The 71,690-nt window shown below is 42.4% G+C and overlaps 5 protein-coding genes across 5 annotated transcripts; all 5 read right to left on the bottom strand.

Annotated features, from left to right (window-relative positions):
* Positions 1–17,561: 17,561 nt before the first annotated feature.
* Positions 17,562–22,185, bottom strand: LOC141770801 (extracellular calcium-sensing receptor-like). Its single transcript, XM_074640645.1, has 9 exons — positions 21,959–22,185; positions 21,386–21,680; positions 21,171–21,257; positions 20,626–20,895; positions 20,253–20,459; positions 19,366–19,641; positions 18,776–19,000; positions 18,551–18,674; positions 17,562–18,472 (listed from the first exon to the last, which is right to left on the bottom strand). The coding sequence occupies exons 1-9, from the start codon at positions 22,165–22,167 to the stop codon at positions 17,562–17,564; spliced, it is 2,604 nt and encodes an 867-aa protein (XP_074496746.1). The 5' UTR covers positions 22,168–22,185.
* Positions 22,186–31,215: 9,030 nt separating this feature from the next.
* On the bottom strand, positions 31,216–36,068 carry LOC141770800 (extracellular calcium-sensing receptor-like). The gene is made up of 9 exons (XM_074640644.1): positions 35,824–36,068; positions 35,241–35,535; positions 35,034–35,120; positions 34,546–34,815; positions 34,012–34,218; positions 33,019–33,294; positions 32,425–32,649; positions 32,205–32,328; positions 31,216–32,126 (listed from the first exon to the last, which is right to left on the bottom strand). Exons 1-9 carry the CDS (start codon positions 36,066–36,068, stop codon positions 31,216–31,218), a joined length of 2,640 nt encoding a protein of 879 aa, XP_074496745.1.
* Positions 36,069–38,284: 2,216 nt separating this feature from the next.
* Positions 38,285–43,057, bottom strand: LOC141770798 (extracellular calcium-sensing receptor-like). The gene is made up of 9 exons (XM_074640643.1): positions 42,882–43,057; positions 42,303–42,597; positions 42,088–42,174; positions 41,319–41,588; positions 40,946–41,152; positions 40,092–40,367; positions 39,502–39,726; positions 39,274–39,397; positions 38,285–39,195 (listed from the first exon to the last, which is right to left on the bottom strand). The coding sequence occupies exons 1-9, from the start codon at positions 42,989–42,991 to the stop codon at positions 38,285–38,287; spliced, it is 2,505 nt and encodes an 834-aa protein (XP_074496744.1). The 5' UTR covers positions 42,992–43,057.
* Positions 43,058–54,031: 10,974 nt separating this feature from the next.
* LOC141770959 (extracellular calcium-sensing receptor-like) lies at positions 54,032–58,617 on the bottom strand. Its single transcript, XM_074640810.1, has 9 exons — positions 58,448–58,617; positions 57,855–58,149; positions 57,640–57,726; positions 57,226–57,495; positions 56,858–57,064; positions 55,902–56,177; positions 55,241–55,465; positions 55,020–55,143; positions 54,032–54,942 (listed from the first exon to the last, which is right to left on the bottom strand). Exons 1-9 carry the CDS (start codon positions 58,615–58,617, stop codon positions 54,032–54,034), a joined length of 2,565 nt encoding a protein of 854 aa, XP_074496911.1.
* Positions 58,618–64,849: 6,232 nt separating this feature from the next.
* On the bottom strand, positions 64,850–70,295 carry LOC141770958 (extracellular calcium-sensing receptor-like). The gene is given in 10 exon segments (XM_074640809.1): positions 64,850–65,760; positions 65,837–66,009; positions 66,127–66,284; positions 66,649–66,924; positions 67,517–67,723; positions 67,885–68,154; positions 68,299–68,385; positions 68,514–68,808; positions 69,096–69,226; positions 70,257–70,295. Coding segments are annotated over 10 exon segments (2,547 nt in total).
* Positions 70,296–71,690: the final 1,395 nt, after the last annotated feature.

Below are 71,690 nucleotides of genomic sequence, written 5' to 3'. Positions count from 1 at the left end.
ATGCTAAACTATCAATTTGGAATGTTGATTAATAATTAAATTAATAACTATAACCAAAATAGATAGTAAAGGTTGAAGGATATCGGAGTTCTTGACATAGCAGAGGTTGGCATTATTCACTCTTGTGCAACATTAAAGAGACCAGTGTGTATATTCCACAAACATTTATTTACAAGATAATAAAGGTTTTAAACACAATATTAATCTAACTAAATAACTAAACTAAACAAACCAAACACAATGTGTGTGTGTGTGTGTGTGAGTGTGTGTGTGTGTGTGTGTGTGTGTGTGTGTGTGTGTGTGTGTGAGAGAGAGAGAGAGAGTGACTCTAGACAAGATGGCTTCTTGTCTCAGGATGTCTGTATGGCCTAGACAAAATGGCGAGCACTGTAAAACTACAAAGATGGCGGAATCAAAGATGGCGGCCAGCATATCATCACATGACCTCTTTGTTCTTCTGAGCACATGAGCTCAAGAAGGACAGAGAGGGGGGGGGGGGGGTGATGTGGGGTTAAGATTATCTGAAGCTGTATGTTTGTGATTAACTAATTCACAGTTTCTGTATGTGATCTTAATGTGTGTTAGATATGTAGTGGGTTAGAAAAGATGGTTAGTTTGCATGCAAGACCTTGTCTATGTGAAGCATAAACTAAACACATCAGATGTGGCGGAGCCACCTACCCAAATATCAAATACAGATAAATCACCACAGTCAAACTCAATGAATAACATTAAACCAAATCAATACAAGTACATCCTAGAAATCAAAGTTGGACAGTCTTGCTCAGCCATGTACGATTGCTAATGCTAAGGCCCAGTACGTTACCGATGGAAGAACAGGGTTTGTGATTCCATGTGTTAAAGTTGTGGTTCCAAGTCAAAGAGGTCGTCTTTGGTTAGCTTGGTGCTAACTCTCCAGTAGCTTGATAGCTTGAAGTTAGCTGGTGAAAAGGGCAGGCTCTCGCGTCTTCTGTTTTTGGTTCCTTGTGTTGAAATGGCTGTTTCCTAACAGACCATAGATCAGAAGCAGAACTGCTTTGCAGGTTCTGGAGCGCAGCAGCTCACCTCTCGCAGGTCAGGAGAGATGAGGAGATGAAGAGCAGGAAGAGAAGAAAGAGGAGGAACGAAGACATTCCTCTGATTTTGTTCTCTGTGATTTTCACACCTAGGTGTGAATTGTTAAAGTAGCCAATGACAAGTGAGCTGAGTACACAGCCAATGAGAGCATACCTCAAGGATTCTGGGAGACAGTTCACTGTGTCTGCCACCAGAAATGGCAGGTCCCTACAAGGGTGATGATCTGTTGCTGGACCAGTTGTTGGTGGGGTTACAAGCTGGACCCATAAAGCAGGAGTTGAGCCGACAGATCCGGCGGAATGAACGGATGACCTTAACAGCCACCTGCAAAGAAGTTCGGGCCTTGGAACAGGAGCTGCAAGATTGGGACGATGCCATCTTGTCCCAGAGGGTCACCGTCCCAGCCCGATCGAGCACAACTACAGCGACTGTGGCGCAATTAAAGGACCAGATACAGGCTGAGCTGCAGCAGGAACTGATGGGTGAGATGAGAAAAGAAATCATAGAACAAATGAAATCCCTGTCGGCTAACCTAATGGAGGAGGTGAGGGCACAATTAACCAGAAAGGTGCCTCTAACCCCTACAACCCAACCTAGGGACTGTCCTACACCACGAGCCCCCCAGGCGAGACAACTGCGAGTGGGCACCATGGCACCCTCCTACCAGTTGGTCACACAGGGCCAACCCATTTGTCGGAGTTGTGGTGCAGCCGGACACGTTCAGCGTCTGTGCACCCGCCGACCATCAGGGTCTCAGGATTTTTAATCTCCCCTGCAGCTGAGGGCCAAGAAGTAGGGGCAGTCACTCAGCATCAAAGAGCCCTGAGGCACGCCTACCAGGCTGTAAAGAAACAGTCCCAACACAGACAGGAACGGAAACAGGCCCGTTACAACCGACGAGCCAAGCCAGCACCCCTGCTTCCAGGTGAACGGGTGCTCGTTCGCAACTTCCGCAGGAGGGCCAAAGGGAAGTTGACCCCGAGATGGACCCCAGAACCAGTCGTAGTGGTAACACAGCTACGGGAGGGTCATCCAGTTTATGTCCTTCGGCCGGAGGGTAAGGAAGCACCTACACGTACAGTGCACCGCAATAACCTCCGACCATGTCCCTTAAATGTGTTGCAGGACAGCAGGGAGCCGGTGGGAGCACCAGAAATTCCAGTAGTGGACCCGCCAGACCAGTTGCCCCCTCCCACTTGGTGGCTTCCTGGTTTGATTACGAACTCTACCCAGCCACAGACAAAAGGGCCAGCTTTGGCCGAACCACCTGACCCTCTAGAAGGACCAGCAGCCCCCAGTAACGAGCCTGAGCACCCCAACACACGTCGCTCACGGCGAGCTAATTTTGGGTTGCCCCCAGCCAGGTATCACAACGAGTAATTGGTTGGGACGACCATTATTAAAGAGGGGGGAAATGTCACAGGGAGATATAGTTGTTTTAATACCTTGATCCAGTATCGCATGATTATTTAGTATTATGGATTTTATCATGTGTGTACATGTCTTTCTTATATTGTTTTTATTGTTGTCGTGGTGTTGCATGTTTGCCCATTTTATTATTGCATGTGTTTTTATATTTCATCTCTGGTTTTACTGTGTGGTTTTTAACTGGATTGGACTTTGGATCAAGGTGATTAACGGATGAGAGATACCTGTGACTAATTGATTGACACACCCCTGCTCCGGATTGGCACACAGAGACGCTGGGCTTCTTTTTAAGTGGATTATGGACAGGTGTGCAGGAGGAACAAAGGAAGGAACAAAGGTAGAGAACCAGCAAGAACGAGGAAGCGGAGTTTGAGACGCGAGTTTGGGGACCGCGGCAGCTTCACCGGTACGTTTAACCGCAGGAATACGGCCAACTAAGTGACAGGGCGGCAAGGACGAGGGAACAGACGCACCGCTGCGGGACGAGCCAGACAGAGGCGGCTTCACCGGTACGGTAGAGCAGCAGGAACACGGCCGACAGAGTGACAGGACGGCCAGGACGAGGGAACAGACGAACCACTGCAGGACGAGCTAGACGGAAGGGAAAAGACTTGATTCAACGCCTACTAAAAGCTAAGTAAAGGAAAGTGAACCAAGCAACCTCTGGTGTGTGTGTGAGCTGCTACTGTGTGTGCGCTGGCCACTGAGGTTCCCGTTTTCTCTCTGTAGCGCCAACGACGGACGAGGGCGTAGCAGAGCTGCAGGGCTGGAGCAGAGGAGTAGAGGAGCCGACGGCCTCGGGACCCCCTTGCCCCCCTTGCACCCCTTGACATCTTAAGACTTAAATACTCCCCTTTCTTGAACTATTTATTGCCCGCTGTGAAATTGGACTTTGCACCTCCATTTTAAGGACATTTTATTGTAGTTTATTCCAATTAGCACTGTTTTAACTGGTTTTATTAATCTGTTTTATGGTGACAATTTTAGCAGTTTAAATAAATCTTTTAAACTGATTATATTGTATTGGCTCTTTCTTAACATCAGAACTAAACCTCAGAGAGGTGCGCTGCTCGGCTGCGCACTGCATCTCAGTATGCTCCGTTTGCTCTGTTTTGTTTTTTGTTTTTGTTTAATTGCTGTCTAAGTTGTTGCGTCTGTAAGAACTGTCCTTGTGTAAGATGATGACTGCCCTGACAACTACGCTTCTGATTCTGTGGATTATTGGCCTCCGTGGACAATGTTTGTCGGTGCAATTTTCAACCGCACACCTGAGTGGCAACATGGACAGGTGTGGCGAGGAGCCGTGCCTCGCACGCTCGTACAGTCGAGAGACTTTGCTGGAGCTACAACCCGAGCTGACACGGGAGATGACATCAAGCCATGTCTACCATTCAATGCTGGATAACATCCCTCAGGAGCTGATCAGAACGAATAAGAAAAAGAAACGAGGAAAAAGAGGAGGTATTCGGAACCGACTACGGCGGAGATTCAATCGGCCACCTCTTCCGTCTATTGTTCTTACAAACCTGCGACCTAAACGACCTACGACCTAAACACTTTCTTTACCAGATTGGAATCACTAGACAATTCTGATAAGTGCACTGAAATACTTAAAACTATTATACCAACTACCTCAGACAGAATTGTCATCACTGTCGAAGATGTTAGGAAAAGTTTTCGGTGTACAAATTCCAAGAAAGCTGCTGGACCGGATGAATGCAGCGCTTTCCTTCTGAAGAACTTTGCAACCGAGCTGGCACCAGTGTGGCAACCAATCTTTCAGGCTTCTGTAGACACGCACACTGTACCTCTGTCATGGAAAACTGCGCACATAAAACCTTTACCCAAAATACCATGTCCTAAAGAACACAAGGATTTTAGACCAATAGCCCTTACCTCAGTGATTATGAAATCTCTAGAAAGAATTCTGCTCCAATATCTTGTCAGTACAACAAAAGACAAACTCGATCCATATCAATTTGTATATAAGCAGGGTTGTGGTACAGAAGACGCTGTTGCCACTCTGGTTCATATTATTACGAAACATCAAAAACCTATGCAAGAGCCCTTTTTCTAGACTTTTCATCAGCCTTCAACACAATACAGACAGACATCTTGGTGTCAAAAATGGTCCAGCGGGAACTGAATCCCTATTTAATTCACTGGTATGCCTCTTTTCTCACTAACAGAGTTCAAATTGTAAAAGTGAATAAAACCCTTTCCACTGCCATCACGACCAATGTCGGGGCCCCCCAGGGTTGCGTGAGTTCAGCTATGCTTTTCACCTTTTACACTGATGACTGTCGTACAAATACACCAAATCAATATATTCTAAAGTATTCTGATGATACGGCTATAATATCTCTGTTAAGTCACTCGGACAACCCTGAGCTGCACCAACATTGTGTGAACAAAATGGTCGAGTGGAGTGACAGTAATGCTCTTAAGATTAACACAAAGAAAACGGAAGAAATTGTATTTGGTTCACCATCTGATTCTCATAAAGTTCCTATTGTTATTAATAATGAAAAAATCCTGCAGGTATTTTCATATAAATACTTGGGAGTAATGATTGATCATCTGTTATCTTGGAAAGACCACATTGAATTTGTCTGTAAAAAGACAAAACAAAGAATTTACTTTCTCTGCCGCCTCAGGTCTTTTGGGGCGAGTAAACAAATTGTTCTTTTGTTTTTTACTTCTGTGATTATGAGTGTCCTGCAGTATTGTTATACTACATGGTTCAATAACTTGTCAACTACTTTAAAGTCAAAACTGCTTCACCAAATGAAAATCTGCTCAAAGATTGTAGGTCAACCCCTTGAGAAACTCTATGAATCAGCCTATCATAATAATGTAAGGCAGGCTTTTCACTACCTTAACTATAACCTTACTTATAACTTAATTAAACTCCTGTAGGGCTGTGGGTAGAATAAGAGCACGGGGAGAGCTTGGTCTGGTCAACAGGATCCACATTTTAATCACACAACTCAGCCTAGGACAAAAACACAAGGTGGCCCATCACTTCATATCCCTCCGCCAATCTAAACCATCACTCCTCCCACAGGCACGCAAGGTGCGCCAAACCATATAGTTCCATGCTCTAAATTAAAGAGCAGAATACAAAATGTACACTGTATAAAATATGTCTTTATAAAAATAAATCTAATCTTACATTCTTCCCCCTCTTCAGATGAAATGTCCTCATTTCAGAGTTTAAGAAAAATAAATCTAGTCTTAAAACTGAAACAAAGAGGAGACAATCAGTACCTTGTAACTGCTGAGTGAATATGGAAACAATAACACATCACATAACCAGATGAATGGAAATAACTTACAAACTTCAATAACATACAGGAAAGTAACTTTTTTTTTTTTTTCACATTTGTTTCAGGTTTTCTTTTTCCTTTTTCTTTTAGTACCTTTATTTGCTTTCTTTTGTTTTTTGTCAAACACTGATTATCTGAAAATGTTGCATGCAAACCCTCAATAATCAGGAAATAAATGTCTAGTGTCCCAATAAATGTTCACAATCAGTCCATATCTGTCATTTGAGTGGGAGAGAGATTGCTCACAGCAAGAGCCGCTGGGGTCTCCGAACAACCCGTCCAGAACGTGTCGTTGATGGGTCACCGGTCCGTGTCCCAACAGGCACTGCTGGAGCGGTGTTAGTCCTTTGGATCTGTTGCGGGTGGACTCGTGACACCCGTCCTGAAGGTCTCCGCAGCAGGGGAACAGAGAGGCAGGCAGGAGCAGAAGCCTGACCAGTGTCAGATGGTCCAGGGTATATGGGGAGCGAACCAGACAATGACATATACCTCGAGAGAGTGTCCATAGGTAGCTGAGGCACAGGTAGATTCACTGGTGCTGAAGATGTATCCCAAGTGGATCGATAAGGCTTCAATCGATCATAGTGAATTACTTTTGATCCAGCTTGTGGACGTTTCAAATCCAAGAGTTTGTATACAAGTCCCTCGTTATTTGACGAGACAACTTTGTATGGTCCAGTCCAGTTAGGGTCAAGTTTCTTTCTTTGTGTAGTGGGATCGTCCATCCAGACCAGATCTCCACATTTATAAGGTTTAAACTTGACATGCTTGTTGAAGTAGTACTCACGCTTGAGTCTCTGGTCCTCACGATGAGAGCGAACAGCTTGAAAAACGGTGTCAAGCCGTTTCACCAGTTCTGAACCGTAGTTCTGTGGAGTCTGTGATTCCACTGGCGTCGAAAGAGCCACATTAGCCGGAACACGGGGATCTCTGCCATGAGCAAGGAAATAAGGCGAGTATCCAGTGCTAGAATGTGGAGTTGAGTTAAAGGAGAGAACAACTGCTGGCAAATAATGGTCCCATCCACCTCCATGCTGATGAATGAGTTTAGCCAACTGTTGTTTCAGAGTTCGGTTAAATCTCTCAACCATCCCATTTCCACGGGGGTGATATGGTGAGGTTCTTTTCTTTTTGATGTTCAGTCTCTGACATATTGTTTGAATGATTTCAGATTCATATTGTCGTCCCTGATCTGAAAATAGTTCTTCTGGAACTCCATGTTCAGGAATGTATCTCTCACAAAGTAGCTGTGCTACAGTAGCAGCTTTCTGATCTGACATAGGAAAAGCATTAACATACTTTGTAAAATGATCTTGTACTACAAGCACATACTTATGTCCATGTGATGTGAGTGGGAGCTCAGTAATATCTGTGCACACAAACTGGAAAGGTTTTTCTGCTTGTATGGATTGCAGAGGAGCTCTGTGTTGTGGTACAGGTTTTCTGTAAGCTTCACATGTATGACACGTATCACAAAAGTTATCAATATCAGACCTCATGGTTGGCCAATAGCACATAGTTAGGGCTTTCTTGAATGTGCGCTCAGCACTGTAATGACCAGAACTGGGATTACCATGGAGAATGTTCATTGTCTCTGTGATTAGTGAGGTGGGAATCAGCACTTGGTTCACAACTGGCTGTCCTGGTGCAATGTGAGCCTCTCGACAGAGTAAGTCATTACACAGCACAAGTTTAGGGAACTGCCACCAGAGTTTTCTCAGAATTTTCCCTTTTACATGTCTGAGGTATGGTCGTTTGTTTTTCTGTACCCATGTGTACACTTCAGAGAGAATGGGGTCAGAAAGTTGTTTAGATAAAATGTCATTTCCTTGAGTAGAAAGTGTGTGTTGCAACATTTCAATACCCTCATTTGTTTGAACAACAGCAGTGACTTTTACTGAAGAGCACACCTGAGCTGTTGTGGTAGAGGCAGCAGGAGGTTGCACAGGCAAATTGTGCAACTGTGGAACTGGAGGTGACGTTTTCATTTTGACAGGAGAGGAGTGGTTATCCTGGGAGGGAGGCGTTGTTTCCTCCGGAACCACTGGGTCCTGGTTGGTGTGAGAAGGAGAATGGAAGCGTACATGTCCAGGACTAGGAGAGTGATGAGAGCGATGAGAGAGATGTCTGTCCTCACGGCGTTCAGGAGAGCGGCCACGCTCGGTGTAGTCCCTGGGTGATGGGCTGTAGCCACGTGCATGGCGCTCAGATGATCCAGAACGATTGTGGGAATCCCGTCTGTCATACTTGTCTCTTTCATACCTTGAAGGTCTGTAGGAGCGATCACGAGCTGAGTATCGGTCATAGGAAGAGTCTCTGTAGGTGTTTCTGTCTGAGGAATAGTAATGGCTGCGGCCTCGTCCACCATCAGGAGTGGGGCTCCGCTGATGAGATCTGTAGTCTGATGAGCCGCGTTGTGTATCATGTCGCTGGCGTTGCACCTCTAGCTGTAGCTGCTCAACTTTTTCTGAAAGTGTATCCAGTGTCTTCTGCATTTTTCGAAGATCATCTGAGGTGGCAGAGTGGACACCGAGAGAAGTGGAAGATGCAGAAAGGTGAGTGGATGTTAAGGGAGGGGCAGGAGATGCGCCAGATGCCTGAGAAAAACATGGCAGAGTGTTGGTAGATGAAAACACCCTGCTAGCATGATGGGCAGTCTCAATCTGTAGTGCAAACTGAAGAGCAGTTTCCAGTGTCTTCACACCATGCTCATGACAACGCAGCTGAAGATATGGCTCAATTCCAGAGATGAAGCGTCTGAATTTTTCTCCATCTTTAGCATGTTGTCCATATGTGGGAAAAGCTTCCTCCACTAGTCTGCAAATTTCAGCAGCAAATACTGGAAGAGCCTCACCAGGCAGGCGAGTGCGTGCATTGACGTAACTTTGAAATGTAGACAGATAAGCAGTCTGTCCAAAAACAGCTTTCAGTTTTTCTTTAACTGCAGTGTAGTCAGATTTTGTTGCATCAGGTAGGCTATCCCAGTAGCTAAAAGCAGCACCACCAAGGCGTGTAGGTAGCAGCTTAGCCAAACTGTCTTCATCATCATAATTAGGAGTAGCCTCCACAGTCACTTCAAAACGTCTGCACCATTTTGAAAAATCCTCATTTCCATCTCCCATAAAAGCATGAGGAAAATCCCCCTTACAGTACTGTGGCATAACATGGCTAGAGCCGGGAGGGAAGGACAGTTGGTTCCAAACGTCACTTTGACTGGTCATGGTTAATTACAGCGATCACTGTTTAACCTGACAGGGCCACGGCTCTTACAAGTGTAGTGAAAGTTCAGAATAGGCACATGTAGCTTAACAGTCTTAGCTTTGGTGAGCTAGGCCAGTCCACTTTGACGTTGTAGCATCCAGAGTAACACGTCAACAACTTTACCATGCGACCGTCCCACGCGGAGAAGTTCACAAGCAGCACTCCACATGAAGCAGCGTGAAAATCCACGAGGAGAGCAGAAAAAGTTATGTCCACGTTGCCAGTCTCTGTAACTCACTTATATCTTCCTTTGTTGTTATCTTGATGATTTAATGTCCAAAAAAAAAAGTTTGTTTTATTCCACCAGCACACTGACCGAGTCACTACATTAGCGTTAGCTTGAAGCAGGAGCAGTCCACGGTGAGGAGGGAGAGGGGGGAAAAAAATGGCGCTGTCGTCTACAGGCCGTCCGCTCGTTAGTCCCCGGCACAACTCAAAACTCTGCTGAAAGCAGTCCACAAACCCGCTGCCACCAGTGTAAGGCAGGCTTTTCACTACCTTAACTATAACCTTACTTATAACTTAATTAAACTCCTGTAGGGCTGTGGGTAGAATAAGAGCACGGGGAGAGCTTGGTCTGGTCAACAGGATCCACATTTTAATCACACAACTCAGCCTAGGACAAAAACACAAGGTGGCCCATCACTTCATATCCCTCCGCCAATCTAAACCATCACTCCTCCCACAGGCACGCAAGGTGCGCCAAACCATATAGTTCCATGCTCTAAATTAAAGAGCAGAATACAAAATGTACACTGTATAAAATATGTCTTTATAAAAATAAATCTAATCTTACAATAACATCTTAAGGCTGGCTAACAACATCGTCTCTGACCCCAACCATGTTTTGAACAGTGAATATCAATTGTTACCATCAAATCGGAGATACAGGGTTCCACGATTTAATAAGGTTAGACTGAAGCACTCTTTTGTACATCAGTCAATCCTTAAACTAAATATGGAGCCTAATCCCAGATCAAATGTGCGTTAAAGGGCCCTGAAGATCGTCATCTGTGATTGTAATGTTTAAATGTTTGTATCCTGGTTTATTGTCTTTGTCCTTTCTGTGATGTTGCAAACGGAGCTGCTGTGATGCAAAACAAATTTCAGACCTGTCTGACAATAAAGTATTATCGTATTAACAGTGGAAACACCTTTTAATCGCTGGTATCCAAAATAAGAACCTCACACTTTTGTGACACTTTGGCATTGTCGGCAGGATACCAGCTCCACTGTTAAGAAATGGACGCCACCGAACAGAGTAATGCTAATGTACCCATAACTGCACAGTTTGTTATGCCATGGTTTATGGGGGCTGCTTGGATCCCGAAATTTAGTGGCGAAAAAGCAAAATTTACAGAATGGAGGTCTCAGACGGAGGCTATGCTAAGGGCACAAGGACTGAGTCAGCAGCAACAAGCTGATTTTGTGTTGGGTGCTCTTGAGGGCGACGCTAAGCGTGAGCTGCAGCTTACTAACCCAAGGGATAAAGACAAAGGACAGAAAGTGTTGGATCTCTTGGAAAGACTGTATGCCAAACCGGCTACCAAAGCACAGCTACGGGCTAATTTATTTAATTGCAGACAGTGGGCTGATGAAAATGTTAATGCTTTTATATTAAGACTGCGGGAACTCTTTTCCAGATGGCAGGAACGGGATGAAGGTCAAGCTGAAGAGGGTGTAGGGATTCTACTGTAACAGGTTTTGGTTATTAGCAAATTAATTAATAAATAATAATAGAATTATTAATATTAATAAAGATTATCAATAAACATTAATAATAAACGGGGCACCATCCTGGAATCAGGGACCAATGACCAAAACGTTAATATAGTCTCATTATATATGCTAAACTATCAATTTGGAATGTTGATTAATAATTAAATTAATAACTATAACCAAAATAGATAGTAAAGGTTGAAGGATATCGGAGTTCTTGACATAGCAGAGGTTGGCATTATTCACTCTTGTGCAACATTAAAGAGACCAGTGTGTATATTCCACAAACATTTATTTACAAGATAATAAAGGTTTTAAACACAATATTAATCTAACTAAATAACTAAACTAAACAAACCAAACACAATGTGTAAGCATGTGTGTGTGTGTGTGTGTGTGTGTGTGTGTGTGTGTGAGAGAGAGAGAGAGAGAGAGAGAGTGACTCTAGACAAGATGGCTTCTTGTCTCAGGATGTCTGTATGGCCTAGACAAAATGGCGAGCACTGTAAAACTACAAAGATGGCGGAATCAAAGATGGCCGCCAGCATATCATCACATGACCTCTTTGTTCTTCTGAGCACATGAGCTCAAGAAGGACAGAGAGGGGGGGGGGGGGTGATGTGGGGTTAAGATTATCTGAAGCTGTATGTTTGTGATTAACTAATTCACAGTTTCTGTATGTGATCTTAATGTGTGTTAGATATGTAGTGGGTTAGAAAAGATGGTTAGTTTGCATGCAAGACCTTGTCTATGTGAAGCATAAACTAAACACATCAGATGTGGCAGAGCCACCTACCCAAATATCAAATACAGATAAATCACCACAGTCAAACTCAATGAATAACATTAAACCAAATCAATACAAGTACATCCTAGAAATCAAAGTTGGACAGTCTTGCTCAGCCATGTACGATTGCTAATGCTAAGGCCCAGTACGTTACCGATGGAAGAACAGGGTTTGTGATTCCATGTGTTAAAGTTGTGGTTCCAAGTCAAAGAGGTCGTCTTTGGTTAGCTTGGTGCTAACTCTCCAGTAGCTTGATAGCTTGAAGTTAGCTGGTGAAAAGGGCAGGCTCTCGCGTCTTCTGTTTTGGTTCCTTGTGTTGAAATGGCTGTTTCCTAACAGACCATAGATCAGAAGCAGAACTGCTTTGCAGGTTCTGGAGCGCAGCAGCTCACCTCTCGCAGGTCAGGAGAGATGAGGAGATGAAGAGCAGGAAGAGAAGAAAGAGGAGGAACGAAGACATTCCTCTGATTTTGTTCTCTGTGATTTTCACACCTAGGTGTGAATTGTTAAAGTAGCCAATGACAAGTGAGCTGAGTACACAGCCAATGAGAGCATACCTCAAGGATTCTGGGAGACAGTTCACTGTGTCTGCCACCAGAAATGGCAGGTCCCTACAAGGGTGATGATCTGTTGCTGGACCAGTTGTTGGTGGGGTTACAAGCTGGACCCATAAAGCAGGAGTTGAGCCGACAGATCCGGCGGAATGAACGGATGACCTTAACAGCCACCTGCAAAGAAGTTCGGGCCTTGGAACAGGAGCTGCAAGATTGGGACGATGCCATCTTGTCCCAGAGGGTCACCGTCCCAGCCCGATCGAGCACAACTACAGCGACTGTGGCGCAATTAAAGGACCAGATACAGGCTGAGCTGCAGCAGGAACTGATGGGTGAGATGAGAAAAGAAATCATAGAACAAATGAAATCCCTGTCGGCTAACCTAATGGAGGAGGTGAGGGCACAATTAACCAGGAAGGTGCCTCTAACCCCTACAACCCAACCTAGGGACTGTCATACACCACGAGCCCCCCAGGCGAGACAACTGCGAGTGGGCACCATGGCACCCTCCTACCAGTTGGTCACACAGGGCCAACCCATTTGTCGGAGTTGTGGTGCAGCCGGACACGTTCAGCGTCTGTGCACCCGCCGACCATCAGGGTCTCAGGATTTTTAATCTCCCCTGCAGCTGAGGGCCAAGAAGTAGGGGCAGTCACTCACCATCAAAGAGCCCTGAGGCACGCCTACCAGGCTGTAAAGAAACAGTCCCAACACAGACAGGAACGGAAACAGGCCCGTTACAACCGACGAGCCAAGCCAGCACCCCTGCTTCCAGGTGAACGGGTGCTCGTTCGCAACTTCCGCAGGAGGGCCAAAGGGAAGTTGACCCCGAGATGGACCCCAGAACCAGTCGTAGTGGTAACACAGCTACGGGAGGGTCATCCAGTTTATGTCCTTCGGCCGGAGGGTAAGGAAGCACCTACACGTACAGTGCACCGCAATAACCTCCGACCATGTCCCTTAAATGTGTTGCAGGACAGCAGGGAGCCGGTGGGAGCACCAGAAATTCCAGTAGTGGACCCGCCAGACCAGTTGCCCCCTCCCACTTGGTGGCTTCCTGGTTTGATTACGAACTCTACCCAGCCACAGACAAAAGGGCCAGCTTTGGCCGAACCACCTGACCCTCTAGAAGGACCAGCAGCCCCCAGTAACGAGCCTGAGCACCCCAACACACGTCGCTCACGGCGAGCTAATTTTGGGTTGCCCCCAGCCAGGTATCACAACGAGTAATTGGTTGGGACGACCATTATTAAAGAGGGGGGAAATGTCACAGGGAGATATAGTTGTTTTAATACCTTGATCCAGTATTGCATGTTTATTTAGTGTTATGGATTTTATCATGTGTGTACATGTCTTTCTTATATTGTTTTTATTGTTGTCGTGGTGTTGCATGTTTGCCCATTTTATTATTGCATGTGTTTTTATATTTCATCTCTGGTTTTACTGTGTGGTTTTTAACTGGATTGGACTTTGGATCAAGGTGATTAACGGATGAGAGACACCTGTGACTAATTGATTGACACACCCCTGCTCCGGATTGGCACACAGAGACGCTGGGCTTCTTTTTAAGTGGATTATGGACAGGTGTGCAGGAGGAACAAAGGAAGGAACAAAGGTAGAGAACCAGCAAGAACGAGGAAGCGGAGTTTGAGACGCGAGTTTGGGGACCGCGGCAGCTTCACCGGTACGTTTAACCGCAGGAATACGGCCAACTAAGTGACAGGGCGGCAAGGACGAGGGAACAGACGCACCGCTGCGGGACGAGCCAGACAGAGGCGGCTTCACCGGTACGGTAGAGCAGCAGGAACACGGCCGACAGAGTGACAGGACGGCCAGGACGAGGGAACAGACGAACCACTGCAGGACGAGCTAGACGGAAGGGAAAAGACTTGATTCAACGCCTACTAAAAGCTAAGTAAAGGAAAGTGAACCAAGCAACCTCTGGTGTGTGTGTGAGCTGCTACTGTGTGTGCGCTGGCCACTGAGGTTCCCGTTTTCTCTCTGTAGCGCCAACGACGGACGAGGGCGTAGCAGAGCTGCAGGGCTGGAGCAGAGGAGTAGAGGAGCCGACGGCCTCGGGACCCCCTTGCCCCCCTTGCACCCCTTGACATCTTAAGACTTAAATACTCCCCTTTCTTGAACTATTTATTGCCCGCTGTGAAATTGGACTTTGCACCTCCATTTTAAGGACATTTTATTGTAGTTTATTCCAATTAGCACTGTTTTAACTGGTTTTATTAATCTGTTTTATGGTGACAATTTTAGCAGTTTAAATAAATCTTTTAAACTGATTACATTGTATTGGCTCTTTCTTAACAGTGGAAACACCTTTTAATTGCTGGTATCCAAAATAAGAACCTCACACTTTTGTGACATATGTTTTCTGAATATGATCAATCAAACATCTGTTAAGAATCCTGCTGTCTCTGATTTTTTTTTTTTAAAGGAATCAATTGTAAAGATAATAATGATCGGGCCCTCGCCCCTCCTCGTGCGTCGGGGGTACTGGCGGGATGCCGACCGACGCACACGGTAAAACCGAAACTCTGACGAGTGCCATGACGCCTGTCACAAGACTCTACGACAAACAGTTATTGAGTTATGAAAGGGGCCATGGCTAATGTGTAGGGGACGGGGATAGCAGTACCAACTTAACAGGCACTCTCTGCCGAGTGATATGACACCTTTCACAAGACTCTACGACAAATGGTTCATGAATTATGAAAGGGGCGGGGCTAATGTGTAGGGGGTGGGGCTAACCTTCACCAATGAAACAAGAACTCTCTGCTGAGTTATATGACACCTCCCACAAGCCTCTACGACAAACGGTTCATGAGTTATGAAAGGGGGCGTGGCTAACGTCTTGGGGCGGAGCTATGAGTATATTTTTGTATTTACATGTCCTCAGGACTGGACCACCATCATACCTGAGAAATTTGGGGCAGATCGGACTATGTACAGTTGAGTTACAACAACTTCCTTTTTCATGGCAAATGGCTCAAAATGTCCGCCACGACACGGTCAGGTCGTTTAGTGAAAACTCACCATTTTGATAATTTTTCATCCTCAAGGTCTTAAGATGGTCCTGACCAAATTTGAAGTTGTTGTGATTAAATATGTAGGAGGAGTTCGTTAAAGTACACGACCTATAAAACGCAAAAAATGGGCAAAAATCGCATATTAAATTCAAGATGGCTGACTTCCTGTGAGTTTAGGGCATACCTCCCAGAGGCTTTTTTGTTTGTCTTCACATGTTACATCTATCTGCCAAATTTCATACATGTAGGTGAAATCCGAGCGCAGTGCTCAACTTTTTCAACTCACTAGGGGGCGCTAGCGAGGCATTTTGCAACAGCATATTCCGAGACCCTTAAAATATCAAATTTTTCACCGTCTGATACTTGTGCCAAGTTTAGCAACTTTTGGGGCGTGGCAAAGGCCTCAAAAACGCGATTCATTTCGGAGAAGGAGAATAATAATAATCCTTTCAGTTTCAATAGGGCCTTCGCTGGCCCGAAGTTGTCGGTGCTCGGGCCCTAATGATGAAGTAATGGGGGACTCCTCATTAACTATTCAGTATTATGTCTCACTTTACTTGGGGGGGGGGACACAAATAGGGTAAGTAATCATACGTTAATGATGACATAATGAGGAACTCCTCAGTAAGTACTCCGTATTATGTCTCATTTTATTGGAGGGACACAAATACAGTAAGTAATGTTTAAGTAATCAGTAATTAATGAGTCGTTACTAGTTTTGTGCTGCTCAGCAGCTGATTCAGAGTTAATAACGAACAACTCATGAACTCATGAAAGTGGTCAAGTCAAGTCAATTTCAACCCTGGACAGATCGCCAGACAATCAGAGGGCTGACACATAGAGACAGAAAGCCATTCATACTCACATTCACACTTACGGGCTATTTAGAGTCAACAATTAACCTAACCTGCATGTCTTTGGACTGTTGGAGGAAGCCCGAGATCCCTGAGGAAAAACCCACGCTAACATGGGGAGAACATGCAAACTCCACAGAGAAGGGCCCCAAACCGGATTTGAACCTGCGACCCTCTTGCTGTGAGGCAAAACATTGGAGGAACAAGTGAAGAAACAAAGGAGAATTTATGGCCTACTCCCTGCGTTTTAAGACTTTCTACATTCCTTTGAGATGTTGGCTCAGTCTGCCAAAGACACATGCAGCTGTGAATAAGAATGTAAAATGTAATGGAAATTACATTTAATGCAAATTAACATGTACTTGAATTGATGTGTTGTCCTTTGCTAACATATGTTTAATAACATGCAGTTTTGTTTGACATGTACATGTTTGTACATGTTTGGGGTTGACGAAATGGCACAGAGACGCTGCACCACACAGAGAGATATGGAGATGGAATCCGAGTTCACATCTAAAGGTGCCCAAGGATGCCAAAGAGAGCCAATGAGGGAGAAAAAACGACTTAAACCGAATTGCACCGTTGGATCCAAAAGATCCAAAATGCCGTGTTCTACACAGAACATGCGACCGCTCCATACAGCACAATCCACCAATATACCCATCAAAAGTGATATATAACTACATTTTCAGAAGTGAAAGGGTTTGATGATTAGACTAATAAACAAATTTATAGTCAATTAATATATAAGGTAATTTTAAGAAATTGATAGTTAATATTAGATGCCAGAAGAAATAGGAAATCCATCAATACATTCTAAACCTGAATTACACCACGCCTAAATTTATGATATGAAACTGCTTGACAATCTTCCCTAGTGCTTCTTAAATTATCTGCTGCTGAATGGTGCATTAATACCACAACTAAATTTAATTGATAGGCAAACATCAACAACAAATTCAATCAGAGATATCAGTCACTGAATTGACCTGGTCAAATTTAATTGGTTTCTATCCATAAATGTTCATCATTGTATTCACTGTATTCGTTCGATTATCCTTTATTCAATTTATTAATTTTTCTTTTTGTTTTATCATTTATTCACTTATCCTCTGTTCGTAGTTTAGTCATATAGTTAGTTAAAGAAACATTTAATTTTATAAAGACCTTGGTTATTTGATTTGTGTGTATATAAACAATTAGATTTGCTTTTCACCATGCCCACTTACTCCGTAGCAACCCTGATATTTTGAGACTCAATTGATTAATATCAAATTTTGTATTTTTCCCTGTTTTTATAAAATTGGGTGGCACCTGTGTAAATTCTGATATTAAAACTACTTGTGGGTGACATCTGAAGCTGAGTGTCACCACTATCCTTCACATTTTACGACAATACATGGGTTTATGATTAATAATTTTGGGTTATTAATTGTAGATACATATTTTGATATTAATTATTGATTATTAATCTGCTCTATGCAATAATACAACATGATCATCCAAGTTATGTTTTATGACTCAATGCCCCGACCCATGATCGCTTTCTTTGTGTTCCTCTCTGGTCTCAGCAGGATTATGTAACATTTGGGTCCAAACAGTGCCACCAAGAGACCAAAACTGGAGGCCAGGATGGCAAAAACCTCCACTGCATCTGCATATTTGCCTGGTGAGCTAATATAAGCAGGGACAAATGCTACCCACACAGCACAGAAGATCAGCATGCTGAAAGTGATGAACTTGGCTTCATTGAAGTTGTCTGGAAGATTCCTCGCCATGAATGCTAGTAGGAAGCTGAGGATAGCCAGTAAGCCAATATAACCTAGTAACACTGCAAAACCAACTGTAGATCCGACTACACACTCATAAACTATCTTGTCATTGTGGTATTGAGTATTTTTATGAGGAGCTGGTGAAGCAGAGACAAGCCAAGCAGTGCAGATTGCTGCCTGAATAGAAGTAAGAACCACAACGGTCCCTCTCTGCTGCACAGCACCAAACCACTTGAGACTGGCTCCTCCTCCTGGTTTGGAGGCCTTGAACACAGCCAGAACCACCATGGTTTTCACCAGGATGCATGAGACACAAAGTACAAAGCTGATCCCAAATGCTGCATGTCTCAGCTGGCATGTCCACATTCTGGGACGGCCGATAAACAACAGTGAGCAGAGGAAACATAATTTAAGTGACATCAATAGCTGGAAACTCAGTTCTGAATTGTTGGCGCGTACTATAGGGGTGCTGCGATGATAGATGAAGATGCCCAGGACAACAGCACAGATGAATGTGCCCAACAATGTGATGGCTGTCAGGCAGATACCTAGAGGCTCTTGATAGGAGAGGAATTCTGTTTTCTTAGGAACACAGTGGTCACGCTGGGGGCTGGACCAGAAGTCCTCTGGACAACTGTTGCAATCCATGGAGTCTAAGAAAACAGAGAAGTTGTTGAGATACATTCTTAAATTATATCTCCAAACTGCAGCGTTTAAAACTGAATACCAACCAGTCTCATTGCTGATCTTTCCCTCAGAACAAAGGATACAGTCAAAACAGCACTCAGGTTGCCCCTTCTCTCTGGCCATGCGGGTACCTGGTGGACAGCTCTCACTGCACACTGAACGGGGGGGCTGTCAGAAGTAAGACACATTTCTGTTATTCTACGCTAATTCTACACTGCTATGACTCATTCATGGCACACAGAAAAGGTGTCTGAAAAAGCTAAAATAACCTGTTTGGATTCAAAGTTCCAGAAGATTTTGTTTTCATCAAGTGTGAGTTTTTCACCTTTGGCTGACTCTTTGACCTCGCCCACATTCTCAACTATAGTTGTTCCATCAGGGAGCCACAGCCAGTTCATGATATCATATATTGGTAATGCATCACCATTCTCATCAAATGACACCTGATCACCAAATTGTGTGGTGAAGTTGACATTTTCCAAGTAATACACAAGCTAAGAACAGATTAAAAAAAATAAGTCTATATGACCATGGTGAACACCACAGTATTTAGTATTCAATAATCAAACTGTATACTGCACCTATGAACATATGTAGACATTGACATTTCCAACAAAGCATTTTCTTTAAAGTGAAGATATTACCGTATACCCAGAGACAAGACATTTTTGTCGCTGACCTGACACTATTATCCACTGCTGTCACCCAGCAGTAGGGAAAATCATTTCAGCTATCTGCTATTCACTTTAAGATTAGCAATCTCATAGCTGTGTATTTAATCATATACCTGAAATGTTACTCCAGAAGATAGCATAGGATTTAGTCACATAAACAGGTGCACTGTAAACTGACATCCCACCTGCCATAGCTCCAGTCTTTGCAAACTGCCACAGCTGTGTCCCCTGAAAGGCCCTCTCCCTGGCAAACAGCGCAGCATGTCATCAAGAGCATTTGCCAGAGCATACACAGCCTTGTACACGTTATACTCTGGCCTTAGGTTTGAAACATCCAACAACTCAGTCTCCACACTCTCCAGATCTTCCTGTCCATTGCATAGTTCTCCCCTAGCCTCCACCCAACCTGCTGGAGGTGGTGCAAATCTACACTGAAATGTGTATTCCCAAAACTGATTTACCTGAAATGTATTAAAAACTGTGTTATAAATTATCACAATATACTGTATTATTCTTAAAAATACCAGATCAGATTATAAGGTTAAGGTGAGACACTACAGTCTAAAACATTGTTTTTCATGAACTGGTAAATTTTGAAATTTTGGGCTATTTTGCTTCCATAACATTTCTTCCTTCAGACTAGTGGAAAGAAAACATCCAATTTAAGTGTTTATTTTACTACACTTTGTCTATATCTGTCTGTAGATTTCCCCTAAAATCCCCAAAAGTTATCATTAGATAATGCCTCATTTGCATATTTAAACATAATATTTCAGAAAACTTGTAATACTAAAAATAATTGTCTTAGTGTAAGTAATATACTGGGGAAGTTTCATGGTGTTATCTTAGATTTTTGACCCAATTCGCCAGGAGTGTCTTAAAAATTTATTGAATTTTACAATACATACCTGTAAAGGCCGTTTTCTCACATTGAGTTTTGTAAAAACCTTTGACTCTAATATGTCAACAAAATGAAAAAATAATTTTGAACTTAGCTTTATCCAATGTTCAGATTTAAACATACAATTTCAGTTTTAGCCTATACTCCTGGGGTGTCTCCACTTAAACTCACCATGTTATTTCCATAGCGGTTGTTGTGTTGTATGTCAGGACGTATTCTTAACAGGAAGTCCCTGAGTCCTGGTATTTCTCCTCGACGTATGGCAATGCCCAGTGTGCCATTCAGGTACGGCATGATGTGGGGGGTTTGGAGCACAGTACCTGTCGTCCAGGCTTCACTGGCCATCCACTGCAGGCCTGTCACATTCTGCCTCACCACCTGTGCATTGCATTATATAAAATATATAAATTCATACTGTATTGACACGTTTGATATCTTGTCTCTTTCATACATATTTAAAACTCTCTTATTTTAGACAATCAAAACATTAAATTGTAGAATTTTTTAAATATATATTATAATTAAGCTGTAATTGAAGCCCGACCTCTTCCATGAGGTTAATCATGTGACTCTCATATGCAAAGACAATGACCACACGAGCTGTAGATTTCCTCATCAAATCCACAATTCTCCTTTGTTCAGCTGGGTCCTTGCCCCAGGGCAAAACTTCTAAGTAGGCCAGACACCCTCCACCAGACTGACCCAGATCAGATTGAAAGGATCGGGCAGCGTGGAGTCCGTAATCATCATTACTAACCAGCAGACCTGTCCAAGTCCAGCCAAACCGCCTGAGAATCTGAATCATAGCACGCACCTAAATAAATACAGAGTGGAGGGATTAATGCACAGGCCAGAATAATCTCTCAGTGGGGAACCTGCTAAACAGGTTCCACAATTGACCATGTTTAATCGGTGCCTCTAAGCTTTTTAGGCGAGACCAAACGGCTCCATCAATGGCACAAACAATGTGACAAGTATTACGCAAAAAAAACATATTTTTCATTGCAGTAAAAGGAGGTTATTTCTAAGGAATGTTTCAGTGCATATGCTTTTTGTTTATGCACTCTTATTTTGCCGATTGATGGTCACCTGGAAAGCATCACTTGGTATCGTCCTAAAGAAGGATGGAAACTTTTTCCGGTCACTCAGGCACGAACATGTGGCAAAATAACTCACCTGTGAAAGACACAGACTGCACATCCTAAAAACATTCAAATTCTTCATCGGCTGTTTAGTCCAATATTTACAATTCACATTGCATTTAAAATTAAAATGCTATAAAAGAATCATGGTGGAAAACTTACCATTGGTAATCTGTACAAACCTAAGACAGTGGAGATGGCAATAGAACGTGTAGAGGAAGAATCACCCAAAATCCCTAGGACTGGAGGCGTTCCTACACAGCTCTTGTCCAATATAAACTGCTCCTCTAGACCACTTGCCAGTGATAATGCCCCACTGAATCCAACAACAAGCGCACCGCAGTTATCATAAAGAGTGTATCCCAGAGTCACATTAGGTAGTAGGTTGGAGTTTCTGTTGATCTCATCAATAGCAAAGGCCATGGTCTGGGCCTGTTTGAATCCTAGAATATCAAAACTAACAAAAAAATACCATTGTTGGAAAATTCAACATGATACAGTAACTGTGCTGAAATTAACATTTTGCACAATTACAGATTTTGCAAACAAGCCAGTTGAATAGAAATAATTATTACAATACTTGGAAAAAAAAAATAGAGGAGACAAGTGATATGTCTAAGATGGCATGAATACATAATGTAATTCTGACTGAGTGATATCTTATCATATAAAATTTTAGTAATGGGATTGGCTTCTTACAGTTTCTACATTTTGTTGTTTCCCTGACAGACTGACCTGTTGCAGGGAGGCTGTTGTGGCTCTGAGGTAAAAGGAAAGTCAGGAAAGGAAGGAAAAAAGTTGATATGAAACAACCCTCCCAGAACCACATCTCCAGCCTTGTGCATCCCATTTAGATGAAACTGTCCCTGTAACCGGCAGGAGGTGGAATGGAGAGGGGAGGGCACAGCAGAAGAAAAGTAGGAATTCAACAACACAGAATACATGATCAGGAGGAGGTTGATATCCAAAAATGCCCCCATGGCTTTCCTCCTGTTTACTGCTTTTCTGACAGTGTCAACCCCTTTTATTGACTTGCAGCATTGTTTAATCTTGCTCACCACCCATCAGCGCATACGCAAAAGTAAGGGCAGGGCCTAATATGCATTTCATTTGAGATTGGTTTTGTATTGAGGTGGAATTAATTTGTGCACTTTGAATAACATCTCACCAAGGCAACTTTAGCAACCTTTCTAACCCAAACTAAAGTTGTGGATGCCCGCTATGATTGATGCCTCATGAAATTTGCATGTGATTTTTTGTGTGATAAGCATACCGAATTAAACTCACCAAATGCTCAAATTTGCCATGAGTATGTCCACTAGATGGTAGCAGCATACCAAGACACTGAAATATTACATCCTCCCTTGCTCTGTGTCTGTTTGATGGAGGGTTATTGTATCTGACTGGCACTCATAGTAACTTGGCATTAGTTATGTTAAGTTCTGCAGAAATGTGGGCAAGACAGATTTCCTCATTTGTCTGTGCAATTTGCAATGTTATAGATTTGGTAACTGTATTTGTATGAATATAGGTAGAGACCTATACTTATTCACCTCAATGCATTAATAGTGGGTGCATGAATGCGTGAAATATTACGTCTTCCCTTGCACTGTGTCTGTTTGATGGAGAATTATTGTATCTGGCTGGCACCCACTTGGCAGGCATTAGATATGATCAGTTTTGCAGAAACATGTAGGCAGAACAGATGTCTCTATTAGTCTGTCAAATTTGCAATTTTATAGATTTGGTAGCTGTATTTCTATAATTTCAGACAGAAACCTGTTACTTATTTACATCAACATATTAATAGTGAATGCATGCAGGTAATTTTCCAGGCAGGATGACCTTACTCAACTCTATTCCCTTTAAAATGTAGCACAATATTGCATCAATTAAAACACTGGCTTTGTCTGACTCAAACCCAAAAAAGCATCTTATTTAGGAGGCATTTAAGAAAAACATGCATCAAATCGATGCAGGCTTAATTGCAGAAAATAATTATAACAGTGTACACAAAAACACAAAAATTTACAATTCTTTTCTGTATAATATAAGGTGGAGAGGTTTGTGTGTCCCTATGACCCTGAAGGCTGTGTTGTCTGGAGCCTGGTGCTCCTGGTAGGGTCTCCCATGGCATATTGGTCTCAGGTGAGGGGCCAGACTAAGAGTGGTTCACAAACCCCAATGACAGAACGAGGCAGAGGAGGAGTTACCCGGCCCGGAGGAAGCCCGGGGCCCACGGCTGGAGCCAGGCCCAGACGGAGGGCCCGTCAGCGAGCGCCTGGTGGCCGGGCTTGCCGGGCTTGCCGGGCTTACCGGGCTTGCCGGGCTTGCCGCGGAGCCCGGCCGGGGACACCCCAAAGGGACCTCAATGGACCGGACACGTGCGGCAGAGGCTAGCTCTGGGGACGTGGTACGTCACCTCTCTGTGGGGGAAGGAGCCAGAGCTTGTGCGGGAGGTGGAGCGCTATCAGTTGGATCTGGTAGGGCTTACCTCTACGCACTGCCTCGGTTCTGGAACCGTACTCCTGGATAGGGGTTGGACTATATTCTTCTCTGGAGATGCCCATGGTGTGAGGCGCAGGGCGGGTGTGGGGATACTCACAAATCCCCGGCTGAGTGCCGCTACGTTGGAGTCCTGCATGGGGCTCCAGTAGGGGACTCCATAGTTCTGCTGGGAGACTACGTTGGAGTTTACCCCGGTGGACAAGAGGGTCGCCTCCCTACGCCTTCAGGTTATGGGGGGTAAAACTCTGACTGTTGTCTGTGCAAATGCACCGAACAGCAGTTCGGAGTATTAGGCCTTCTTGGAGACCCTGAATGGAGTCCTTTATTGGGCTTCAGTAAGGGACTCCATAGTTCTGCTGGGAGACTTCAACGCGCACGTGGGCAATGATGGAGGCACCTGGAGTGGCGTGATTGGGAGGAATGGCCTCCCTGATCTGAACTCGAGTGGTCGTTTGTCATTGGACTTCTGTGCTAGTCATGGACTGTCCATAACAAACACAATGTTCGAACATAAGGATGCTCATAACTGTACGTGGTACCAGAGCAACCTAGGCCGAAGGTCAATGAGCGATTTTGTAATCGTATCGTCTGATCTGAGGCCGCATATTTTGGACACTCGGGTGAAGAGAGGGGCTTCCATTGCTGAAGCTGCGGCGGTGAGCTGTGGTCTAAAGGTCCGGGTTATTTTATCTCGGAGGACTCCGGAGGCAGTTGCAAGGTACCGACAGGCCCAAAGAGCAGCAGCCACTGCCGTGAAGGAGGCAAAGCAGCGGGTGTGGGAGGAGTTCGGAGCAGCCATGGAGAAGGACTTTCGGTCGGCACCAAGGTGCTTCTGGAAAACCGTCCGGCACCTCAGGAGGGGGAAACGGGGAATCATCGAAGCTGTGTACAGTAAGGATGGGACACTATTGACCTTAATTGAGGAGGTAATCGAGCAGTGGAAAGAGCACTTTGAGGAACTCCTGAATCCGACTAATACACCCTCTATTGTAGAGGCAGAGCTGTAAGCTGATGGGGGACCATCATCAATTTCCCTGGTGGAAGTCACTGAGGTAGTCAAACAACTCTCTCAACTGATGAGATCCTTCCAGAAATGCTGAAGACTTTTGGTGTGGAGCGACTGTCTTGGATGATATGTCTCTTCAACATTGCGTGGAAGTCAGTGCTTAAGGAGTGGCAGACCGGGGTGGTGGTTCCCCTGATCAAAAAGGGGGACCAGAGAGTGTGTACAAATTAAAGGGGTATCACACTACTCAGCCTCCCAGGTAAATTCTACTCCAAGGTGCTGGAAAGGAGGGTTCGGCCGATAGTCGAACCTCGGATTGAAGAGGAACAATGAGGATTCCGTCCTGGCCGTGGAACAACGCACCAACTCTTCATTCTCGCAAGGATCCTGGAGGGGGCCTGGGAGTATGCCTATCCAGTGTAGGGGTTTGGTAGGAACAGGTTTGGGTATTAGCAAATGAATTAGTAATATCAATAGAATTATTAGTATTAATACAAATTATCAATAAACATAAATAATAAACGGGGCACCATCCTGGAATCAGGGACCAATAACCAAAACGTTAATATAGTCTCATTGAATATACTAAACTATCAATTTGGACCTTTGATTAATAATTAAATTAATAACTATAACCAAAATAGATAGTAAAGGTTGAAGGATATTGGAGTTCTTGACTAGCAGAGGTTGTCATTATTCACTCTTGTACAACATTAAACAGACCAGCACGTATATTCCACAAAAATGTATTTACAAGATAATAAAGGTGTAAAACCCAATATTAATCGAACTAAATAACTAAACTAAACAAACCAAACAAAGTGTATGAGCATTTGTGTGTGTGTGTGTGTGTGTGTGTGTGTGTGTGTGTGAGTGAGAGAGAGAGAGAGAGAGAGAGAGAGAGAGGGAGAGAGAGAGGGAGAGAGACAAGATGGCTGGCTACTTGTCTCAAGATGTCTGCATGTGCCTACAGACAAAATGGCGAGCACTGTAAAACTACAAAGATGGCGGGATCCAAGATGGCTGCCAGCATGTCACCACATGGCCTTTTTGTTCTTCGGAGCACATGTGCTCTGGAAGGACAGAGAGGGGGGTGGCGTGGGGGTTAAGATTATCTGAGGCTGTATGTTTATTTTTAAAACTAATTCACAGTTTATGTATGTGATCTTAATGTGTGTCAGATAATGCAGTGGGTTAGAAAATATGGTTAGTTTGCATGCAAGACCTTTTCTATGTGATCCATAAACTAAACACACCAAATATCTTAATTACAAATAATGTAATTAAGACAGTCAAACTCAATGAATAACATTAATCATATCAATACAGGTATATTCTAGAAATCAAAGTTGAACAGTCCTACTCAGCCGTGCGTAATTACTAATGCTAAAATAAGCCCAGTACGTTACCAATCCATGGACAAAAAGGTTGGTAATTCCATGTGCTGAGGTTGTGGTTCCAAATCAAAGATGTTGTCTTTGCTGTGCTCAAATCCAGTGCAGATACTTACTTCCCAGCAGCTTGATAGCTTGGTGCTAACTTCCTTGCTGTTGTTGCTTGAAGTTAGTTGGTAAAAAGGCAGGCTCTCGCGTCTTCTGATTTAGAAGAAAAGTTCCTTGGTGTTTCTATGGCTGTTTCCTAACAGGCCATAGATCAGAGCAGAGCTGCTCCTACAGCTTCTGGTCTGGAGAGCAGCAGCTCACCTTCACAGGTCAGGAGAGGTGAGAAGGGGGTGAAGAAAGAGCAGAAAGATGAGGAACAAAGAGATTCCTCTGGTTTTGTCCTGGGTGAATTTCACACCTATGTGTGAATAAGTCATCAGCCAATAGTTACTGAGCTGAGTCCATGGGTGAAGATAATCAATGGCTGCATGACTCAAGGATCCTGAGAAGCGTAGTTCATTGTCTTTGCCACCAGTAATGGTGGGTCCCAACAACATGTGTTTTGTGGACTTGGAGAAGGCATATGACCGGGTCCCCCGAGAGATACTGTTGGGGGTGCTGCGGGAGTATAGGGTGAGGGGGGCACTTCTTATGGCCATCCAATCTCTGTACGCCCAAAGCGAGAGCTGTGTTCGGGTTTTCGGCAGTAAGTCAGACTCGTTTCCGGTGGGGGTTGGCCTCCGCCAGGGCTGCGCTTTGTCACCAATCCTGTTTGTGATTTTCATGGACAGGATATCGAGGCGTAGTCGGGGGAAGGAGGGTTTGCAGTTTGGTGTGCTGAGGATCTCATTGCTGCTTTTTGCAGATGATGTGGTCCTGTTGGCATCATCGGTCTGTGACCTCCAGCACTCACTGGATCGGTTTGCAGCCGAGTGTGAAGCGTCCGGGATGAGGATCAGCGTCTCGAAATCTGAGGCCATGATTCTCAGCAGGAAACCGATGGATTACCTAGTGTGGGTAGGGAATGAGTCCTTACCCCAAGTGAAGGAGTTCAAGTACCTTGGGGTCTTGTTTGCGAGGGATGGGACTATGGAACGTGAGATTGGCCGGAGAATCAGGGCAGCGGGGGCGGTATTACATTCGCTTTACTGCACCATTGTGAGGAAAAGAGAGCTGAGCTGGAAGGCAAAGCTCTCGATCTACCAGTCAATCTTCGTTCCTACTCTCACCTATGGTCATGAGGGCTGGGTCATGACCGAAAGAACTAGATTGCAGGTACAGGCGGCCGAAATCGGTTTTCTCAGGAGGGTGGCTGGCATCTCCCTTAGAGATAGGGTAAGAAGCTCAGTCATCCGTTAGGAACTCAGAGTAGAGCCGCTGCTCCTATACGTTGAAAGGAGCCAGCTGAGGTGGTTCGGGCATCTGGTAAGGATGCCCCCAGGGCGCCTCCCTAGGGAGGTGTTCCAGGCACGACCAGCTGGGAGGAGGCCGCGGGCAAGACCCAGGACTAGGTGGAGAGATTATATCTCCATACTGGCCTGGGAACACCTTGGGAACCCCCAGTCAGAGCTGGTTAATGTGGCCCGGGGAAAGGTAAGTTCGGGGTCCCATGCTGGAGCTGTTGCCCCCGCGACCCAACCCCGGATAAACGGTTTAAGATGAGCCATAATGTTAGGTCATAGCATAGTCATGGCTTCAAGAAGATTATTTAATGATTACATAATTAAAAAATTAATGAGGATCTAAATGCCAGTGAACTATTAGTTAATGAGTAACTCTCAATCAAATTTTTTGGATGATTTTTTGAATGATATTCAACTTGCTAATATTAATGGATGTGAACTTCAATGTATATTTAACCTAACACAGTATAGTGAATGGCCAATGCAATGCTACTGCAGAAACCCACAGGCAATAGGCCTCAATTACTTGAGTGTTTACACCAATAAATTCACAAATTCAAGAGCAGGAGACGTGCATTCAGTTCAACACCACCAAATGTATTGAATTAAAGGGGAAAATAACTATTGTAAATTGATAACCTAAAAAAAAGAGAGGGCAATCATAAATTAACAATATTTATTCAACAATAATAGATAGTTAAAACAGTGTTTCCATAAAAACTCCAACTGAACCCCCTTTTAAATTAGAACCCAAAAAGAATTAAAAAAAAAAGCCAAATACTAAGGCAGGGTACTGTCTGCGGGAAGATTCTATTGTAAACCCCTCTTTAAACCCACCACGTGAGTACACTATGAACTATTCCTCTACACTGCAACCAGCACTGCAAATAGATAATGTATGAAACTGTAAAAAGTGACTATCACCCTTTTGGGCCTACCACACGGCATGCGAAGAGAGGGGAAATACCACGACTAGCCTACTCCCCGCAGGTCTCCCACTGCCTGGAAGAACAGAAACAAAAATACAAGGTAATGTGAATCAGTTGGTTCTGGTTTACAAAGAGTTAAAAAGTACTTCAAGTAATAACCACCACAATGCAACAGTCCAACTTGGATGTGTCCAAATTAACCAAGGGGCAGCTGGACACAGTCTCTCTTTTAGTCCATGTAAAACAATCAGTAGTCACAATCAGGCTTCGGTGTTAAATACATCTAGGCAAAGCAGCAGTCTAGCTTCAATCTGAAAAAAGAAGGGGAAACATGGTAAAAATCAAATATTCCTGTAAGAATACCTCGGAGGGAGTAACCCTCCTACATTACCAACCTACTTTAAGTTGCCTTACTCCTCAGGGCCCTACTTCCCTGCAATCACTGGCTCTGCTGTGGCTCAACTTGGAGAGGGGCAAAAGGCTGAATCTTTCCCTAAAAAGGTTAGATTGACCATATTACTCTTAAGATATGATATGAGATTAACAGACTTAAGTTTTTCTGCAACATACCTTTTCAGTATGGGGTTACAGAGCATCACTCTGGACGGCTCAGGACACAGCTGCACTACAAATCTATATACAAAGGAAGTGGTTAAACTCACTATAAAACAGCCATTTTTCCCTCCCAAAATCTCTCCCTTACCTGGACAAACAGTGTTGACCTGCCACACATCTACCAGGAGTCAGACAAAGAGACTCTAATCACCCACACCTACATGGGGGGGGGGGGGGGTGCTCCCTGCCTAGGTGATATATATGGTATATATGGTCACGTATATGTTTTCTGAATATGATCAATCAAACATCTGTTAAAAAATCCTGCTGTCTCTGATTTTTTAAAGGAATCGATTGTAAAGATAATGATGAAGTAATGGGGGACTTCTCATTAACTATTCAGTATTATGTCTCACTTTACTTGGGGAGACACAAATAGGGTAAGTAATCATACGTTAATGATGACGTAATGAGGAACTCCTCAGTAAGTACTCCGTATTATGTCTCATTTTATTGGAGGGACACAAAAACAGTCGTTACTAGTTGCTGCTCAGCAAAGTGAAAGTGGTCAAGTCAAGTCAATTTCAACCCTGGACAGGTCGCCAGACTATCACAGGGCTGACACATAGAGACAGAAAGCCATTCATACTCACATTTACACTTACGAGCCATTTAGAGTCAACAATTAACCTAACCTGCATGTCTTTGGACTGTTGGAGGAAGCCCGAGATCCCTGAGGAAAAACCCACGCTAACACGGGGAGAACATGCAAACTCCACAGAGAAGGGCCCCAAACCGGATTTGAACCTGCGACCCTCTTGCTGTGAGGCAAAACATTGGAGGAACAAGTGAAGAAACAAAGGAGAATTTATGGCCTACTCCCTGCGTTTTAAGACTTTCTACATTCCTTTGAGATGTTGGCTCAGTCTACCAAAGACACATGCAGCTGTGAATAAGAATGTAAAATGTAATGGAAATTACATTAAATGCAAATTAACATGTACTTGAATTGATGTGTTGTCCTTTGCTAACATATGTTTAATAACATGCAGTTTTGTTTAACATGTACATGTTTGTACATGTTTGGGGTTGAAGAAATGGCACAGAGACGCTGCACCACACAGAGGGATATGGAGATGGATTCCGAAAGAGAGCCACTGAGGGAGAAAAAAAGACTTAAACCGAATCGCACCGTTGGATCCAAAAGATCCAAAATGTTATGTTCTACACAGAACCTGCGACCACTCCATACAGTACAATCCACCAATCTACCCATCAAAGGTGATATATAAATACATTTTCAGAAGTGAAAGGGTTTGATGATTAGACTAATAAACAAATTTATAGTCAATTAATATATAAGGTAATTTTAAGAAATTGATAGTTAATATTAGATGCCAGAAGAAATAGGAAATCAATCAATAAATTCTAAACCTGAATTACACCACGCCTAAATTTATGATATGAAACTGCTTGACAATCTTCCCTAGTGCTTCTTAAATTATCTGCTGCTGAATGGTGCATTAATAGCAAAACTACATTTAATTGATAGGAAAACATCAACAACAAATTCAATCAGAGATATCAGTCACTGAATTTACCTGGTCACATTTAATTTGTTTCTATCCATAAATGTTCATCATTGTATTCACTATATTCGTTCGATTATCCTTTATTCAATTTATTCATTTTCCCTTTTGTTATATCATTTATTCAATTATCCTCTGTTCGTAGTTTAGTCATGTAGTTGGTCAAATAAACATTTAATTTTTATAAAGAACTTGGTTATTTGATTTGTTTGTATATAAACAATTAGAATAACTGTTCACCATGCCCACGTACTCTGTAGCAACCCTGATATTATGAGACTCAATTGATTAATATTAAATTTTGTATTTTTCCCTGTTTTTATAAAATTGGGTGGCACCTGTGTAAATTCAGATATTAAAACTACTTGTGTGTGACATCTGAAGCTGTGTGTCACCACTATCCTTCACATCTTACGACAATACATGGGTTTATGATTAATAATTTTGGGTTATTAATTGTAGATACATATTTTGATATGAATTATTGATGATTAATCTGCTCTATGCAATAATACAACATGATCCAAGTTATTTGTCAACATTGCTATTACTACCAACACATTTTCTGCCTTTATTTTTTTGTATTGTATAGATAAAAGTATTAATTCTGTCAGTATGTTTTATGACTCAATGCCCCGACCCATGATTGCTTTCTTTGTGTTCCTCTCTGGTCTCAGCAGGATTATGTAACATTTGGGTCCAAACAGTGCCACCAAGAGACCAAAACTGGAGGCCAGGATGGCGAATACCTCCACTGCATCTGCATATTTGCCTGGTGAGCTAATATAAGCGGGGACAAAGGCCACCCACACAGCACAGAAGATCAGTATGCTGAAAGTGATGAGCTTGGCCTCATTGAAACTGTCTGGAAGATTTCTTGCCATGAATGCTAGTAGGAAGCTGAGGATAGCCAGTAAGCCAATGTAACCCAGTAACACTGCAAAACCAACTGTGGATCCGACTACACACTCATAAACTATCTTGTCATTGTGGTACTGAGTGTTTTTATGGGGAGCTGGTGAAGCAGAGACAAGCCAAGCAGTGCAGATTGCTGCCTGAATAGAAGTCAGAACTATAACTGTCCCTCTCTGTTGCACAGCACCAAACCACTTGAGACTGGCTCCTCCTCCTGGCTTAGAGGCCTTGAACACAGCCAGAACCACCATGGTTTTCACGAGGATGCATGAGACACAAAGAACAAAGCTGATTCCAAATGCTGCATGTCTCAGCTGGCATGTCCACAGCCTGGGACGGCCAATGAACAACAGTGAGCAGAGGAAACATAATTTAAGTGACATCAATAGCTGGAAACTCAGTTCTGAATTGTTGGCGCGTACTATAGGGGTACTGCGATGATAGATGAAGATGCCCAGGACAACAGCGCAGATGAATGTGCCCAACAATGTGGTGGCTGTGAGGCAGATACCCAGAGGCTCCTGATAGGAGAGGAACTCAGATTTCTTAGGAACACAGTGGTCATGCTGGGGGCTGGACCAGAAGTCCTCTAGACAACTGGTGCACTCCATGGAGTCTAAGAAAACAGGGAAAGTGATAAGATTAATGCTTAAATTATATCCCTAAACTGCAATGTTTAAAACTGAATACCAACCAGTCTTATTGCTGATCTTTCCCTCAGAACAAGGGATGCAGTCAAAACAGCACTCAGGTTGCCCCTTCTTTCTGGCCATTCGGGTACCTGGAGGACAGCTCTCACTGCACACTGACCGGGGTGGCTGTAAGGAAAAAAATACACATCTGTTATTGAGTCAAATAACTATAATGAGCCATGCATGGTACACAAAATAGGTGTCTGAAAAATTAAAGGCAACCTCTTTGGATTCAAAGTTCCAGAAGATTTTGTCTTCATCAAGTGTGAGTTCTTCACCTTTGGCTGACTCTTTAACCTTGCCCACACTCTCAACTTTAGTTCGTCCATCAGGGAGCCACAGCCAGTTCATGACATCATATATTGGTAATGCATCACCATTCTCATCAAATGACACTTGATCACCAAATGGTGTGGTAAAGTTGACCTTTTCCAAGTAATACAAAAGCTAAGAATATCAGAATAACGGATAGAGGAAAATCAAAAAGGACAGATGAAAAAATAATTCTATATGATCATGGTGAACACAGTGGTATCTAATATTCAATAATCAACCTGCCTACTGCACTGTAATGAACATTTGAAGATATTAACAATTCAAACAAAGAATATCCATTAAAGTGAAGTCACTGATATTACTGTAATATTATTCACTGCTATCACCTTGTGGTAGGGCAAATCCTTTCAGCTATCTGTTATGCACTTTAAGATTAGTAATCACATTGCTTTGTATTTAATCATATAACTGAAATGTTACTCCAGAAGATAGCATAGGATTTAGTCATATGAACAGGTGGAGTGTAAACTGATATCCTACCTGCCATAGCTCCAGTCTTTGCAAACTGGCACAGCTGTGTCCGCTGAAAGGCCCTCTCCCCGGCACACAGTGCAGCATGTCATCAAGAGCATACGCCAGAGCATACACAGCCTTGTACACATTATACTCTGGCCTGAGGTTTGAAATGTCCAAGAACTCAGTCTCCACACTCTCCAGATCTTCCTCTCCAGTGCATAGTTCTCCCCCAGCCTCCACCCAACCTGCTGGAGGTGGTGCAAATCTACACTGAAATGTGTATTCCCAAAACTGATTTACCTGAAATGTATTAAAAACTGTATTATAAATTATGACAATACACTGTATTATTATTACAAATACCAGGTCAGATTGCAATTTTAAGGTGAGACACTACAGGCTGAAACAATTACGAGATGTTGGGCTATTTTGAACATTGAAAATAGACATTTAGTTGTTTATTTTATTACACTTTGTCTATCTGAAGATTTCTCCTAAATTCACTAAAAGTTAGCATTAATAATGCCTCATTTGCATATTTAAATATACAATTTCAGAAAACTTATATACAAGAAATAACTGTCTTAAGTAAGTAATTAACTGGGGAAGTTTTATGGTGACATCTAATCAAAGATTAGATCTCCCCCAATGTTTTATCCAATTCACTGGTAGTGTCTTCAAAATATAGAACATTTTACAATACATGTCTTTAAAGGCCATTTTCTCAAAATGTGTTAAGTAAAAACCTTTGACTCTAAGATGTCAACAAAATGAAACAAGAATTTTGAACTTGGCTTCATCCAATGTTCAGATTTCCGTTCTGGAAATATATTCAAATTAACAAATATTTAATAAGATAATGCCTGATATGCATATTTAAACATCAAATTTCTGAAAATTTGTACTACAAAAAATAATTGTCCTAATATAACTGATCAACTGGGGAAAGTTTTATGGCATTATATATTATTTAAATGTTTAACCCTCTTCACCTGGGGTATCTCCACTTAAACTCACCATGTTATTTCCATAGCGGTTGTTGTGTTGTATGTCAGGACGTATTTTTAACAGGAAGTCCCTGAGTCCTGGTATTTCTCCTCGACGGATGGCAATGCCTAGTGTGCCACTCAGGTACGGCATGAGGTGGGGGGTCTGGAGCACAGTAGCTGCAGTCCAGGCCTCACTGGCCATCCACTGCAGGCCTGTCACATTTTGCCTAACCACCTGTGCATTGCATTATATCAAATATATAAATTCATACTGTGAAACAGTTGATGTGTTGTCTGTCTCATTCGTACACATGTTAAATCCGGTGTTTTACACAGTATACAGTATATAACTGGAGGTTGGTGTAATTTGAGTTAATGATCTCACTCTAATGCCCAGTTATACTGGTTAACAGCTCCTTTAACTAATAAGACGAGTGATTTATTAAATTAAATCTCTTTGCTATAGGACAATATTTTATTGTAACTTAAATCTTTCAAGTTAACAATTAAAACATTAAGTTGTGAAATTATATGACATTATAAACTGTAATGCAAGCCCAACCTCTTCCATGAGGTTAATCATGTGACTCTCATGTGCAAAGACAATGACCACACGAGCTGTAGATTTCCTCATCAAATCCACAATTCTCCTTAGTTTAGCTGCGTCTTTGTCCCAGGGCAAAACCTCAAAGTAGGCCAGACACCCTCCACCAGACTTAGCCAGGTCAGATTGAAAGGATCGGGCGGCGTGGAGTCCATAATCATCATTACTGACCAGAAGACCTGTCCAAGTCCAGCCAAAGCGCCTGAGAATCTGAATCATAGCACGCACCTAAGTAAATACAGATTGGAGGAATTAATGCACAGGCAAGAATAATCTCTCAGTGATTAACCTGATAAACTGGTACCACAATGGACCGTGTTTAGCTAGTACCCTTCAGACCAAACAGCTCCTTCAATGGCACAACGTATTTGACAGGTATTACACAAAAAATATTCTATTTCATTGCAGTACAGGGATACATTTTCATTTTGCCGATTGATGGTCACCTGGAAAGCATCGCTTGGAATCGTCCTAAAGAAGGATGGAAACTTTTGTCGGTCACTCAGGCACGAACATGTGGCAAAATAACTCACCTGTGAAAGACACAGACTGTATATCCTAAAAACATTCAAATCCTTCATTGGCTGATTAGTCCAATGTTTACAATTGACATTGCATTTAAAATCAAAATGCTACAACAGAAGACAACTTACCATAGGTACTCTGTACAAACCTAAGACAGTGGAGATGGCGATAGAACGTGTAGAGGAAGAATCCCCCACAATCCCTAGTACTGGAGGGGTTCCCACACAGGTCTTGTCCAATATAAACTGCTCTTCTTGACCACTGGCTAATGACAACGCTGCACGGAATCCAATTCCTAGTTTAACACAGTTGTCATAAAAACTGTATCCCAGAGTCACATTAGGTAGCAGGTTGGAGTTTCTGTTGATCTCATCAATAGCAAAGGCCATGGTGTGGGCCTGCCTGAATCCTAGAACATCAAAACTAACAAAAAAATACCATTTTTGGAAAATTCAAAATGATACAGTAACTGAGCTGACATGAACGTGTTGCAGAATTACAGATTTTGCAAACAATTAAACCAGTTGTATAGCAACGATTATTACAATACCTGAATAAAAACTATAAAGGAGACAAGTGATGTGACTAAAATGGCATAAATACACAATAATAATTCTCACAGAGTAATACCTTATTACAAAAAATAAATGCTACTAATGGGATTGGCTTCTTCTAGCTTCTGCATTTCGTTTGTTTCCCTGAAATACTGACCTGTGGCAGGTTGGCTGTTGTGGCTCTGAGGTAAAAGACAGGTCAGGAAAGACAGAAAAGAAGTGGATCTCAAACAGTCCTCCCAGAACCACATCTCCAGCCTTGTGCATCCCGTTTAAATGAAACTGTCCTTGTAACCGGCAGGAGGTGGAATGGAGAGGGGAGGGCACAGCAGAAGAAAAGTAGGAATACAACAACACAGAGTACATGAGCAAGAGGAGGTTGATATCTAAAATAGCCCACATGGCTTTCCTCCTGTTCACTCCTTTTCTGACTCAGTGTCAACCCCTTTTATTGACTTGTAGCATTGTTTAATCGTGCACACCACCCAACAGCGCATACGCAAAAGTAAGGGCAGGGCCTAATATGCATTTCATTTGAGATTGATTTTGTATTGAGGTGGAATTAATTTTGTGCACTTTTAATTACATCTCACCAAGGCAACTTTTGCAACCTTTCCAACCGAAATTGAAGTTGTGGATGACCGCTATGATTGATGTCTACTGCAATTTGTGAATACTGTGATTTGTTGTGTGATAAGCATACCGAATTAAACTCACCAAATGCTTAAATTAGCCCAGAGTATGTCCACTAGATGGTAGCAGCAAACCAAGACACTCAGTGAAATATTACATCTTCCGTTGCTCTTTGTCTGTTTGATGGAGGGTTATTGTATCTGGCTGGCACCCATAGTAACTTGGCAGGTATTAGATATGATTAGTTCTGCAGAAACATTTGGGCAGGAAAGATTTCCCCATTAGTATGTCCAATTTCTAATTTTATTTTTCTGACTCAGACCCAAAAAAGCATCATATTTAGGAGGCATTTAAGAAAAACATGCAGCAAATCCATGCAGGCTTAATGGCAGAAAATATTTATAAAAGTACACACAAAAACACAAAAAGTTACAATTCTTTTTTGTATAATGTTGGCCATTGCATAGTCATGGCTTCCGGAAGATTAGTTAATGATTACGTAATTAAAACATGAATGGGGATCTAAATGCTAGTGAACTATTAGTTAATCAGTAACTCTCAATAAAAACGTTTTGATAATTTCTTTGAATTATTTTCAAGTTGGTAATATTCATGGATGTGAATTTTAATGTTTATGTTGTCTGAATATGATGAACAAAACATCTCTTAAGAATTCTACTGTCTCTGAATTTTTAAAAGAGTCAATTGTAAAGATAATGATTAAGTAATGAGGGACTCTTCATTAACTATTCAGGATTATGTCTCACTTTACTTGGAGGGACACAAAAACAGTAAGTGATGTTTAAGTAATCAGTAATTAATGAGTCGTTACTATTTTTGTGCTGCTCAGCAGCTGATTCAGAGTTAATCAGGAACAAGTCATGAAAGTGGTCGGTATGATCAAGTCAAAAATATTCACAAACTGATTTTTATTTAATGATTCATTAATATAGGTTCTCCCTGTCTGTTCTCTAGTAACTCATCATTATCTGCTATATAACACTCCATTTAGAATTATTAGAGAAGTACTCATTAGACCCTGGACAGGTCACCAAACTATCACAGGACTGACACGTAGAAACAGACAACCACTCTTACTGACATTCACACCTACAGGCCATTTAGAGTCAACAATGAACCTAACCTGCATATCTTTGGACTGTGGGAGGAAGCCGGAGATCCCGGAGAAAACCCACGCCAACATGGGGAGAACATGCAAACTTCACAGAGAAGGGCCCCAAACCGGATTTGAGGCTGTGAACCTCTTTCTGTGAGGCAACAAATTGGAGGAACAAGTGAAGAAAAAAAGGATAATGTATGGCCTACTCCCTGGGTTTAAGACTATCTACATTCCTTTGAGATAATGGATCACAGGCACCCAAAGACACAGGCAGCTGTGAATACCGAAACTAAATTTAATTGATAGGCAAACATCAAACAACAAATTCAATCAGAGATATTAATCACTGAATTGACCTGGTCACTTTAATTTGTTTCTATCCATAAATGTTCATCATTGTATTCACTATATATCTTCAATTATCCTTTATTTAATGTATTCCTTTTTATTTTTGTTTGATCATTTATGCAATATCCTCTGTTAGTAGTTTAGTTATGTAGTTAGTCAAATAAACATTTAATTTTATACAGAACTTGGTTCTTGGTTTTTTAAAAATTGGGTGGCACCTGGGTAAATTCTGATATTAAGACTAATTGTGTGTGATTATTGAAGCTGAGTGTCACCACTCTCCTTCACATATTACCAAAAATTCATGAGTTTAGGATTAGTAATTTGGGGTTATTAATTATTAATACATATTTTGATATTCATTATTGATAGATGAATAATCTGATCTATGCAATAACGCTACATGATCCAAGTTATTTGTCATCAGCCTACTTTCTCAATTACTAATAACATTGCTATTTTTCTTCCTTTATGTTTGTATTGTATAGAGAAAAAGTAATAATTCTGTTTGAATGTTTTATGACTGAATGCCCCGACCCATGATCGCTTTCTTTGTGTTCCTCTCTGGTTTCAGCAGGATTATGTAACATTTGGGTCCAAACAGTGCCACCAAGAGACCAAAACTGGAGGCCAGGATGGCAAATACCTCCACTGCATCTGCATATTTGCCTGGTGAGCTAATATAAGCGGGGACAAAGGCCACCCACACAGCACAGAAGATCAGCATGCTGAAAGTGATGAACTTGGCTTCATTGAAGTTGTCTGGAAGATTCCTCGCCATGAATGCTAGTAGGAAGCTGAGGATAGCCAGTAAGCCAATATAACCTAGTAACACTGCAAAACCAACTGTGGATCCAACTACACACTCATAAACTATCTTATCATTGTGGTATTGAGTATTTTTATGAGGAGCTGGTGAAGCAGAGACAAGCCAAGCAGTGCAGATTGCTGCCTGAATAGAAGTAAGAACCACAACGGTCCCTCTCTGCTGCACAGCACCAAACCACTTGAGACTGGCTCCACCTCCTGGTTTGGAGGCCTTGAACACAGCCAGAACCACCATGGTTTTCACCAGGATGCATGAGACACAAAGTACAAAGCTGATCCCAAATGCTGCATGTCTCAGTTTGCATGTCCACATCCTGGGACGGCCGATAAACAACAGTGAGCAGAGGAAACATAATTTAAGTGATATCAATAGCTGGAAACTCAGTTCTGAGTTGTTGGCGCGTACTATAGGGGTACTGCGATGATAGATGAAGATGCCCAGGACAACAGCACAGATGAATGTGCCCAACAATGTGATGGCTGTCAGGCAGATACCTAGAGGCTCTTGATAGGAGAGGAACTCTGTTTTCTTAGGAACACAGTGGTCACGCTTGGGGCTGGACCAGAAGTCCTCTGGACAACTGTTGCAATCCATGGAGTCTAAGAAAACAGAGGAGTTGTTGAGATACATGCTTAAATTATACCTCCAAACTGCATCGTTTAAAACTGAATACCAACCAGTCCCATTGCTGATCTTTCCCTCAGAACAAGGGATACAGTCAAAACAGCACTCAGGTTGCCCCTTCTTTCTGGCCATGCGGGTACCTGGTGGACAGCTCTCACTGCACACTGACCGGGGGGGCTGTCAGAAGTAAGACACATTTCTGTTATTCTACGCTACTTCTACACTGCTATAATGACTCATTCATGGCACACAGAATAGGTGTCTGAAAAAGCAGAAATAACCTGTTTGGATTCAAAGTTCCAGAAGATTTTGTTTTCATCAAGTGTGAGTTTTTCACCTTTGGCTGACTCTTTGACCTCGCCCACATTCTCAACTTTAGTTTTTCCATCAGGGAGCCACAGCCAGTTCATAATATCATATATTGGTAAGGCATCACCATTCTCATCAAATGACACTTGATCACCAAATGGTGTGGTGAAGTTGACCTTTTCCAAGTAATACACAAGCTAAGAACAGATTAAAAAAAATAAGTCTATATGACCATGTTGAACACCACAGTATTTAGTATTCAATAATCAAACTGTATACTGCACCTGTGAACATATGTAGACGTTAACATTTCCAACAAAGCATTTTCTTTAAAGTGAAGATATTACCGTATACCCAGAGACAAGACATTTTTGTTGCTGACCTGATACTATTATCCACTGCTGTCACCCAGCAGTAGGGAAAATCATTTCAGCTATCTGCTATTCACTTTAAGATTAGCAATCTCATAGCTGTGTATTTAATCATATACCTGAAATGTTACTCCAGAAGATAGCATAGGATTTAGTCACATAAACAGGTGCACTGTAAACTGACATCCCACCTGCCATAGCTCCAATCTTTGCAAACTGCCACAGCTGTGTCCGCTGAAAGGCCCTCTCCCTGGCAAACAGCGCAACATGTCATCAAGAGCATACCCCAGAGCATACACAGCCTTGTACACGTTATACTCTGGCCTTAGGTTTGAAACGTCCAACAACTCAGTCTCCACACTCTCCAGATTTTCCTGTCCATTGCATAGTTCTCCCCTAGCCTCCACCCAATCTGCTGTAGGTGGTGCAAATCTACACTGAAACGTGTATTCCCAAAACTGATTTACCTGAAATGTATTAAAAACGGTGTTATAAATGATCACAATATACTGCATTATTCTTAAAAATACCAGATCAGATTGCAAGGTTAAGGTGAGACACTACAGTCTAAAACATTGTTTTTCATGAACTGGTAAATTTTGAAATTTTGGGCTATTTTGATCCATAACATGTCTTCCTTCAGACTAGTGGAAAGAAAACATCCAATTTAGGTGTTTATTTTACTACACTTTGTCTATATCTGTCTGTAGATTTCCCCTAAAATCCCCAAAATTTATCATTAGATAATGCCTCATTTGCATATTTAAACATAATATTTCAGAAAACTTGTAGTACTAAAAATAATTGTCTTAGTGTAAGTAATATACTGGGGAAGTTTCATGGTGTTATCTTAAAAATGTATTGAATTTTACAATACATACCTTTAAAGGCCGTTTTCTCATATTGAGTTTTATAAAAACCTTTAACTCTAATATGTCAACAAAATGAAAAAAATATTTTGAATTTAGCTTTATCCAATGTTCAGATTTAAACATACAATTTCAGTTTTAACCTATACTCCTGGGGTGTCTCCACTTAAACTCACCATGTTATTTCCATAGCGGTTGTTGTGTTGTATGTCAGGACGTATTCTTAACAGGAAGTCCCTGAGTCCTGGTATTTCTCCTCGACGTATGGCAATGCCCAGTGTGCCACTCAGGTACGGCATGAGGTGGGGGGTTTGGAGCACAGTACCTGTTGTCCAGGCTTCACTGGCCATCCACTGCAGGCCTGTCACATTCTGCCTCACCACCTGTGCATTGCATTATATAAAATATATAAATTCATACTGTCATGACACTCTTGATATCTTTTCTCTTTCATACACGTTTAAAACTCTCTTATTTTAGACAATCAAAAAATTAAATTGTAGAATTTTGTAAATATATATTATAAATAAGCTGTAATTCAAGCCCGACCTCTTCCATGAGGTTATTCATGTGACTCTCATATGCAAAGACAATGACCACACGAGCTGTAGATTTCCTCATCAAATCCACAAATCTCCTCAGTTCAGCTGGTTCCTTGCCCCTGGGCAAAACTTCTAAGTAGGCCAGACACCCTCCTCCAGACTGACCCAGATCAGATTGAAAGGATCGGGCGGCTTGGAGTCCATAATCATCATTACTAACCAGCAGACCTGCCCAAGTCCAGCCGAATCGCCTGAGAATCTGAATCATAGCACGCACCTAAATAAATACAGAGTGGAGGGATTAATGCATAGGCCAGAATAATCTCTCAGTGGGGAACCTGCTAAACAGGTTCCACAATTGACCATGTTTAATCGGCGCCTCTCAGCTTTTTAGCCGAGACCAAACGGCCTCATTAATGGCACAAACAATGTGACAAGTATTACACAAAAACAACATATTTTTCATTGCAGTAAAAGGAGGTTATTTCTAAGGAATTTTTCAGTGCATATGCTTTTTGTTTATGCACTCTCATTTTGCCGATTGATGGTCACCTGGAAAGTATCACTTGGGATCGTCCTAAAGAAGGATGGAAACTTTTTCCGGTCACTCAGGCACGAACATGTGGCAAAATACCACAATGGACCGTGTTTAGCTAGTACCCTTCAGACCAAACAGCTCCATCAATGGCACAACGTATTTGACAGGTATTACACAAAAAATATTCTATTTCATTGCAGTACAGGGATACATTTTCATTTTGCCGATTGATGGTCACCTGGAAAGCATCGCTTGGAATCGTCCTAAAGAAGGATGGAAACTTTTGCCGGTCACTCAGGCACGAACATGTGGCAAAATAACTCACCTGTGAAAGACACAGACTGCACATCCTAAAAACATTCAAATTCTTCATCGGCTGTTTAGTTCAATTTTTACAATTCACATTGCATTTAAAATTAAAATGCTATAAAAGAATCATGGTGGAAAACTTACCATTGGTAATCTGTACAAACCTAAGACAGTGGAGATGGCAATAGAACGTGTAGAGGAAGAATCACCCAAAATCCCTAGGACTGGAGGGGTTCCTACACAGCTCTTGTCCAATATAAACTGCTTCTCTAGACCACTTGCCAGTGATAATGCACCACTGAATCCAACAACAAGCGCACCGCAGTTATCATAAAGACTGTATCCCAGAGTCACATTAGGTAGCAGGTTGGAGTTTCTGTTGATCTCATCAATAGCAAAGGCCATGGTCTGGGCCTGTCTGAATCCTAGAATATCAAAACTAACAAAAAAATACCATTGTTGGAAAATTCAACATGATACACTAACTGAGCTGAAATTAACATTTTTCACAATTACAGATTTTGCAAACAAGCCAGTTGAATAGAAATAATTATTACAATACTTGGATGAAAAAAAAATAGAGGAAACAAGTGATATGTCTAAAATGGCATGAAAACATAATGTAATTCTGACTGAGTGATATCTTATAATATAAAATACATTTTATTAATGGGATTGGCTTCTTCCAGTTTCTACATTTTGTTGTTTCCCTGACAGACTGACCTGTTGCAGGTAGGCTGTTGTGGCTCTGAGGTAAAAGAAAAGTCAGGAAAGGAAGAAAAAAAGTTGAAATGAAACAACCCTCCCAGAATCACATCTCCAGCCTTGTGCATCCCATTTAGATGAAACTGTCCCTGTAACCGGCAGGAGGTGGAATGGAGAGGGGAGGGCACAGCAGAAGAAAAGTAGGAATTCAACAACACAGAATACATGATCAGGAGGAGGTTGATATCTAAAAATGCCCACATGGCTTTCCTCCTGTTTACTCCTTTTCTGACGCAGTGTCAACCCCTTTTATTGACTTGCAGCATTGTTTAATCTTGCTCACCACCCATCAGCGCATACGCAAAAGTAAGGGCAGGGCCTAATATGCATTTCATTTGAGATTGGTTTTGTATTGAGGTGGAATTAATTTGTGCACTTTTAATAACATCTCCCCAAGGCAACTTTAGCAACCTTTCTAACCCAAACTAAAGTTGTGGATGCCCGCTATGATTGATGCCTCATGAAATTTGCATGCGATTTTTAGTGTGATAAGTATACCGAATTAAACTCACCAAATGCTCAAATTTGCCATGAGTATGTCCACTAGATGGTAGCAGCATACCAAGACACTGAAATATTACATCCTCCCTTGCTCTGTGTCTGTTTGATGGAGGGTTATTGTATCTGACTGGCACTCATAGTAACTTGGCATTAGATATGATAAGTTCTGCAGAAATGTGGGCAAGACAGATTTCCTCATTTGTCCGTGCAATTTGCAATGTTATAGATTTGGTAACTGTATTTGTATGAATACAGGTAGAGACCTATACTTATTCACCTCAATGCATTAATAGTGGGTGAATGAATGCGTGAAATATTACGTCTTCCCTTGCACTGTGTCTGTTTGATGGAGAGTTATTGTATCTGGCTGGCACCCACTTGGCGGGCATTAGATATGATCAGTTCTGCAGAAACATGTAGGCAGAACAGATGTCCCTATTAGTCTGTCAAATTTGCAATTTTATAGATTTGGTAGCTGTATTTCTATAATTTCAGACAGAAACCTGTTACTTATTTATATCAACATATTAATAGTGAATGCATGCACATAATTTTCCAGGCAGGATGACCTTACTCAACTCTATTCCCTCTAAAATGTAGCAGAATATTGCATCAATTAAAACACTGGCTTTGTCTGACTCCAGCCCGGAGGAAGCCCGGGGCCCACGGCTGGAGCCAGGCCTAGATGGAGGGCCCGTCAGCAAGCGCCTGGTGGCTGGGCTTGCCGCGGAGCCCGGCCGGGGACACCCCAAAGGGACCTCAACGGACAGGACACGTGCGGCAGAGGCTGGCTCTGGGGACGTGGAACGTCACCTCTCTGTGGGGGAAGGACCCTGAGCTTGAGCGGGAGGTGGAGCGCTATCAGTTGGATCTGGTAGGGCTTACCTCTACGCACAGCCTCGGTTCTGGAACCGTACTCCTGGATAGGGGTTGGACTCTATTCTTCTCTGGAGTTGCCCATGGTGTGAGGCGCAGGGCGGGTGTGGGGATACTCACAAATCCCCGGCTGAGTGCCGCTATGTTGGAGTTTACCCCGGTGGACGAGAGGGTCGCCTCCCTACGCCTTCGGGTTATGGGGGGGAAAACTCTGACTGTTGTTTGTGCGTATGCACCAAACAGCAGTTCGGAGTATTCGGCCTTCTTGGAGACCCTGAATGGAGTCCTGTATGGGGCTCCAGTAGGGGACTCCATAGTTCTGCTGGGAGACTTCAACGCGCACGTGGGCAACGATGGAGACACCTGGAGTGGCGTGATTGGGAGGAACGACCTCCCTGATCTAAACCCGAGTGGTCGTTTGTTATTGGACTTCTGTGCTAGTCATGGACTGTCCATAATGAACACCATGTTCGAACATAAGGATGCTCATAAATGTACGTGGTACCAGAGCACCCTAGGCCGAAGGTCGATGATCGATTTTGTAATCGTATCATCTGATCTGAGGCCGCATGTTTTGGACACTCGGGTGAAGAGAGGGGCGGAGCTGTCAACTGATCACCATCTGGTGGTGAGTTTGGTCAGAGGGTGGGGGAAGACTCTGGACAGACCTGGGGTCTCATTTATAAAACAGTGCGTAGGATCCATACTAAAAATGTGCGTGCGCACAAAAGACGAAAATGGCGTACGCCAAAAAAAAATCTGATTTATAAACCGTGCGTACGCACACCTGCACGCAATGTTCCCTTTATAAATCACAGTCCACCTGGAAATGTGCGCACGTTGATCCGCCTCATATCCCGCCCACTACACGCCCACATTCAACCATAAATGGTCGATGCAAAGCACCTCATGAATGTTTCTGCATGTGAATGAGCCTGTTGTTGATCAGTGGATCTTTACGGTGAATCACGGCGACTCCCGAGAGGAAGACAGAGAAAAAGAGTTTTTCTGACACAGAGATGGAGGTGTTTGTAGGTGAGGAGGTTGCTGAACACTCGTTCCCTCCTGATTCTCTCATTCACCTCACGTAGTCCTCACAGTACCGGTATATCCACCAGCACCATGCAGCATGTTCCGAGTCTCACTGCTGTGTTTATATCTTTACAGCAATCAGACTGATCCATTCAGTTAAAGTGATCAAGACAATCAGTAATATCCCCCACCTGTATATAATTACAAAAAGGAAGTTTGACAGGTGTACAATATTTATTTATTTATTTATTTAAGTTTTTATGGTTAACTTGTCCTGCATTATGATTAGGACTGATAATGATAATGACGATATGGAGAGTAACGATTGTGTGAGAGCTGTCACTGGCTTTATTTACACACTTTATTAATTTACACAATCCATACTGGTGAAGATGTGCCGGGTGGAGGTGACTGGAGGAGGCAGAGTGGCGCACCGCGGCGGTCTGATAGTTGCATCGGATAGCTGTTTTCATTTTGTCTATTCATACTGTATCTGTCCCTATCTAATATACCATAAATAAATTAATAAGTCATGTCATCACTGCAGCGATTTTACACAACAACTTTATGAAAACTAATATGGTACTTGGTGATATCTGCACACTATTAGAAGATCTTATTAAAACTATTGGTGCTCTGTTCTGCCATTCTTTAATGCTATTTGATATAATCTTGGATTTCTACAACCGATGATGATGATTTCAACAGCTGCTCCACAGCTGACTGCGACTGTCGGTAGTCCGGTCCTCTCCTCTGCGCTCTGGAGGTGGAGGGAACGTGATGGTGAGACAGCGCTGATGAGATATTGAGCGGAATTTGCTTTGAGATTTGAGTTGATCTTTTACATTTGTAAGGTGCTTATGGAATAGTTATGGATCACTAGCACAAAGAATACTGCTGTTTTAAATGTTTATGATACAGTGGATATAAGTATGAATTGAAGTTAAATGTGTGAGAGGCATCATTATACGTATAATGAGATTTAATGTCTACAGTCCGGCTTCAATTCACCACCTCACCGTCTGCGTCTCCAGTTTCCTCTACCTCGGTGCCTCCATAATGTGCGTACGCACGGGTCAAAGTTTCCGTACCGGTGCGCACATTCTCCCGTCAAGTTTGTTTTTATAGATCACAACTGTTGCGTGGGAAGTGGCGTACGCACATTTCAGGCCCCGTTTTGTGCGTACGCAACGGTTATAAATGAGACCCCTGGTAAGCCCAAACGCGTAGTGAGGGTGAACTGGGAACGTCGGGAGGAGGCCCCTGTCCGAGAGATCTTCAACTCCCACCTCCGGCGGAGCTTTTCTGGCATCCCTGTGGAGGTTGGGGGCATTGAACCCGGATGGGCGATGTTCAAAGCTTCCATTGCTGAAGCTGCGGCGGTGAGCTGTGGTTTTAAGGTCTTAGGTGCCTCAAGGGGCGGCAACCCTCAAACACCGTGGTGGACACCGGTGGTCAGGGAAGCCGTCCGACTGAAGAAGGAGGCCTTCCGGGATATGTTATGTCGGAGGTCTCCGGAGGCAGTTGCAGGGTACCGACGGGCCCGAAGAGCAGCAGCCACTGCCGTGACGGAGGCAAAGCAGCGGGTGTGGGAGGAGTTCGGAGCAGACATGGAGAAGGACTTTCGGTCGGCACCAAAGTGCTTCTGGAAAACCATCCGGCACCTCAGGAGGGGGAAACGGGGAACCATCCAAGCTGTGTACAGTAAGGATGGGACACTGTTGACCTCAACTGAGGAGGTAATCGGGCGGTGGAAGGAGCACTTTGAGGAACTTCTGAATCCGACCAATACGCCCTCTATGGTAGAGGCAGAGCTGGAAGCTGATGGGGGACCATCATCAATTACCCTGGTGGAAGTCACTGAGGTAGTCAAACAACTCCACAGTGGAAAAGCCCTGGGGATTGATGAGATCCGCCCAGAAATGCTGAAGGCTCTGGGTGGGGAGGGGCTGTCTTGGATGACACGTCTCTTCAACACCGCGTGGAAGTCGGTGACAGTGCCTAAGGAGTGGCAGACCGGGGTGGTGGTTCCCCTTTTCAAAAAGGGAGACCAGAGAGTGTGTGCCAATTACAGGGGTATCACACTGCTCAGCCTCCCTGGTAAAGTCTACTCCAAGGTGCTGGAAAGGAGGGTTCGGCCGATAGTCGAACCTCGGATCGAAGAGGAACAATGCGGATTCCGTCCTGGCCGTGGAACAACGGACCAGCTCTTCACTCTCGCAAGGATCCTGGAGGGGGCCTGTGAGTATGCCCATCCAGTCTACATGTGTTTTGTGGACTTGGAGAAGGCATATGACCGGGTCCCCCGGGAGATACTGTGGGGGGTGCTGCGGGAGTATGGGGTGAGGGGGGCACTTCTCAGGGCCATCCAATCCCTGTACGCCCAAAGCGAGAGCTGTGTTCGGATCCTCGGCAACAAGTCGGACTCGTTTCCGGTGGGGGTTGGCCTCCGCCAGGGCTGCGCTTTGTCACCAATCCTGTTCGTGATATTCATGGACAGGATATCGAGGCGTAGTCAGGGGGAGGTGGGTTTGCAGTTCGGTGTGCTGAGGATCTCATCGCTGCTTTTTGCAGATGATGTGGTCCTTTTGGCATCATCGGTCTGCGACCTCCAGCACTCACTGGATCGGTTCGCAGCCGAGTGTGAAGCGGCCGGGATGAGGATCAGCGCCTCAAAATCTGAGGCCATGGTTCTCAGCAGGAAACCGATGGATTGCCTAGTCCGGGTAGGGAATGAGTCCTTACCCCAAGTGAAGGAGTTCAAGTACCTTGGGGTCTTGTTCGCGAGTGAGGGGACGATGGAACGTGAGATTGGTCAGAGAATCGGAGCAGCAGGGGCGGTATTGCATTCGCTTTACCACACCGTTGTGACGAAAAGAGAGCTGAGCCGGAAGGCAAAGCTCTCGATCTACTGTTCAATCTTCGTTCCTACTCTCACCTATGGTCATGAGGGTTGGGTCATGACCGAAAGAACGAGGTCGCGGGTGCAAGCGGCCGAAATGGGTTTCCTCAGGAGGGTGGCTGGCGTCTCCCTTAGAGATAGGGTAAGACGCTCAGTCATCCGTGAGGGACTCGGAGTAGAGTCCTTGCTCCTTTGCGTCGAAAGGAGCCAGTTGAGGTGGTTCAGGCATCTAGCACGGATGCCTCCTGGGCGCCTCCCTTGGGAGGTGTTCCAGGCACGACTAGCTGGGAGGAGACCACGGGGAAGACCCAGGACTAGGTGGAGAGATTATATATCTACTCTGGCCTGGGAACGCCTCGGGATCCCCCAGTCAGAGCTGGTTAATGTGGCCCGGGAAAGGGAAGTTTGGGGTCCCCTGCTGGAGCTGTTGCCCCCGCGACCCGATCCCGGATAAGCGGTTGAAGATGGATGGATGGATGGATGTGTGTCAGATAATGCAGTGGGTTAGAAAATATGGTTAGTTTGCATGCAAGACATTTTCTATGTGATCCATAAACTAAACACACCAAATATCTTAATTACAAATAATGTAATTAAGACAGTCAAACTCAATGAATAACATTAATCATATCAATACAGGTACATTCTAGAAATCAAAGTTGAACAGTCCTACTCAGCCGTGCATAATTACTAATGCTAAAATAAGCCCAGTACGTTACCAATCCATGGACAAAAAGGTTGGTAATTCCATGTGCTGAGGTTGTGGTTCCAAGTCAAAGATGTTGTCTTTGCTGTGCTCAAATCCAGTGCAAATACTTACTTCCCAGCAGCTTGATAGCTTGGTGCTAACTTCCTTGCTGTTGTTGCTTGAAGTTAGTTGGTAAAAAGGCAGGCTCTCGCGTCTTCTGATTTAGAAGAAAAGTTCCTTGGTGTTTCTATGGCTGTTTCCTAACAGGCCATAGATCAGAGCAGAGCTGCTCCTACAGCTTCTAGTCTGGAGAGCAGCAGCTCACCTTCACAGGTCAGGAGAGGTGAGAAGGGGGTGAAGAAAGAGCAGAAAGATGAGGAACAAAGAGATTCCTCTGGTTTTGTCCTGGGTGAATTTCACACCTATGTGTGAATAAGTCATCAGCCAATAGTTACTGAGCTGAGTCCATGGGTGGAGATAATCAATGGTTGCATGACTCAAGGATCCTGAGAAGCGTAGTTCATTGTCTTTGCCACCAGTAATGGTGGGTCCCAACAACATGTGTTTTGTGGACTTGGAGAAGGCATATGACCGGGTCCCCCGAGAGATACTGTGGGGGGTGCTGCGGGAGTATGGGGTGAGGGGGGCACTTCTTATGGCCATCCAATCTCTGTACGCCCAAAGCGAGAGCTGTGTTCGGGTTTTCGGCAGTAAGTCAGACTCGTTTCCGGTGGGGGTTGGCCTCCGCCAGGGCTGCGCTTTGTCACCAATCCTGTTTGTGATTTTCATGGACAGGATATTGAGGCGTAGTCGGGGGAAGGAGGGTTTGCAGTTTGGTGTGCTGAGGATCTCATTGTTGCTTTTTGCAGATGATGTGGTCCTGTTGGCATCATCGGTCTGTGACCTCCAGCACTCACTGGATCGGTTTGCAGCCGAGTGTGAAGCGGCCGGGATGAGGATCAGCGCCTCAAAATCTGAGGCCATGGTTCTCAGCAGGAAACCGATGGATTGCCTAGTCCGGGTAGGGAATGAGTCCTTACCCCAAGTGAAGGAGTTCAAGTACCTTGGGGTCTTGTTCGCGAGGGATGGAACTATGGAACGTGAGATTGGCCGGAGAATCAGGGCAGCGGGGGCGGTATTACATTCGCTTTACCGCACCATTGTGAGGAAAAGAGAGCTGAGCTGGAAGGCAAAGCTCTCGATCTACCAGTCAATCTTCGTTCCTACTCTCACCTATGGTCATGTGGGCTGGGTCATGACCGAAAGAACTAGATTGCGGGTACAGGCGGCCAAAATAGGTTTTCTCAGGAGGGTGGCTGGCATCTCCCTTAGAGATAGGGTAAGAAGCTCAGTCATCCGTTAGGAACTCGGAGTAGAGCCGCTGCTCCTTTACGTTGAAAGGAGCCAGCTGAGGTGGTTCGGGCATCTGGTAAGGATGCCCCCAGGGCGCCTCCCTAGGGAGGTGTTCCAGGCACGACCAGCTGGGAGGAGGCCGCGGGCAAGACCCAGGACTAGGTGGAGAGATTATATCTCCATACTGGCCTGGGAACACCTCGGGAACCCCCAGTCAGAGCTGGTTAATGTGGCCCGGGGAAAGGGAAGTTTGGGGTCTCCTGATGGAGCTGTTGCCCCCGCGACCCGACCCCGGATAAACGGTTTAAGATAAGCCATAATGTAAGGTCATTGCATAGTCATGGCTTCAAGAAGATTATTTAATGATCACGTAATTAAAAAATTAATGAGGATCTAAATGCCAGTGAATTATTAGTTAATGAGTAACTCTCAATCAAATTTTTTGGATGATTTTTTGATTGATATTCAACTTGCTAATATTAATGGATGTGAACTTTAATGTATATTTAACCTAACACAGTATAGAGAGTGGCCAATGCAATGCTACTGCAGAAACCCACAGGCAATAGGCCTCAATTACTTGAGTGTTTACACCAATAAATTCACAAATTCAAGAGCAGGAGACGTGCATTCAGTTCAACACCACCAAATTTATTGAATTAAAGGGGAAAAAAACTATTGGAAATTGATAACCTAAAAAAAGGAGAGGGCAATCATAAATTAACAATATTTATTCAACAATAATAGATAGTTAAAACAGTTTTTCCATAAAAACTCCAACTGAACCCCCTTTTAAATTAGAACCCAAAAAGAATTAAAAAAAAAAGCCAAATACTAAGGCAGGGTACTGTCTGCGGGAAGATTCTATTGTAACCCCTCTTTAAACCCACCACGTGAGTACACTATGAACTATTCCTCTACACTGCAACCAGCACTGCAAATAGATAATGTATGAAACTGTAAAAAGTGACTATCACCCTTTTGGGCCTACCACATGGCATGCGAAGAGAGGGGAAATACCACGACTAGCCTACTCCCCGCAGGTCTCCCACTGCCTGGAAGAACAGAAACAAAAATACAAGGTAATGTGAATCAGTTGGTTCTGGTTTACAAAGAGTTAAAAAGTACTTCAAGTAATAACCACCACAATGCAACAGTCCAACTTGGATGTGTCCAAATTAACCAAGGGGCGGCTGGACACAGTCTCTCTTTTAGTCCATGTAAAACAATCAGTAGTCACAATCAGGCTTCGGTGTTAAATACATCTAGGCAAAGCAGCAGTCTAGCTTCAATCTGAAAAAAGAAGGGGAAACATGGTAAAAATCAAATATTCCTGTTAGAATACCTCGGAGGGAGTAACCCTCCTACATTACCAACCTACTTTAAGTTGCCTTACTCCTCAGGGCCCTACTTCCCTGCAATCACTGGCTCTGCTGTGGCTCAACTGGGGGAGGGGCAAAAGTCTGAATCTTTCCCTAAAAAGGTTAGATTGACCATATTACTCTTAAGATATGATATGAGATTAACAGACTTAAGTTTTTCTGCAACATACCTTTTCAGTATGGGGTCACAGCGCATCACTCTGGACGGCTCAGGACACAGCTGCACTACAAATCTATATACAAAGGAAGTGGTTAAACTCACTATAAAACAGCCATTTTTCCCTCCCAAAATCTCTCTCTTACCTGGACAAACAGTGTTGACGTGCCACACATCTACCAGGAGTCAGACAAAGAGACTCTAATCACCCACACCTACATGGGGGGGTGCTCCCTGCCTAGGTGATATATATGGTATATATGGTCACGTATATGTTTTCTGAATATGATCAATCAAACATCTGTTAAAAAATCCTGCTGTCTCTGATATTTTAAAGGAATCAATTGTAAAGATAATGATGAAGTAATGGGGGACTACTCATTAACTATTCAGTATTATGTCTCACTTTACTTGGGGGGACACAAATAGGGTAAGTAATCATACGTTAATGATGACGTAATGAGGAACTCCTCAGTAAGTACTCCTTATTATGTCTCATTTTATTGGAGGGACACAAAAACAGTAAGTAATGTTTAAGTAATCACTAATTAATGAGTCGTTACTAGTTGCTGCTCAGCAAAGTGAAAGTGGTCAAGTCAAGTCAATTTCAACCCTGGACAGGTCGCCAGACTATCACAGGGCTGACACATAGAGACAGAAAGCCATTCATACTCACATTTACACTTACGGGCCATTTAGAGTCAACAATTAACCTAACCTGCATGTCTTTGGACTGTTGGAGGAAGCCCGAGATCCCTGAGAAAAACCCACGCTAACATTGGGAGAACATGCAAACTCCACAGAGTAGGGCCCCAAACCGGATTTGAACCTGCGACCCTCTTGCTGTGAGGCAAAACATTGGAGGAACAAGTGAAGAAACAAAGGAGAATTTATGGCCTACTCCCTGCGTTTTAAGACTTTCTACATTCCTTTGAGATGTTGGCTCAGTCTGCCAAAGACACATGCAGCTGTGAATAAGAATGTAAAATGTAATGGAAATTACATTTAATGCAAATTAACATGAACTTGAATTGATGTGTTGTCCTTTGCTAACATATGTTTAATAACATGCAGTTTTGTTTAACATGTACATGTTTGTACATGTTTGGGGTTGAAGAAATGGCACAGAGACGCTGCACCACACAGAGGGATATGGAGATGGATTCCGAAAGAGAGCCACTGAGGGAGAAAAAAAGACTTAAACCGAATCGCACCGTTGGATCCAAAAGATCCAAAATGTTATGTTCTACACAGAACCTGCGACCACTCCATACAGTACAATCCACCAATCCAGTGAAAGGGTTTGATGATTAGACTAATAAACAAATTTATAGTCAATTAATATAGGTAATTTTAAGAAATGGATAGTTAATATTAGATGCCAGAAGAAATAGGAAATCCATCAATAAATTCTAAACCTGAATTACACCACGCCTAAATTTATGATATGAAACTGCTTGACAATCTTCCCTAGTGCTTCTTAAATTATCTGCTGCTGAATGGTGCATTAATAGCAAAACTAAATTTAATTGATAGGAAAACATCAACAACAAATTCAATCAGAGATATCAGTCACTGAATTGACCTGGTCACATTTAATTTGTTTCTATCCATAAATGTTCATCATTGTACTCACTGTATTCGTTCGATTATCCTTTATTCAATTTATTATTTTTTCCTTTTGTTTTATCATTTATTCAATTATCTTCTCTTCGTAGTTTAGTCATGTAGTTAGTCAAATAAACATTTAATTTTATAAAGAACTTGGTTATTTGATTTGTTTGTATATAAACAATTAGAATAACTGTTCACCATGCCCACGTACTCTGTAGCAACCCTGATATTATGAGACTCAATTGATTAATATAAAAAAATTTTATTTTTCCCTGTTTTTATAAAATTGGGTGGCACCTGTGTAAATTCTGATATTAAAACTACTTGTGTGTGACATCTGAAGCTGAGTGTCACCACTATCCTTCACATTTTACGACAATACATGGGTTTATGATTAATAATTTTGGATTATTAATTGTAGATACATATTTTGACATAATTATTGATGATTAATCTGCTCTATGCAATAATACAACATGATCCAAGTTATTTGTCATCAGCCTACTTTCTCAATTACTAATAACATTGCTATTACTACCAACACATTTTTCTGCCTTTATTTTTGTATTGTATAGAAAAAAGTATTAATTATGTCAGTAAGTTTTATGACTCAATTCCCCGACCCATGATTGCTTTCTTTGTGTTCCTCTCTGGTCTCAGCAGGATTATGTAACATTTGGGTCCAAACAGTGCCACCAAGAGACCAAAACTGGAGGCCAGGATGGCGAATACCTCCACTGCATCTGCATATTTCCCTGGTGAGCTAATATAAGCAGGGACAAAGGCAACCCACACAGCACAGAATATCAGCAAGCTGAAAGTGATAAGCTTGGCCTCATTGAAACTATCTGGAAGATTCCTCGCCATGAATGCTAGCAGGAAGCTGAGGATAGCCAGTAAGCCAATGTAACCCAGTAACACTGAAAAACCAAATGTTGACCCGACTACACACTCATAAACTATCTTGTCATTGTGGTATTGAGTGTTTTTATGAGGAGCTGGCGAAGCAGAGACAAGCCAAGCAGTACAGATTGCTGCCTGAATAGAAGTCAGAACCATAACTGTCCCTCTCTGCTGCACAGCACCAAACCACTTCAGACTGGCTCCTCCTCCTGGTTTGGAGGCCTTGAACACAGCCAGAACCACCATGGTTTTCACCAGGATGCATGAGACACAAAGTACAAAGCAGATCCCAAATGCTGCATGTCTCAGCTGGCATGTCCACATCCTGGGACGGCCAATGAACAACAGTGAGCAGAGGAAACATAATTTAAGTGACATCAGTAGCTGGAAACTCAGTTCTGAATTGTTGGCGCGTACTATAGGGGTGAAGCGATGATATGTGAAGATGCCCAAGATAACAGCACAGATTAATGTGCCCAACAATGTGGTGGCTGTCAGGAAGATACCCAGAGGCTCCTGATAGGAGAGGAACTCTATTTTCTTAGGAACACAGTGGTCACGCTTGGGGCTGGACCAGAAGTCTTCTGGACAACTGGTGCACTCCATGGAGTCTAAGAAAACATTGATAGTGTTAAGATTAATGTTTAATTATATCTCCAAACTGCAATATTTAAAACTGAATACCAACCAGTCTCATTGCTGATCTTTCCCTCAGAACAAGGGATACAGTCAAAACAGCACTCAGGTTGCCCCTTCTTTCTGGCCATGCGGGTACCTGGAGGACAGCTCTCACTGCACACTGACCGGGGGGGCTGTAGGGAAAAAGAATAAACATCTGTTATTGAGTCAAATAGCTATAATGAGCCATGCATGGTAGACAAAATAGGTGTCTGAAAGAGCAGAAATAACCTCTTTGAATTCAAAGTTCCAGACAATTTTGTCTTCATCAAGTGTGAGTTCTTCACCTTTGGCTGACTCTTTAACCTCGCCCACATTCTCAACTTTAGTTCGTCCATCAGGGAGCCACAGCCAGTTCATGATATCATATATTGGTAAGGCATCACCATTCTCATCAAATGACACTTGATCACCAAATGGTGTGATGAAGTTGACCTTTTCCAAGTAATACACAAGCTAAGAACAGATAACAAAAAAAAGATTCTATATGACACAAGCTAAGAATATCAGAATAACGGATAGAGGAAAATCAAAAAGGACAGATGAAAAATTAATTCTATATGACCATGGTGAAAACAGTGGTATCTAATGTTCAATAATCAACCTGCCTACTGCACCTATGAACATATGAAGATATTAACAATTTCAACAAAGCATTTCCATTAAAGTGAAGTCACTGATATAACTGTATACCCAGTGTGAATACACTCTGTCCTGATGATATTATCCACTACTGTCACCTTGTTGTAGGGGGAATTGTTTCAGCTATGCTATGCACTTTAAGATTAGTAATCTCATAGCTTTGTATTTAATCCTATACCTGAAATGTTAATCCACTAAATAGCATAGGATTTAGTCACATGAACAGGTGTAGTTTAAACTGATATCCTACCTGCCATAGCTCCAGTCTTTGCAAACTGGCACAGCTGTGTCCGCTGAAAGGCCCTCTCTCCGGCACACAGCGCAGCATGTCATCAAGAGCATACGCCAGAGCATACACAGCCTTGTACACGTTATACTCTGGCCTGAGGTTTGAAATGTCCAAGAACTCAGTCTCCACACTCTCTAGATCTTCCTGTCCAGTGCACAGTTCTCCCCCAGCCTCTACCCAACCTGCTGGAGGTGGTGCAAATCTACACTGAAATGTGTATTCCCAAAACTGATTTACCTGAAATGTATTAAAAACCTTGTGTTATAAATGATAACAACATACTCTATTATTCTTACAAATACGAGATCAGATTGCAAGGTTCAGGTGAAACACTACAGACAAAAAATTGTTTTTCATGAACTGGTAATTTTTTTAATTTTATGGCTGTTTTGCTTACATAACATGTCTTCTTTCAGACTAGTGTAAAGAAAACATCCAATTTAGGTGTTTATTTTACAACATTTGAATATATGTGTGTGTAGATTTCTCTTAAATTCACCAAAAGTTAAAATTACATAATGCCTCATTTGCATATTTAAACATAACATTTCAGAAAACTTGTAATAGAAAAAATAAATGTCTTAGTGTAAGTAATCAACAGGGGAAGTTTCATGGTGATATCTTAGATTTTTAAACCAATTCACCCAGAGTGACTTCAAAATGTATTGAATTTTACAATACATATGTTTAAAGCCTGTTTTCTCAAAATTAGTTTTGTAAAAACCTTTGACTCTAATATGTCAACAAATGTAACAACAATTTTGAACTTAGCTCTATCCAATGTTCAAATTTAAACATAAAATTTCAGAAAACTCGTGATAAAAAAAATAATTGTCCTAATATAAGTTATCAACTGGGGACGTTTCCTGGCAATATTTAGCTGTTAAATGTTTTAACCTATACACCTGTGGTCTCACCACGTTATTTCCATAGAGGTTGTTGTGTTGTATGTCAGGACGTATTCTTAACAGGAAGTCCCTGAGTCCTGTTATTTCTCCTCGACGGATGGCAATGCCCAGTGTGCCACTCAGGTACGGCATGAGGTGGGGGGTCTGGAGCACAGTAGCTGCAGTCCAGGCTTCACTGGCCATCCACTGCAGGCCTGTCACATTCTGCCTCACCACCTGTGCATTGCATGATATAAAATATATACATTCATGCTGTCATAACACGATTGATGTCTTGTCTCATTCATACATATGTAAAACCATATTATTTCAGACAATCAAAAAATTAAGTTGTAGAGTTATATAAACTTATAATTAAGCTGTAATTCAAGCCAAACCTCTTCCATGAGGTTAATCATGTGACTTTGAAGTGCAAAGACAATGACCACACGAGCTGTAGATTTCCTCATCAAATCCACAATTCTCCGAAGTTCAGCTGCGTCTTTGACCCATGGCAAAACTTCTAAATAGGCCAGACACCCTCCACCAGACTGAGCCAGATCAGATTGGAAGGATCGGGCAGCGTGGAGTCCGTAATCATCATCACTGATCAGCAGACCTGCCCAAGTCCAGCCAAAGCGCCTGAGAATCTGAATCATAGCACGCACCTAAGTAAATACAGAGTGGAGGTATTAATGCACAGGCAAGAATAATCTTTCAGTGGGGAAACTGCCAAACAGGTTATTTTCAAGGAATGTTTCAGTGCACATGCTTTTTTATTTTGGATTCTTATTTTGCCGATTGATGGTCACCTGGAAAGCATCACTTGGGATCGTCCTAAAGAAGGATGGAAACTTTTTCCGGTCACTCAGGCACGAACATGTGGCAAAATAACTCACCTGTGAAAGACACAGACTGTACATCCTAAAAACATTCAAATTCTTAATTGGCTGATTAGTCCAATGTTTACAATTGACTTTGCTTTTAAAATGAAAATACTATAAAAGAATCATGACGGAAAACTTACCATAGGTAATCTGTACAAACCTAAGACAGCGGAGATGGCAATAGAACCTCTAGAGAAAGTATCACCCACAATACCAAGGACTGGAGGGGTTCCTACACAGGTCTTGTCCAACATAAACCGCTCTTCTCGACCACTGGCTAATGACAACGCTGCACGGAATCCAATTCCTAGTTTGACACAGTTGTCATTAAGACTGTATCCCAGAGTCACATTAGGTAGCAGGTTGGAGTTTCTGTTGATCTCATCAATAGCAAAGGCCATGGTCTGGGCCTGTCTGAATCCTAGAACATCAAAACTAACACAAAAATACCATTGTTTGAATATACAACATGATACAGTCACTGTGCTGACAGAAATGTCTTTTACAATTACAGATTTTGCAAACAATTAAGCCAGTTGAATAGCAACAATTATTACAATATTTGATTAAAAAAAAAAAAGAAGAAAAAAATAGAGACAAGTGATACGTCTAAAATGGCATGAATACACAATGTAATTCTGACCGGGTAATATCTTATCATATAAAATACATTTTACTAATGGAATGGCTTCTTCTAGCTTCTGCATTTTGTTTGTTTCCCTGAAATACTGACCTGTGGCAGGTTGGCTGTTGTGGCTCTGAGGTAAAAGACAAGTCAGGAAAAACAGAAAAGAAGTGTATCTTAAACAGCCCTCCCAGAACCACATCTCCAGCCTTGTGCATCCCATTTAGATGAAACTGTGCCTGTAACCGGCAGGAGGTGGAATGGAGAGGGGAGGGCATAGCAGAAGACAAGTGGGAATACAACAACACAGAGTACATGAGCAAGAGGAGGTTGATATCTAAAATAGCCCACATGGCTTTCCTCCTGTTCACTCCTTTTCTGACTCCGTGTCAATCCCTTTTATTGACTTGCAGCATTGTTTAATCTTGCACACCACCCATCAGCGCATACGCAAAGGTAAGGGCAGGGCCTAATATGCATTCCATTTGAGATTGATTTTGTATTGAGGTGGAATTAATTTGTGCACTTTTAATTACATCTCACCAAGGCAATTTTTTCAACCTTTCCAACCCAAATTGAAGTTGTGGATGACCGCTATGATTGACGTCTACTGAAATTTGCGTGTAATTTGTTGTGTGATAAGCATACCGAATTAAACTCAAATTAGCCCAGAGTATGTCCATGGTGGTAGCAACATACCAAGACACTCAGTGAAAATTTACATCTTCCCTTGCTCTGTGTTTTTTTGACGGGGAGTTATTGTATGTGGCTGGCACCCATAGTAACTTGGCAGGTATTAGATATGATTAGTTCTGCAGAAACATGTGGGCAAGACAGATCTCCCCATTAGTCTGTCCAATTTGCAATTTTATAGATTTGGTTACTGTATTTCTATGATTAAAGACATAAACCTGTTAACACATTAATAGTGAGTGCATGCACATACTTTTCCAGGCACGATGACCTTACTCAACTCTATTCCCCCTAAAATGTATATAGAATATTGCAACAATTAAAACACTGGCTTTGTCTGACTCAAACCCCAAAAAGCATCTTATTTAGGAGGCATTTAAGAAAAACATGCACTCATTAGACCCTGGACAAGTTGCCAGAGTGTCACAGGGTTTACACATAGAGACAGACAGCCATTCATACTCACATTCACACTTACAGGCCATTTAGAGTCAACAATTAACCTAACCTGAATGTCTTTGGACTGTGGGAGGAAGCCAGAGATCCCATGCAAACTCCACAGAGAAGAGCCCCATGCTGAGTTTGAGCCTGCGACCCTCTTGCTGTGTGGCAAAAAATTGGAGGAACAAGTGAAGAAACAAAGGAGAATTTATTGCCTACTCCCTGGGTTTTAAGACTATCTACATTCCTTTGAGATGTTGGCTCACAGGCACCCAAAGACACATGCAGCTGTGAATGAGACCAAAATGGAAATAACATTTAATGCAAATTAACATGTACTTGAATTGATGTGTTGTGCTTTGCTAACATGTTTAATAACAGGACGTTTTGTTTAACATGTACATATTTAGGACAAGAAGAAAACTGAAATTATTAGGAGCCAGCAGAGACACAAGTCAGTCTCAAAATGTTGTCCTCTCCCTGCCTTCTTTTGGAAATCCACATTTTTGACTAAGTTTGTTTAGTTAAATTTTTGTAGTTCAGTCATTTTCAATTTAGATAACTCAAATACTCATGCTGATAAGTAGTTAATCATAAGCTGTAGATAAAAACATTCCCTTTTTATTAATCACTTAATGAAATCCTGCTACATAAATATTTTTACATGTGTATATCTACCGCATAGCTGGGGGTGGGCCTAGGTGGGCCTGTGCCCATCCACTTGTCAGTCAGGCCCATCCAATCAGAAGGCTTTCTTTTTTGATTTTGATTGTTTACCATATAATAGGTCAATTTTGTGAGTGGCAGGAGCCAGGGCAATATTGAATTATGCAGTCAGGTTGCTGGCAGCCCTGGCAACTTCTTGGAATTATTTCAACTGATTTACTACTATGACCCAGAAATAAAAAAGCGACTGGACAAACTGCCAAGAAACCCGAAACTTATGAGCCCTGACATCCAGAATGAGATACTGGAAATTGCAGCATCACTACTTATCCGCAAAATAAAGAAAGATTTTCATGAAGAGACAGACACATACTATGCAATTTTTGCAGACGAATGTAAAGACTTGTCAAAAAGAGAGCTTGTGGCAGTATGTATCCGATACATACACAAAGGTCTGTTGAAGGATAGGGCTGTGGGGTTTGTAGAGACAAGGAACATGAGTGCAAGAGCTATATCAGCAAAGATCCTGGAAGTGGAGCCATTGCAGCTGGATCCCACTTTGTGTGTTGGTTTTGGGTTCGATGGGGCATCGGTTATTTCCGTCAATAAAGGAGGGGTACATGTGATTTTAAAGAAAAACTTTCCCTACGCAATATATGTGCATTGCAATTCACCTCATCCTGTGGACAGCATCAACGGTGTCCCCTGGCATATCAACATTTTTTTATTTCATTAACAACTTGCATAGTTTCATGACGGGGTCACATAGGCATGCTAGATTTATAGAAATCCAACAACAGCTGCGACCAGGGAAACCAACTTTGGAACTAGAGAGATCCTGCGATGTCCGACGGAGCTCGTGGTCAAATGCGGTAAGTGAGGTGTTGACACTTTTGGGCCCTATTTTGGAGACCATTGCTGAATTCTCCGAAAGCTCGAGCCATACAAAACTTGAAGCCGACGCACTACTGCAAGAAATGCAAAAGAAAATAAATTCTATTTCTACTAGTGACGTTCAACAAGTTGTTTGAAACAAATGACTTTGCCACTAAGGGCTTGCAATCTGCCACCATATCAGTTACAGATTGCATTGATCTAATCGAAGAGCTTAAGGAGATCTACACTACATTCAGGAATAAAGAAAATTACTTTGATAAAGTAATGACACTGACTGACGATCTAATGAAAAAACATGACATTGTGAGCTGGGACGTTACTGGGGCCCGAAAGAGCAAGTTGCCAGCTAAGTTGAGCGATACGCTGGTTGAGTCTACCGTGGGCAAAGCATCACCTGTAAAGGACAACTCAGACCTGAAACAACTTTGGAATGATATACTAGACAGGCAGATTATGGAACTGAACACCCGTTTTAAGGCTGACACGTATGGGTTTACGAGAGCCGCTGCTGCTTGCTTGCCTCAGTCAAATACCTTCGGTGAAAAGACATTAATACAGCCCACCAGCACACACTTTTCCATCACAGTGGAGGATGCTGAACATGAAGTCTTTGTTCAGCAGCTGAAGAGGAAAGTAGCAGAGGACAGGGCATTTCCACCACTTGTCGAGGTGCTTAATGCATGCCCCTGTGACATTTTTCCCAGGATGAACCGTCTCATATGGGCCCTCATCACAATATCGATAACAAGCTGTACTGTTGAACGACTCTTTTCGACTGTCAATCGGATAAAAACTTGAATCAGAGCAACAATGTTGACACACAGACTGAATTATTTGTCCCTGCTCTCCTTTGAAAGAGAATTGACAGAATCGTTGGAATATAAAGAAATCATTGCAGTGTTCAACACCTAGCCCCGCCGTCACCTGCTGTAATCATCAGAAGTAAGCCAATTTACGTTTTCGGACTGTGTAGTAGCCCAGTATTATTGTCTATTTCATGTGTGGTTTATGTGGCCGCTGAGCCAGGCTACTCAAGTATTGTTTTTATACTCTCCACTATGCACTACTATCCTGCTGGTTTTATGATGCTGTTGTGTTGTGTCTGTCAGCTGTGCTGTGTGTGTGTCACACAGCGCAGCTGACAGACGCACACTGACTCAAACTGTGTATGTATCGTAATGGCATGCATGTATGTTTGTGATGCATAAGGCTTATGGTATGATTAAACTGTGATGTATTCAAGCAAGTATAGTTGTAATGGCCTATTTTGGTAACATGCATTTTGGGCTAGGCCCTCTTCATTTTCTCTGGGCCCACCAACATTTTGATTTCTGGCTACGCTAGTGGTGTATATTATATGTCTGCAGAGATCTTAAACAGAAATTCAGGTGCACACTAATGCTTCAGTTAATCATGTGATATAAATTTTAATCTAGTTGAAGTGTATTACACCTTTTAGTGTTGATTGTGAACCATATATGATTAGATTCATTTTGTTACAAATGCTTAGAACATATATAATTTTGTTCATGATAATCAACTCTGCTTACATTGTTGTTTCATGTTGTGTTGGTAACTTTTATCTCACCAAAGCCCACAGAGTCTCACAAACCCAGCAGCCTGTCTTTTTTTCAGAGCAACCCCTCTCTATTCTTGGTTGCTCTCACCCACATTGAATGACTGTTTGATATGCTCTGAAATTAATCTTATCCCTTCATTTACTGTGTAATAAACGCACATATTTATCGATATGTATAGGCCTTTCTGTGTAGTGTTTGTATACCTAAATTTTTCCATAACAAGTTTTCATCTATGTTTTGTAATTGGTTAATTTATTTTAATTCAATTGATCAAGTTTTATTCAGTGGTTTATATCCTATTTGTTTAATATATTTTTATAGCAGATGAAGTCCAGATGTATAATATGGAATAATTAATTATGTGAAACGAAAAAACACGACCGGGGACACGGGCTGCTTGCGGTCCCACGACAGGCTGAGATCGGCATCCAGACTACCTGGAAAGGAAACCTGAACCTTCTGATCTGCTCTAACTATGGCTAAAGAACTCTAAATCAGTGGAGACTGGTACATAGAGACAGAGGACGTTGATCCTCCTTTTTTATTTTGAGAGGCAAGAGGGAGATCAAAATATATAAAAAAGTAATTGGTTGAAATATATCTCAGTATTATTTATAAAATAATTTTTCTCTCTTCTTTGGAAAAAAAAAACATTGTTTAAATCCTGATTAAAATGCCTCAACAGCAACACCTGCAGGGCAGAGGGGAAAGGGCAGCCTGTGTGTGAAGTGGTTGTGGGCATCGTGGGGGGTAAGGGAGGTCAAGCACCCTCTGTCCTCCCTTGGGGCGGGACGTCTTCTATAAACTCAATGCAGTTCCGGAAATGAATTATAACGTTTAAATTGTGAACTACTTTTAAACACATAACAAAACAAATCCTTTTTATTTAGGCCTGTTTATTGAGCCGTAGCTTGCTACAATTGTTGTCACTGTAGTCCCATTGTGGGTCAGTCCGGACAGCTGAGCGAGGGTCGGGGCTGCCTGGGCAGGAGTCACACCCCGCCGGGGAGTGGATGGAGAGAGCTCCGCTCGGGGCTCGCTGCTCGGGCCTCGCCGTCAGCTGTCCGGGCTTGACCAACAGCCAAGCGACAGAGACGCAGCGGCCCGACGTGCTGCTCTAGATGTCGATCTGGGCAATGGACTGCTGTACGGGCAGTTTTGAGACAGAAAGAATGGCACAGAGACGATGCCCCAGACAGAGAGAGATGGAGATGGAAAAACGACTATAACCGAGTTTGAATTGAGGGAACGTCGCAACCGACCACATCCGAAGGTGCTCGAGGACACCAAAGAGAGTCATTGAGGGAGAAAAAATGACTTAAGCTGAGTCACACCGTTGAATCCAAAAGATCCAAAAGGCAGACAGACAGAATCTGCGGCCACTCCTTACAGCTCAATACACCCATCTACTCATCTATGGTGATATATAACTACATTTTCAGAAGTGAAAGAGTTGTGAAGATGATTAGACTTAAAAACACATTTATAGCTAATTAGTGAATAAGGTAATTTTAAGAAATTGATAGTTAATATTAGATGTAAAAAGAATTAAGAAATCCATCAATAAATTCTAAACCTGAATTAGATCACACCTACATTTATAATATGAAACTGCTTCACAATCTTGCCAGGTGCTTCTTAAATGATCTGCCGCTAAATGGTGCATTAATACCAAAACTAACTGTAATTGATAGGCAAACATCAACAACAATTTCAATAAGAGATTTCAGTCACTGAATTTACCTGGTCACATTAAATTTGTTTCTATCGATAAATGTTCATCATTGTATTCACTGTATTCCTTCAATTATCCTTTATTCAATTTATTCCTTTTTCCTTTTGTTTTATCATTTATTAATTTATCCTCACTTAATAGATTAGTCATGTAGTTAGTCAAATAAACATTTAATTTTATAAAGAACAAGGTAAATTCTGATATTAAAACTAATTGTGTGTAATATTTGAAGGGGAGTGTCACCACTTTCCTTCATATTTTACCACAATTCATGGGTTTATGACTAATCATTTTGGGTTATTAATTATATATACATATTTTGATATTAATTATTGATTGATGATTAATCTGCTCTATGCAATAACGTTACATGATCCAAGTTATTTGTCATCAGCCTACTTTCTCAATTACTAATAACATTGCTATTACTACCAACACATTTTTCTGTCTTTATTTTTGTATTATATAGAGAAAAAGTATTAATTCTGTCTGAATGTTTTATGACTCAATGCCCCGACCCATTATTGCTTTCTTTGTGTTCCTCTCTGGTCTCAGCAGGATTATGTAACATTTGGGTCCAAACAGTGCCACCAAGAGACCAAAACTGGAGGCCAGGATGGCGAATACCTCCACTGCATCTGCATATTTGCCTGGTGAGCTAATATATGCGGGGACAAAGGCCACCCACACAGCACAGAAGATCAGCATGCTGAAAGTGATGAGTTTGGCCTCATTGAAGTTGTCTGGAAGATTCCTTGCCATGAATGCTAGTAGGAAGCTGAGGATAGCCAGTAAGCCAATGTAACCCAGTAACACTGCAAAACCAACTGTAGATCCGACTACACACTCATAAACTATCTTGTCATTGTGGTATTGAGTATTTTTATGAGGAGCTGGTGAAGCAGAGACAAGCCAAGCAGTGCAGATTGCTGCCTGAATAGAAGTCAGAACCATAACTGTCCCTCTCTGCTGCACAGCACCAAACCACTTGAGACTGGCTCCTCCTCCTGGTTTGGAGGCCTCGAACACAGCCAGAACCACCATGGTTTTCACGAGGATGCATGAGACACAAAGTACAAAACTGATTCCAAATGCTGCATGTCTCAGTTGACATATCCACATCCTGGGACGGCCAATAAATAACAGTGAGCAGAGGAAACATAATTTAAGTGATATCAATAGCTGGAAACTCAGTTCTGAATTGTTGGCGCGTACTATAGGGGTACTGCGATGATAGATGAAGATGCCCAGGACAACAGCACAGAGGAATGTGCCCAACAATGTGGTGGCTGTCAGGCAGATACCGAGAGGCTCTTGATAGGAGAGGAACTCAGATTTCTTAGGAACACAGTGGTCACGCTGGGGGCTGGACCAGAAGTCCTCTAGACAACTGGTGCACTCCATGGAGTCTAAGAAAACAGAGGAGTTGATGAGATGCATGTTTCAATTATATCTCTAAATTGCAATTTAAAAATTAATACCAACCAGTCTTATTGCTGATCTTTCCCTCAGAGCAAGGGATGCAGTCAAAACAGCACTCAGGTTGCCCCTTCTTTCTAGCCATGCGGGTACCTGGAGGACAGCTCTCACTGCACACTGACCGGGGAGGCTGTCAGAAGTAAAAAACATTTCTGTTATTCTACGCTACTTCTACACTGCTATAATGAGTCATTCATGTTAAACAAAATAGGTGTAGGGGAGAAATAACCTGTTTGGAGTCAAAGTTCCAGAAGATTTTGTTTTCATCAAGTGTGAGTTTTTCACCTTTGGCTGACTCTTTGACCTCGCCCACATTCTCAACTTTTGTTCGTCCATCAGGGAGCCACAGCCAGTTCATGATATCATATATTGGTAAGGCATCACCATTCTCATCAAATGACACTTGATCACCAAATGGTGTGGTGAAGTTGACCTTTTCCAAGTAATACACAAGCTAAGAACAGATTAAAAAAATAAGTCTATATGACCATGGTGAGCACCGCGGTATATAGTATTCAATAATCAAATTGTATACTGCACCTACGAACATATGAAGACATTAACATTTCCAACAAAGCATTTCCTTTAAAGTGAATATATTACCGTATACCCAGAGACAAGACATTTTTGTCTCTGAGCTGATAATATTATCCACTGCTGTCATCCAGCAGTAGGGCAAATCCTTTCAGTTATCTGCTATGCACTTTAAGATTAGTAATCTCATTGCTTTGTATTTAATCATATACCGTAAATGTTACTCCAGAAGAAAGCACAGGATTTAGTCACATGAACCGGTGGAGTGTAAACTGATATCCTACCTGCCATAGCTCCAGTCTTTGCAAACTGGCACAGCTGTGTCCGCTGAAAGGCCCTCTCCCCGGCACACAGCGCAGCATGTCATCAAGAGCATACGCCAGAGCATACACAGCCTTGTACACGTTATACTCTGGCCTGAGGTTTGAAATGTCCAACAACTCAGTCTCCACAGTCTCTAGATCTTCCTGTCCAGTGCATAGTTCTCCCCCAGCCTCCACCCAACCTGCTGGTGGTGGTGCAAATCTACAGCGAAAAGTGTATTCCCAAAACTGATTTACCTGAAATGTGTTGAAAACCTTGTGTTATAAATGATGACAACATACTGTATTATTCTTACAAATACGAGATCAGATTGCGATTTTAAGGTGAGACACTACAGGCAAAAACATTGTTTTTCATGAACTGGTCAATTTTTAAATGTTGGGCTATTTTGCTTCCATAACATGTCTTCTTTCAGACTAGTGGAAAGAAAATATCCAATATAGGTGATTATTTTACTATACTTTGTCTATATCTGTCTGTAGATTTCTCCTAAATTTCCCAAAAGTTTTCATTAGATAATGCCTCATTTGCATATTTAAACATAACATTTCAGAAAACTTGTAATAGAAAAAATAAATGTCTTAGTGTAAGTAATCAACTGGGGAAGTTTCATGGTGTTATCTTAGATGTTTAACCCATTTCAGCCAGGAGTATATATATATATCTTTAAAGGCCGTTTTCTTAAATTGAGTTTAGTAAAAACCTTTGACTCTAAAATATCAACAAAACGAAAAAATAATTTTGAACTTAAATGTATCCAATGTTCAGATTTAAACATAAAATGTCAGTTTTAACCTATACACCTGGGGTATCTCCACTTAAACTCACCATGTTATTTCCATAGCTGTTGTTGTGTTTTATATCAGGACGTATTCTTAACAGGAAGTCCCTGAGTCCTGGTATTTCTCCTCGACGTATGGCAATGCCCAGTGTGCCACTCAGGTACGGCATGAGGTGGGGTGTTTGGAGCACAGTAGCTGCAGTCCAGGCTTCACTGGCCATCCACTGCAGGCCTGTCACATTCTGCCTCACCACCTGTGTATTGTTTTATTTAAAATATATAAATTCATACTGTCATGACATGATTGATTGCCTGTCTCATTCACACACATGGAAAACCCTATTATTTCAGACATTCAAAACATTAACTTGTAAAATTATAGAAATGTATAATTAATCTGTAATTCAAACCCAACCTCTTCCATGAGGTTAATCATGTGACTCAGAAGTGCAAAGACAATGACCACACGAGCTGTAGATGTCCTCATCAAATCCACAATTCTCCTTATTTCAGCTGGGTCTTTGTCCCAGGGCAAAACTTCTAAATAGGCCAGACACCCTCCACCAGACTGAGCTAGATCAGATTGGAAGGATCGGGCAGCGTGGAGTCCATAATCATCATCACTGACCAGCAGACCTGCCCAAGTCCAGCCAAAGCGCCTGAGAATCTGAATCATAGCACGCACCTAAGTAAATACAGAGTGGAGGGATTAATGCACAGGCAAGAATAATCTTTCAGTGGGGAACCTGCTAAACAGGTTATTTCGAAGGAATGTTTCAGTGCACATGCTTTCTTTTTATGCATTCTTAATTTGCCGATTGATGGTCACCTGGAAAGCGTCACTTGGGATCGTCCTAAAGAAGGATGGAAACTTTTTCCGGTCACTCAGGCACGAACATGTGGCAAAATAACTCACCTGCGAAAGACACAGATTTGTACATCCTAAAAACATTCAAATCCTTCATCGGCTGATTAGTCCAATGTTTACAATTGACATTGCATTTGAAATTAAAATACTATAAAAGGATCATGGCGAAAACTTACCATAGGTAATCTGTACAAACCTAAGACAGCGGAGATGGCAATAGAACCTCTAGAGAAAGTATCACCCACAAACCCAAGGACTGGAGGGGTTCCTACACAGGTCTTGTCCACTATAAACTGCTCCACTTGACCACTGGCTAATGACAACGCTGCGCGGAATCCAATTCCTAGGTTGACGCAGTTGTCATTAAGACTGTATCCAAGAGTCATATTAGGTAGCAGGTTGGAATTTCTGTTGATCTCATCAATAGCAAAGGCCATGGTCTGGGCCTGCCTGAATCCTAGAACATTAAAACTAACACGAAAATAGCATTGTTTGAAAATACAAGATGATAGAGTCACTGTGCTGACATGAATATGTTGCACAATTACAGATGTTGCAAACAATTAAGCCAGTTGAATAGCAACAATTATTATAATACTTGATTAAGAAAAACTAGAGGAAAAAAGTGATACGTCTAAAATGTCATGAATAAACAATGTAATTCTGACCAGGTAATATTTTATCATATAAAATACATTTTACTGATTGGATTGGCTTCTTCCAGTTTCTGCATTTTGTTGTTTCCCTGAAATACTGACCTGTGGCAGATTGGCTGTTGTGGCTCTGAGGTAAAAGACAGGTCAGGAAAAACAGAAAAGAAGTGGATGTTAAACAGCCCTCCCAGAACCACATCTCCAGCCCTGTGCATCCCATTTAGGTGAAACTGTCCCTGTAACCAGCAGGAGGTGGAATGGAGAGGGGAGGGCACAGCAGAAGAAAAGTAGGAATACAACAACACAGAGTACATGAGCAAGAGGAGGTTGATATCTAAAAATGCCCCCATGGCTTTCCTCCTGTTTACTCCTTTTCTGACACAGTGTCAACCCCTTTTATTGACTTGCAGTATTGTTTAATCTTGCACACCATCCAGCAGCGCATACGCAAAAGTAAGGGCAGGGCCTAATATGCATTTCATTTTTGATTGATTTTGTAATGAAGTGTAATTAATTTTTTGTACTTTTAATTACATCTCACCAAGGCAATTTTTGCAGCCTTTTCAACCCAAATTGAAGTTGTGGATGACCGCTATGATTGATGTCTACTGAAATTTGCGTGTGATTTGTGGTGTGATAAGAATACCGAATTAAACTCACCTAATGCTAAAATTAGCCCAGAGTATGTCCACTAGATGGTAGCAAAACACCAAGACTCTCAGTGAAATATTACATCTTCCCTTGCGCTGTGTTTGTTTGATGAAGGGTTATTGTATGTTGCTGGCACCCATAGAAACTGGCATGTCCTAGATATGATCAGTTCTGCATTAACATGTGGGCAAGACAGATTTTCCCATTAGTCTGTCCAATTTGCAATTTTATAGATTAGGTAACTGTATTTCTATGATTAAAGACATAAACCTGTTGACACATTAATAGTGAGTGCACGCACATACTTTTCCAGGCAGGATGACCTTACTCAACTCTATTCCCCCTAAAATGTATACAGAATATTGCAACAATTTAAACACTTCAAACCCAAAAAAGCATCTTATTTAGGAGGCATTTAAGAAAAACATGCACTCATTAGACCCTGGACAAGTTGCCAGAGTATCACAGGGTTTACACATAGAGACAGACAGCCATTCATACTCACATTCACACTTACAGGCCACTTACAGGACTTACAGTCAACAATTAACCTAACCTGAATGTCTTTGGACTGTGGGAGGAAGCCGGAGATCCCTGAGAAAAACCCACGCTAACATGGGGAGAACATGCAAACTCCACAGAGAAGAGCCCCATGCCGAGTTTGAGCCTGCGACCCTCTTGCTGTGAGGCAACAAATTGGAGGAAAAAGTGAAGAAACGAAGGATAATTCATGGCCTACTCCCTGGGTTTTAAGACTATCTACATTCCTTTGAGATGGTGTCTCACAGTCTCCCAAAGACACATGCAGCTGTGAATGAGACCAAAAAGGAAATGACATTTAATGCAAATTAACATGTACTTGAATTGATGTGTTGTGCTTTGCTAACAACGTCGGTCTTCCCTTCATGCCAATGTACAGGTACATGCAGCCATATCTTAGGCTAATTATATATGCAAATGCGCAAAAAAGAAAATTAATGAATTGTATTTTACTATAGTAGCGTTATTTTCATTCATTGTTTCAGGCTCGAGCTAAGCGTATGGCCAGCATTGAGAACGTAGCCACATCACACTTCACAATCCACGATTGATGACAATGCGACCCAGCCCAAACTCAGCTCATTCCCAGTCACCACTATAGCAGGCAAAGCAAGGAGTTTTAATGCCCGGTGGTATGACAAGTTCCCATGGCTAGAGTACAGTACTTCAAGAGACGCTGTGTTTTGTAAGGTATGTCACCATTTCCTCGAAGCAGCCACTGAGAGACGATTTATAAAAACTGGCTTCAGAGACTGGAAGCATCTTTCCTAATGTTGTGTTAAACATGAGGCTAGCAGGGCACATGCTACAGCGTTGGGCAGGACCGAAGGATACAGACAAAGCCATCAACCAGGACGGGGAAATATTATCAACCAGCTGAACAAAGATGCTATCAACAGCTCGTTTGTGGAAAGGAATAGAGAGCACATTAAAGTTGTAATAGACCTTGTTTTATTCTGTGCAAAACAAGACATCCCCTTGAGTGGAATCGTGAAAACGAAGAGGCACCAAACAAAGGCAACTTCTTGGAATTATTTCAACTGATCTCCAATTATGACCCAGAAATAAGAAAGCGACTGGACGAACTGCCAAGAAACTCGAAACTTATGAGCCCTGACATCCAGAATGAGATACTGGAAATTGCAGCATCACTACTTATCTGCAAAACAAAGAAGGATTTGCATGAAGAGACAGACATATACTGTACTATGCAATTTTGGCAGACGAATGTAAAGACTTGTCAAAAAGACAGAATGTGGCAGTATGTATCCGATACATACACAAAGGTCTGTTGAAGGAAAGGGCTGTGGAGTTTGTAGAGACAGGGGACATGAGTGCAAAAGCTATATCAGCAAAGATCCTGGAAGTATTGGAGCCATTGTAGCTGGATCCCACTTTGTGCGTTGGTTTTGGGTTCGATGGGGCATCGGTTATGTCCGGCAATAAAGGAGGGGTACATGTGATTTTAAAGAAAAACTTTCCCTACGCAATATATGTTCATGGCAATTC

This window comes from Sebastes fasciatus, chromosome 7 (genome assembly GCF_043250625.1).
Source record: "Sebastes fasciatus isolate fSebFas1 chromosome 7, fSebFas1.pri, whole genome shotgun sequence".
In the NCBI taxonomy this organism is placed as follows: domain Eukaryota; kingdom Metazoa; phylum Chordata; class Actinopteri; order Perciformes; family Sebastidae; genus Sebastes; species Sebastes fasciatus.
This window is presented reverse-complemented; position numbering and strand designations above follow the sequence as displayed.

Excerpts from the sequence above, each read along its gene's own strand:
- LOC141770959 (XM_074640810.1), bottom strand. The coding sequence starts at position 58,617 with ATGCCCTCCCCTCTCCATTCCACCTCCTGCCGGTTACAGGCACAGTTT. Across the intron at positions 55,466-55,901 it reads AAAGACTGGAGCTATGGCAG|CTTGTGTATTACTTGGAAAA; the intron begins GTAGGATATCAG and ends ATCTGTTCTTAG. Across the intron at positions 55,144-55,240 it reads GGAACTTTGAATTCAAAGAG|CCCCCCCGGTCAGTGTGCAG; the intron begins GTTATTTCTGCT and ends TTTTCCCTACAG.
- LOC141770801 (XM_074640645.1), bottom strand. The coding sequence starts at position 22,167 with ATGTATTCTGTGTTGTTGAATTCCTACTTTTCTTCTGCTGTGCCCTCC. Across the intron at positions 21,681-21,958 it reads CAACAGCCTCCCTGCAACAG|TTTTGATATTCTAGGATTCA; the intron begins GTCAGTCTGTCA and ends TTTTTTTGTTAG. Across the intron at positions 18,473-18,550 it reads AAAGATCAGCAATGAGACTG|ACTCCATGGATTGCAACAGT; the intron begins GTTGGTATTCAG and ends CTGTTTTCTTAG.
- LOC141770798 (XM_074640643.1), bottom strand. The coding sequence starts at position 42,991 with ATGCACAAGGCTGGAGATGTGATTCTGGGAGGGTTGTTTCATTTCAAC. Across the intron at positions 42,175-42,302 it reads GTTTGTACAGATTACCAATG|GTGAGTTATTTTGCCACATG; the intron begins GTAAGTTTTCCA and ends TGTCTTTCACAG. Across the intron at positions 39,727-40,091 it reads AAAGATTGGAGCTATGGCAG|CTTGTGTATTACTTGGAAAA; the intron begins GTGGGATGTCAG and ends ATCTGTTCTTAG.
- LOC141770800 (XM_074640644.1), bottom strand. The coding sequence starts at position 36,068 with ATGTGGGCTATTTTAGATATCAACCTCCTCTTGCTCATGTACTCTGTG. Across the intron at positions 35,121-35,240 it reads GTTTGTACAGAGTACCTATG|GTGAGTTATTTTGCCACATG; the intron begins GTAAGTTGTCTT and ends TGTCTTTCACAG. Across the intron at positions 32,650-33,018 it reads AAAGACTGGAGCTATGGCAG|CTTTTGTATTACTTGGAAAA; the intron begins GTAGGATATCAG and ends TGATATTCTTAG.